The following is a 72,089-nucleotide window of genomic DNA, read 5'->3' as shown; positions in this document are numbered from 1 at the left end:
TTTTCATTCTCACCAGCAGTGTATAAAGGTACCCATTTATTCACATCCTCTCCAGTACTTAATATTGTCTACCTCTTTTACTTTAGCCATTCTAGTATAGGTAATTATATCATATCATTCAATTGTATTTTTTAATTTGCATTTCCTTAATAATAAATGATATTGAGTATCTTTTCATGTGCTTATTTACCATTTATAAATCTTTAGTGACATGTCTGCTCAGTCCTTTGGCCCTGTTCAAAATTTTTAATTGGGTGGTTTGTCATCTTATTATTGAGTTGAAATATTTCTGTATACGCTCTAGTTACAAGACCTTTATCAAATACGTGTTTTGCATATACTTTTTTCACAAAACAGCTTGTCTTTTCATGTTTATAACAGTGTCTTTTTGTTAAAGAAATCTTTTTTAAATTTTTTTTCTATTGTGGTAAAACATATATAAGAATTTCCGTTTTAAGCATTTTTAAATATACAGTTGTATGGAATTAATTACATTCACAATGCTGTGTAACCATTACTTCCATTTCCAAGACTTTCTCATCATCCTAAACGTAAACTCTGAACCCATTAAGCAATAGCAGTGTCTTTTGAAGATCAAAAAAATTAATTTAATTCATTGAATTTTTCTTTTATAATTCATGATTTTTGTGTCCTGTCAAAAAATCTTTGCCAAACCCAAGGTCACTATTTTCTCCTATATTTTCCTCTAGAAGTTATATAGGTTTATGTTTCAAATTTAGATATATGATCAATGCTGAATTATTTTTTTGTATATGGTATAAAATATGAACCCATTTATATTTTTTAAATACATATCCAATTATCCCAGCACCATGCACTGAAGAACTATTCTTTCTCCATTGCACTCTTGTTAGATTCACACATGTATGAACAATGTATTTCTATTTCTCAACTCTTTATTCTCTTTCATTAATCTAGTTATCTGTTTTTGTTCTAATGCCACACCATCTTAACAACTGTAGCTTTATAAGTCTTTTACTCTCTTTGTTTTTCTTTATCAAACTTGTTTTACTTATTCTAGGTCCTTTGCATTTCCATACGAAGTTCAGAATAAACGTATCAGTTAAAAAAAAAGACCATTGATTTTTTCCTTGGGATTTCATTGAATCTTTACACCAATTTGTAGAGAACTGACATCTTAACAATATTCAGTCTTCTTACCAATCAACACAATATGTATCTATATTTATTTAGGTTTTCTTCAATTTCTTTCAACAGTGCATTGTAATTTTTAGTGTGCAGGCCTACACAACTTTCATTAGGTTCATCCCCAAGTATTTTGTATTTTTTTGCTATTATACTCTTTTCCAATTTCAATTTTGGTTGTTAATTGTTACTATATAGAAAAATAATTGATGTTTGTATAGCAATTGCTGAACTGCAACATTGATAAACTTACTCTTTTTTTACTAGTTACTTTTAAATTTTAGCTTTTCTGTAAATTCCATAGCTCACTGAAGGTCTCTTAAATTTTTTTATATTTTTTTCTCTGTTTCGTATTTGGGTAGTTTCTACTGTGGAGTGTTCAAATTTGTTCATCTTATCTTCTTTGATGTCTAATCTATTTTTATCCCAATGTATTAACCACATATAGTATATTTTTCATCTCAGACATTGTAGTTTTCAATCTCTAAAAGTTCAATTTCGGTCTTTTTTTATATTTTCCATATTTCTACTTAAATATTGGAAGATAAGATATATAGTTATAATAACGGTCTAATGTCCCTGTCTGTCAGTTCTAACATTTGTGTCATTTCTTAGACAATTTCTGTAGTTTGACTTTTCTCCTCACTATGGTTGTATTTTCCTGCTTCTTCTCATGCTTGATAATTTTTTATTGGGTGCCATATGCTGTGAATTTTACCTTATTGGGTACTAGGTGTTTTTGCATTTGTATAAATATTCTCAAACTTTTTTCTGGAATACAGTTAGGTTACTTGCAACAGTTTGATTGTTTCAGATTTTGCTTTTAAAAAATTTTAAGGCAGGGCCAGACTAGTATGTAGTATAAGGATAATTATGTCCCTCTCCTAAGTCTAGACTATTCTGGGCACTCTATGCATTGCTCTGTGATTTATGAGGTTTTCTGGTATGGCTTGTAGGTTTATTCCTAATCCTGTGGTGATCACTGTGTACTGTTCCCTCTAATAATTTTGTGTGGTTTTTATCATAGCCTTGGGCACTGTCCTTGTATGCTTGCACTGATCAATATTCTGCTGGAAACTCAAGGTGGGGGAATCTAAAGATCTCTGGTGTTGTCTGTACAGATCTCCTATCTCTGGTATTCTGTCCTACAAATTCAAATCTTCCTAGTCTTCCTCAGTCAGACGTCTGTCAGGCTCCACTTTTGTCTTCCCACCTCCCCACCCCCACTCCCCAGCCTGGAAATCGTTTTAAGCAGTAGCCTGGGACAATAGTAGGGCATACCTTGTTTGTTTCCCATATCTCAGAAATCACTGTGCTTTATTGCCGGATGTCCAGTGTCTTGAAAAATCATTGTTGCATATTTTGTTTAGTTTTTTTGTTGTTGTTATTGTTTCCTATAAGACAATAAACCTGGTGCCTGTCCCTAGTCACAAACCAGAAGTCCCCTCTTTTCTGCTTTCTTCTGGAAAGCTTAGATTGTCAGAAGAGACCCTTATAATTTGATGAGAATTACCAGCAGTTCCAGACATACATCTTCATAGCTCCAGATCCAGAAGAAAGATCTCAACTCATTTCAGATTACCGAAGTAAATGTACCCAGGTTGGTCTTGATTGAACTTGGGTGGCTTGGCATCAGTCAGGTGTCAATGCTGAAACAATCACTGTGGCTTGGAGGATGATGTGTTCTGCTTGGGACAACTTGCATCTCTGCCAACTCCTGGACCAGGGCACATTCAACAGCACAACACTACATAAGCTAAGATAGAAATGCCTCTCCAAAACATAATCAGGGTGTCATTGCAAGAAGGACAAATCAATGGGTAAGCAGAAAAACCAAAACAAAACACAATAAATAGTGGTGTTTTTTATATATTTATTGTAAGATTATGGAAAGATAAGCAGAGGAAACTAACCTTAGTCATTCAATTAAAAAATTGTATGTCTTTGCTTTTTGTTTGTTTGCTTTGCTTTTGAGTCATTTTGTTTACAGTTACAGCTTCATAATAATTCAACTTAGCTAAATAATTCTCTAGTTCCAATATTGTAAATGCTTTTTGTTCAAGATCATAAATGAAATGCCTTTTTTATTAGTAAAATATTCTCAGTACATAAAAAATAATACTGAAAATAAGAAGCTTCTGCTTTATCTTTGTTTTACACCAAATGTTTGCATCATTTTTCAGTTATTTAACGTCTCAAGATGTCTGTTTCCAATTCTGTAAGATAAAGACTTTCTTGGTCTATTTTATATTAAGGATAAGAATATACAAACACAAACCCATTGTTAGTAAGAACTTTGAAAATTTATCTTGTCCTAAATTAGTTTAAATAAGGTTACAGCTTCCTTTTTGACCAATGGTTTTTGTACCACCTTTTGTGAGTATAGCAAATGAGGTGAAAGTGTACATTCCCCCGCCCCTCACCCCAACTTATATTCCTAAATGACTTGTGAGTAGGTGGATATATACTAGGGAAGATATCAACATTATCTTCAAAGTACATATTATTTTTTCAATGACCTTTTCCACAGTTTCTAGTTTCTATAAAAGTAGATCACCATTAAAATACAACTAAAAAGTGTTATTCAGTATATCTTTCCTTTTTCACTATGAGTGAGTAACAAGAAATCATGCATCTGTATTAGAATCCTTCCCGTCTTCCAACTCCACCTGTTCAAAGTAGCATAAAATTCATTTTAAAACTTTCAGAAGTATTGTACTAAGAGTCCTTAAATCAAAATTTTTTGGCATCAGTAAAGTTATATCTGCCTAGCCTTCAGAACAATGGAATGCCTACAAGGAAGTTCTAGCTGGGAGTCACCCTGTTGGATGCATTTAATTTACACCTGGCCTACTTCTCCTCACAAACCACCCCTAATTGCAGACAGGTATAATTATCTAAAGTTTGAATGATTTTTTTTACAAGCATCAGTGTATTCACTTCAGATATGCTTAAGCTTTCCATTTGTCCTCTATTATTTTCCTAAAATGCTAGTTCTTTGAGGAAAATGATATAGCAGCTCATTGAGCTAAATTGAATAATCTTTTTCATCCTGAGAACTACATCAATGCAATCTATATAATTTTATTATTTATTTCTCATCTTGAGTGGATAGTGTTGATTTGCCTCTAACATTTTTAAACTACCTAAAACTCTTTTCAAAGTTATAGAAGAATTCTTAATTATAGGACTCTATCTGCCTAAATTTACAAAAACAGTGAGTCAGAATGACAGTTGGTGAAACAATTAGCATTTTTGTTTTTTGGTTTCTCTTAGATGATTACATAACATGATTTTATTTTTCAATATGATATTATAAACTTTCTTTGTTTTCTGTATCTCTCCATAGTGTCAATTGAGCTAAGTAGCTGCCAGCCAGAAACTAACATATAACCTTAAAAAGAGTATATTGATTTGTGACACAAACTCATCACCTAGCATGCTTTAAAATGGCAGACTATTAAAATATTGATAGGTGATTATTCAATAAATTCATATAAAAAGTAAAGATAAGTATTCAGAATTGACATTGGAGACTCCAAACCTCTTTCAATTAGTTAAACCTTATATTTTGTTGAAGAGAAGACATAGATTGTAGGAATTCCACCTCTGGACAAAGTGAAAACTCAGAGACTGCATTTACCCTGCCAACTGAAACCATTAAAAAACAGATATCAGGCAGTAATGTCTAAAAACAGATCTGAAAGAAAGACAGTGATTCCTGAAAGATAGGGAATGAATGAGGTAAGCTCTAATATTGCCCCCAAACCACTGTCTTGCAAAAGTTTCCAGGCTGTGGCCTAAGGAGAAGAGCACAGGCCTATTCTGGAAGAGTCCACAGCTGAGGAGATGGAGCTGAGAGGCCATGGAGACCAAGGCAGCTAGAGTTCTCAGGGCAGAGAACCAGAGGTGGGAAAGCTGCAAAGAAAAAGAACCCCAGAGTTCTGAGGAGGGTTCCCCTCAAGTCTGCAGGCAAGTACTTATCAGAGCATACACACTAGGAAGCTACCTGAAAAGAATGAAGGAAGTAGTACCTTAGTCAGGGCCAGAAATAGGAGTGCTCCCACAAGCCAGACTGAAGAACCTCATAATTCATGGAAATTTGGTAGAGTTATTGAAGGATATTGCCTCATTAGAACAAAATAATTAGCTCTAGACTAAACAGTGCTGTGGTTTCACATAACAAGCATCAAAAAATTGAAATATTTCCAGGTAAATTAACTACATTTTTGAACAAAGCTCAGGAACATTTATAATAATACAAAAATATTTAGCATTAAACAAGGTAAAATTCACAATATCTGGCATGCAATAAAATGTTACCAGGCATGCAAAGAAGCATGAAAATAAGGCCCATAATGACAAGCAAATCAATATATCATAACCAACCCAGCACTGGCATGGATGTTAGAATTAACAGACAAGAACTTTAATACGATTATTATCCATATTGATCATATTCCATATGATCAAGAAGCTACAGAAAGAATTAGCATTTTAAATAGAGACACAGAAAATTTAAAAAACAGAAATCACACTCTAGAGATAAAAAATACAACGTATGGATAAAAAAGGCCCTGTATGAAATCAACAGTAGTTTAAACTTTGCAAAGAAAAATTTTGTCAATTTGAACAAATAACAATATAAAAACACAAAGTGGAAAAAAAGAGAGAGTGAGAGAGAGAAAGAGAGAAACACTCCAACATAAATAGAGAATTAGTGGCCTGTATTACAAATTAAAGTGACCTAATATGTGTGTAATTGGAGTGTCCAAAGGTGAAGAGAGAGGAGAAAGGGCAAAAAATATTTGCAGAAATACTGGTTGAAAATTTCCGATTTTGATGAAATGTATAAACCCAGACATCTAGAATCTCAACAAACTCCAAGTACATAGGACACAAGAAAACCACAGCAAGTCACATCGTAATCAAACTGCTCTGAAAAGTGATAAAGAGAAAACTTTTTCTTAATGTATTTATCTTTTAGTTGATACATATTAATTGTGCAGATTTATGGGGTATAGAGTTATATTATTTCAATACATGTAGGCAATGTGTGATGATCAAATCAGGTTCATCAAATCAGGTAATATCCAACATCTCAAAAATGTATTATTTCCTTATTTTACTGCATATGAATGTCCAACTTTCCCAGCACCATTTATTGAAGGCAGTCTTTTCCCCAATGTATATTCCTGCTGCCTCTGTCAAAAACAAAGTTGGAGAACTAAAGCTACCTAATTTCAAGATTTACTTTAAGGCCACAATAATCAAAACTATATGATTTGATGAAAAGATAAATAAATGGATGGAACAGAATAAAGAATGCAGAAATCGACTCAAATAAATATGGGCAACTGATTTTAGATAAAGATTCAAAAGCAAGTCATTAGAGAAAGAACAGTCTGTTCAACAAATGGTGCTGGAACAATTAAATATCCATAAGCAAAAAAATTTGAGCTTTTATCCATACTCTGCACCATATATAAAAATTAGCTTCAAATGGATCATAGACCTAAATAAAATATATTAAACTATAAATGTCTAGAATAAAACATTACAGAATACTTTTGCAACCTTGTATTGGGCAAAGTCTTCTTAGATATAGCATAGAACACATAATCCATAAAAGAAAAATGAATAAATTAGACTTTCCAAAATTAAAAACTTTCATTCTTTAAGACACTCTGTTATAAGAAAGCAAAAACAAACCACAAACCAAGAGAAATATTTAGAAGTAATATATCTGATAGAGGATTTGCATCTATATTATATAAAGACTTCTTGACACTCAGTAATAAAAAAGGAAACAACCCAATTTTCTTAAATGGTTTAAAAAATTAGTCAGATATTTTACCGAAGAAGATATATCAATGGCAAATAGGCATAAGAAGTACGATCAATATCACGACAATAAGATACCACTACATACTTATTAGAATGACTAAAATTGAAAATATTTATAATAAGTGTTAATGAGGAGCTGGAGGAACTGGAACTCACGTACACTGCTGGTGAAGATGTGAAAATGCTGAGAAAAATAGCACAACCACTTTAGGAAAAAGTTTGGCAGTTTCTTAAGAAATAAAAAATATATATCCCATGATCCAGCCATTTCAATAAGTATTTTCCTTAGAGAAATCAAAGCATATATCCAAACAAAGACTTCTACATGAATGCTCATTTTTCTGCAATAGTCCAAAACTGCTAACCACCCAGTGTCAACCAAAAGGTAAATAGGTCGCCAAATTGTGGTGGATCCATACAATGGAATACTATCCACCAATCAAAAAAGAATTAACTATGATACACACCAAAACTTTGATGAATTTCAAGATAATTAAGCTAGATTTTAAAAGCTAGACAAAAGAGTACACACAGTTCAATTCCATTTAAATAAAATTCTAGAAAATGAAAACTATGTGACAGAAAGCAAAGTAGTGGTCGCCTGAGAATAGAGGAGGGGCAGGATTACAGAAGGACCACAGGGAAACTTTGGGAGGTGATAGATATTTTACTGGGTACATTTATAGGTCAAAATATATCAAATTATGCAGTTTCATTATGTGCATTATGTACATTATGTCTGTCAATTATGCATTAATAAAATTGTTTTAAAATTAAAACAAGCTGAGACAGGGAATGACCGGGTCTGGGTAGCACATTGGAAAAAGCTGGGCCTGCAGTCAGAGCTATTATTCCAGCACTTGTTAGTTAAGTATGTGAATAAACATCTTTGGGCAAGTTACTTTAAGTTGAATTTACTATCTTTTGAAACAAACAAACACAAAAACTGATGTAAACTATCTATCTTTTCTCATCCTGTCAGATAAATTCTCAATCATTCAAAATTATACCAATTACATTAAAAAGTTGAAACTTGACATAACCAGCAAAACACCACTAAGTCTCCCAAAGCCTTGCCTCCATTGCATATAGCTTCATTCCTGGCAATGAGAGGCTACAATTACAATGGTTGTATTTCCCCTACACCCCATGAGCTAGCAGTGTCTGCAGGTGATAAGTCATCACTGCTTTTGTCCTAACCAGATCTGAATAAGGTTGACAAGTTTAGCAAATAAAAATACAAATCTCGTATGGGCTATTCTTACACTAAAATATTATTTTGTGTTTATCTGAAATTCAGATATAACTGGAGCTCTATTTTATCTAGCAAACCTAGGTGAGATGAACAATTCCAGATTTTAATTTTTGACAGTCTACGTTCTGGAAACATTTCTGTTACCAAGCAGAAATTATTTTAGGTATTTCAAGAAGAATGGGATTGAATAAAGAGAATTCTATGTTTATAAATATGATGTAAGGGGGAAGAATAAAGGTCAGGGAAGGCTCAGTCTATCTCTCAAGTTTATCACTAGATTTCAGAGGAATCAGCTTAGGTCAGGAACTTCAGGAATCAGTTCTACTGGCCATGCCTACCTACAACACCAAGCAGATAATTCATGGGGGAGCCCTCCAGAGAGACCCAATTGGAGACTGATACAAATTTTCATCTTCCTACATATTCACCTTCCCACCACTCATATTAAAGACATATATATGTAAATGTTTATATAAGCTTTATTTATAACAGCCAAAAACTGGTAACCATGTATATGTTCATCAAGAGTACAGCACATATTTTATCAGGGAAATGAAAATCAAAACCTCACTCCAGTTAGAATGGCTATTCAAAAATGAAAAAGAAAACAAGTGCTGGCAAGGATGTGAAGAAAAGGGAACTCTGGCACACTGTTGGTGGGAGTGTAAGCAATTATGGAAACAGTATGAAGTTTCCTCAAAAAATTAAAAATAGAACTACAATATGATCCAGCAATGCCACTACTGGGTATACAGTACAATGCCACTACAACCAAAGGAAATGAAATCAGTCTGTCAAAGAGATATCTGCACTCCCAAGTTTATTGCAGCACTATTCACAATAGCCAAGATATGAAATGAACCTAAGTATCCAACAATGGATGAATGGATTAAAAAAAGTCCATATAGATACACAATGGAATTCAGCCATAAAAAAGAATGAAATTCTGTTATTTGTGGCAACATGGAGGGACATGGAGGATATTTTTTTTAGTGAAGTATGGCAGGCATGGAAAGATAAATGCCACATGATCTCACTCATATGTGGAATATATAAAAAAAAATTGATATAAACGCAGAGAGTAGAAAGAGAATAGAACAGTAGTTACCTGAGACTGGAGAGAGGACGAGGAAGGAAAAACAGGGAGAGGTTGGACAACAGGTACAAAATTAAAATTAGATAGGAAGAACAGGTTCTGGTGCTCTATTGCACAGTAGGGTGACCATGGTTAACAGTTAACATAATAGCTAGAGGAGAGGCTTTTGAATATTCTTGCCACAAAGAAATGATAAATGCACGAGATAATGGATACACTGACTACCCTGACTCCATTACTGTAGAACATATATGTGTATTGAAATATCAGGTGGTACCCCATAAATATGTACAATTACTATGTGCCAATTAAAATAAACTTTTTAAATGTTTAAAAAACATAAAAAAGAATACAACAGACATTAAAATATGGTCATATAATGGACACAGGAACTGAAAAAGAATGAAATACTGTCACATGAAACAACATGGATGAGTCTTGCAGAGAGTATACTGAGTAAAAGAAACCAGACACAAAAGCATACATACATAACTGTATGAGGCAACTTACATGATTCCAAAAACAAGCAAAGTTAATCTAAGATGTTAGAAATCAGAATAGCAGTTACCTCTGAGGTCGGAGGGTGGATATGATTGACAAGCGACACAAAGGAAACTTCTTGGGTGCTGAAAATGTTCTGTATCTTTATCAGGGTGTTGGTTACACAGATATATGCACATGTAAATACTATTCCATAAACTTAATATTAGTTCACTTTACAAGATACATATTATACCTCAATAAAAATGTTTTTTAAAAAGTCATGTTTTCTGAAGTCCACACAGCTTTTCATCACTACTAAAGGAAGAATAATTTTCCCTACTTTTTTTTTACAACTTCCAAATTTCATCAAGTGACTCTCACTGATGTAAACTAGAACCATACTAGTAAGAGATATGAAGGAATGCAGTTCCCAGAATTCTGGCCCCAGAAAAATGGGGGACAGTTTAAAGGGAGTAGGAATGAATGCTGAGTATTCTTCACAGTACTTTTATCTTGTGGAGATAGAATGAAAAAAAAAAAAAAGTGTTCTAGAATGTGGTACTACAGATGATGTTTTTAAAATATTCCTCTTAGTATGTACTAGGATCTATAATTGAAATACAAGAGATATTGTGCATGTGTGTGTGTGTGTGTGTTTCAATCGGTTAGCTAGGAACTACAATATTAAAATTATGAGTCCCTATACAATTGTGTGATTAAAATTTAAACATTCTTAGAATGTGGGAATAGCAATCTTAATTAGACTACACTTTAATAGAACAAAACACAAGCTTTGATTCGCTAACAAAAGAATTTTTACCAAAATGGCAGAAAATGCAATAAAACTAAAATAATACATTTCAAAAACTTTCTTATCATAACCCAAAACACTAAAGATGCATACAATATTTAACTATTTTCCTTGTTTGTTTATTTTGCTTAGAAACAAAATCTCAATGTACACCATCTAGCTTCAAGTTTATGAATTGTTTTATGACTTTTTTAATTACCACATTTTACTACAGAGAAATATTTTACAAATCATAAAGTGTATTGCCATAAAATGGTATACTTTTCAGGTTTTTTTCGAATTAAAAAATCTGTAATTATTCGTGCCACAAACCAATACAGTTCAAGGTTTTATCACATCACATTACAACCACAAAATATATTCCATTACAGAGAATCATAAGTGTTTAAAGCTTACAAAGTATAGTGAAAATACATTTTTAAAGATTTGTCACCTACCTCTTTGCTAATTTTCATCTTTAATACTATTCCCCCCCCTATAATTTGTCACGTGTTCCCTCCCATCCTCCTGTTATGGCTCAGACAATATCATCTGACATGCAAAGTTCATTTACTCTTTTTAATTTGAAAGCCTCCAATTGTAGTCCTAACTTGGTATAAATTTGGCACATCTCCTTACAAGGAGGAACACATGACTACCCACAAAATAAAGATGCACTGCTCCATTCCACCTGTCATCTTTCCAATCTCCACTGAGTGTGGGCACCCTGGGTTCATTTGGATATATTGTGCTCACATATCCCAGCATGGTCCTGAAGAGAAAAACACAGTCTCTCTAATCGAAAGTATTTTCTCTAGCTTCTTCATAGCATATTTTGAAATTTCAAGTTCATTGGCCATTTCCCTCTGATTTACCGCACATTGCTGTTCTGTGGGTGGCATCCAATAACTATTCATGAGAACAGTTGCACCAGGATTACTGAGGGGAAAAAGGCAACTTGAAACAGAGTTTACCAAAGCCCAGGGCCTCTCTCTTCCCATTCTCTTTTTAAAACATTATTAGCACCTTATTTCAATATTGTAGTCATTTGACATTTTTTCATACATCATTGAAGACTTTTGTCAAAGGTTGATGAGAACATTTTCAAATGTCTTCCAGAATTCAGCACTATATCTCTCAGACCCACCATAATATCTTTAACTTTTTAGTCCAGGCTTTGGTTGCTTCATCCCTTCTTGGATTTCAAATTGAAAAATCAAGGCTGGTTGGGATGCTTTGTGAGTCTGCTTCTCATGCTAAAAATTCTATAATTCCAAGAACTAGTAACTATACCTACATCAATTTATCTATCTATCATTTCCCTATTGCATTCAATCTGTTTCTTGGACTAAAGTAGAATAAAACTTGTTTTTTCCCAATTTCCAATTCTGAAATTCTACAATACCATGTTACTTATTTTGCTTATTCTTACTTTTTAAAAAAAATTTTACTAATATCATTTTTTTTTACATTCTATGATGTTGTTGCAGAGCAGTTGGGAAGGAGGAGGAGAGGGGAAAGGAGAAAGAAGTGTGATGGAAGGAGGAGGGGTGGGATTGAGGACTGTGGTACCCCCCACATTCCCACAGGGGAGAGTGGGGGGCTTCCAGCCGTGGCTTGGTCACTTCCGGGCTGGATGCAGATGTCAGGGGTTGTGGCAAAAGCCCTCACTTCCCACTTCCCCAGTTTGGGAACCCAGGGCCCTTCTTGCTGAAGCTCAGTGGTCATCACTGGGCTGGCTGCGGGTGTGGGAGAATGTGGCTGAGGCCCAAGGCCCCCCACCTCCCCAGCTTGGGAGAGCCCAGGGTGCTTCCTGTGGCAGCTTGGTGGTCATCACTGGGGTAGTTGCGCTTGTCAGGGGGGTGTGGCCAAGGCCCTCAGCCCCCACCTTCAGGACTGGTTGCGCATATCAGGGGGTATGGCTAAGGCCCCCAGCACTCCCCCCTTTCTGGTTTAGTAGCCCAAGGGACTTCCAGTCCTGTTAGGTGTTATAGGTGTTCTTTGGTGAAATGAGACCTTACCTAGTTGATATCAAACTTTGTCTCTGGTTGTGGGTACTTTATTTTTTCTTTCAGTTCTGTGTTGGATTATTTGCTGTTCCCACCACTCATATTGTGCACTGGAACTAATTTGCTGTCCTTTGCTTACTTCTAAAATGAGGGAACTTCCTGTGGAGACCAGTACTTGAGCTCTGTGGTTGAACTATATTGCTGCTTTGCTGCTGATTCCCTGGGGAAGGCCTTTTGTGCAGCTCAGGTTTTAATGGTTGATTTTATAGGAACTTCCCATTCTAGTGAGATCTGGAGCACCTGGGTTGTGTAGAAACTCTGGTCTGGGCCTGAGTCTTTTCATCAAACTGCACCCCACGCAATTCTATATTCCTGACCAGCCTCCTCTGAGTGGTCCTATGCTAATTAGGGGGCAGATCAGCTGTCCTTGCTGTGCCCCAATTTTCCCCAGTGAGCCTGTCTCCTCTACCACCCATACTCCAAACGCTTCCCATAGGACGGGCTGTGCGCCGGTCCCTTGCGATGACTCACCAGTCTCTGAGTGGCTCCTTTTTTTCAGTTTATGTGGCTTCTCAGTCCTATGTGGGTCCACGGGAACCCTATTAGTTGTCTGGCTGGCCTAGAGGCCATCAAGGGCCTCTTCTCCCCTGCCCCCTCCAAGCAATTTCATCTGAAAGGCACAGCTATGGCTTTTTGCCAGCTCCTGCTCCATGCATTCAGCAGCTCCAGCCTGGAAATGGCCAGGATTCAAAATGGTCAGTGTTTTTTTCTTTCTCTCCTCATGGCTTTTCCCACCTTCATGCACTCCGTAGGTCTCTCCTCCTTTTCCCCTGAACTCTAGAGGCCCCAGCTTGGCTGTCATTGCTTTTCTATAGCTGTAAATTGCTTGATTTGTGGGAGAGAGTGATGCTGGGGACCGTCTATTCTGCCATCTTGACTGGAAGTCTGCTTATTCTTGCTTTAAACTGTACTTTATTATTTACCTATTTCCTTCTTGGTTTTGCTCTGAACTCTAGAGAAATCAGAAAAAATTGTAAATATCCTGCTTTATAAGTTTCAAATCTTGCAGCATTTTTAAGCTCCCCACATCATGAGTGCATGCACACGTGTGCACACACACAAAAACTCTACTGCCTCTGGAATCATACCTATGTGAATTCAAACCCTAGGTATATACTTGTGGACAATTTATTTCCCTATCCAAGCCTTGGCTTCCTTAAATGTGAACAGAAGGTAATATTCCTACCTCAGAGCTCTGTTATGAGGATTACATAGGAGAACTAATGTATTGTACTCAACACAGTGCAGGCACATAGTAGGTCTTCAGTAACCATTAAGCTGTTCTCTCCTCATTATTATTAATATTATTTCAAGTGTAACAGAGTTCCTGAGTCAAAGTCGGCTTCCTCGATCCTCCACAAGAGGCACCAAAACTGTGACCTGGTGGGAAGGTAGGGTCTCTCAAATCCCTGGATCTATTTTTCATAACCCCTAAAGGAGTTCTTTATTTGAAGATTTTCTGGCAATGATAAAGGGATTTGTTGGCAATGAATGAATCTGCTCTCTGAAAAGAAAACTACATAAAGTTTATTATATGGTGTAAATCTCAGCTCCAGTTCACCTCTTCTTCAGTGAGGAACTCATATATCTCTTAGCTAGTGCACTCAAAGGGATATTTGTTTTGGCCCTGCATGGAAACACTTCTGAATTTTGTCACATGCAAAGATTTCTCCTTCTTTGCCAAGATAGGACGTCCTTTGTCTTCCCACCACCAAATTAATGAACCTGCCTACATCCTTACCTGTATTCTCTGCCTTCCCTTCTGCTATAATGGAAGACATGTCCTACCAACACTCCACTGTGCTCCAGATCCTGATTCCACTCATCTTCTCTGGGATTTGGGCTTTTGCCCTGCAGTCATGCCTGTCTCTCCTGCATTACTGAGTCCTTCCTACCAGGTCATTGCCAGCTGACATCGACATGTTCTATAGCCTACTCCCTCGAAAGTATAAACCCTCTCCCTAATTCTAAATCTCCCTGTACTTAATATCTCATTTCTTTTCCCTTTCACAGGAAAACTTCTCAAAATCTGCTCTCATGGTCACCTTCCATTATTCTTGAATCACTCAGGCTTCCTTCACTTTTGAATAAAAACTGCTGTTTCTATAGCAATCAATAACCTACCATCTTGTCAAATCCATGATCACTTCATGGGTCTTCTCTGTCTTGACCTCTCAGCAGCATTCACAGAACACTCACTCCTTAAAATATTTTTCCCTTCACTTACATGATATCACACAATCTGGACTGTCCTCCTCTCTGACTTCATAATATTTGTCTTAATCAGTTTTGGCTGCTATAACAAAATACCACAGACAGAGTGGCTTTATTTTTCATAGTTCTGGAGGCTGGAAGTCTGAGATCAGGGTGCCAGCATGATCAAGTTCTGGTGAGGACCCTCTTCTGGCTTGCAGACCACCATCTTTTTGTATCATCACATGGTGGAGAAAGGGCAAGAGGGCTCTGAAGGTTTCCTTTTATAAAGTCACTAATCTCAATAATGAGAGTTCCACCCTTATGACCTAATTACCTCCCAATGGCCCTACCTCCTAATACCATCACATTGGGAGTTAGGATTTCAACATATGAATCTGGGGTGGTAAGGGGGGACACAAACATTCAGTTGGTAGCAATATTGGAGAGCTCAGGGCTCATCCATGAGAGGTTTGTTTTCAGCCATTCTGTATGTAATCTCTAAGCATGTAATCTCTTCCAGCTCCATGAACAAAATTGCTGCTTTGGAATTGACTTCCAAAATTTTGTCTCTGGTACCAAGCTCCACTCTTGTGTATCCTGCATCCACTTGACATCTCTATCTACATATCCAATGGGCATCTCCTACTTGACATATTCCCTTAAGTTCTTCTTCCAATCTTTTCCTTCTCATTAAATGGCACCATTATCTTTCCTATCATATAAGCTAAAACCATAGTCTCCCCTCAAATTTAACCTAGTTAAGGCTTAAATTTTATTTTTACCCATGAAATATATCTCAAATATCCATTTTTTTCTACCTCAGATTCCACCATGTCCTTTCAGGCCATCATCATCCTTTCATTTACCTGGGTGGAGAACCTAGAGGAAATGGGGATTCAATCACAGTGCTGATACGTTTACATGGCAAGGAGCTGCCTATTCTTCAGCCCTAGCTTTATGAGAAGGAATTTTAACGGACAGGAGAAGCATAAAATGTATTACACTTATAGCATGAGAAGAAGGACTGGAATGGGGAGGAAACAAGATTACAAATTAAGTAACACATGGCCCAAGTAGACATTATACTCCTTTTTTGGAACGTTCCTAAGGATTGACTAGGAGCTAATGGTAACATTTAAAACATTAAAAAATTAAATTAGAAATACATTTTTTGAACATGTATTAATCCAAAATGACTTCAAAATGCATCAGCTCTGTCTTTTTAATCTGAGTATGTTAAATCTGCAACTATTTAGAAGTGTCAGAATATTTGTGTTTTCAATATGCTGTGGCAATAAATGAGATTTAAAATACCCTTTGATAGAAAATATATCTTCATTTATGAAGCTAGAACTTCAAATAAACCTCATTTATTCCTCTCATATTCCCTTCCTCCTGTATCCCCACATCTCCAACTCTCATGCAGCTCAAGAAATGGTATTTTGAGACATTACTATGTAATCTATTTATATCCTAAAGTAACAAATTACTGACACATAAACATAATTTTTTGTGTGTTATCCAGCAAATATCTCATTGCCCTATGTTAATCTTCCAGTTCTCCAGTGGTCACCTCATTTGGTGAGCAGGGGACCTCTAATTTGTTGTTTATTTTGCTTAGATCCCATAAGCCCTAAACCCCCTTCCTAGAGCCTACTATGGAACAGATGATGCAACATAATGGTGGAAAGAATGCCACCCTCTGGGAACCCTCTGCTCATATATGTAGATCGTGGACCTCTGCAGTTGGCTTTTCCTGCTGTCTTGAGAAGACTCTTTGCAGACTTTCTGTTGGGGGTCTTTATCAATGATTTAAGAGGACTAAATCCTACTTTGGTTTTTCCCCTTACCATCTTTCTCTTACTAGCTTCTACTAACCAATAACTTCTTCTCCTGTTTGCCAGAAACCAAGAGGTTTCTTCAAATATGTATCTTCAGATACATGTCTCTCTGCCAGTCAGAATTCTAGTGCTACCCTGCTTCACTGTATATTCTTACTGCGGTTTTGTTACACACGTTTGTGTTAGTTTACTCTCTCAAGACCTCCTTTGAATTCCCCCTTCATCTACTGTGATTCTGCCTTACTCTTATTTTCCAACTGTGTTTTTCTCTTATTCTATATTTTAACTCGTGTTACATCTTTTATATTTTTACCACCATCAAAGTTATAATATCTCTTAGCCACCCCTTTTCTGAACTTTTTTTCCTGATATTCTTTAGTCTTGGCTTATTCAGAAGAATCACTAAAACCATTCAGGAGTCCCAGCCTCCTTTTACCTCTTATGTATTCTCCATAGTTGAATTCACTTTTTTTCACCCAATCTGAAGCTAACAGCAAATTCATTGTTAACAAGAATTTTAATTATCTCAAACATGCCTCTATGTTCAATCCAACCGAGTTTCCAATCAGTGTTCCCTGGTTGAACAACTCTTCTCAGCCCCCTGTGACAAATCTTCACTGTGATTCTCCCCATGAAGGCACCACCAGCAGCCGTCCCATCCTCTTAGAGACTGAGGAAGTTCTTTCATGCTTACTCTGAAGCTTCTCCCTAAGCTAGCCCTTACAAAAAACAAAACATGTAAGCCAATGGGGTCAGTTTCATTTCCTTTTCCTTCCCCTTCATTTGTTTCTCTTTTTCACTCTAACCCAGCTTCTCTGTATGGAGCCTCTCTTTCAAAGTTCAGATTTGCAGCTGGCCTAGATACGGACAGGGGCTAGGCCTGAAATTGGGAACACCACTGAGAGGTTATACCAGGCAATTTTGCATGGTCAGCTATGGCTTTGCCAGAAATAGTCTTTCCTTCTCCACAAAGACAATAGTCTGAGCACATAGTACAGTGTTGCTTTCCTTTGACTTCTGCAACACCTGGACTACCTGAGTACTTAGCCTGAGATTGAAAAACTGGAAACATTCAAAATTGTTTCAGGAGTTCTGGATGCTTTACTCTTGCTATCATCTCTAAAATAAATCTGCTTCGCTTTCCTCACTTTTTGTTTTACCTGTACCTCTCACCTCAGGGGCAGTCATGCTGCTCATCAGAAATATAAGCCTCTCACACAGGTAAAAGAGGATCCACAAACTAAATTTAGTAAAAACTCTAGTTAATCTATACTGGCTCCAGTATATGTAATTACTTCTAACCTGAAAATCACAGAGGTCTACTGTGTCCAGTCAGGCACGGTATGACAATCAAAGAAAGAGTCAAACAAACAAAATTAAATAAAAATTACTTCAAATCTGCACTAATCTCTTAGAGAAACCCAAAGGACACAGTGAAATATATTAAAGTCCTTTTTGGCCATCACTGCCACTCTCAATATTCTCCATACAGAAGGAGAGCCTCAAAAAACTCAACCCACACAACTCCTCTCTTTCCATATCTTCTCTTTCAATCAATGGCTAAAAATCTTCAGCCATTGGTTGCATCAACTCTTGTTTACACACTGCTTTCCAATTTCCCTTTCTGCATGTTCATGCCATCACTTCTTCCATTTCATGCCTTCCCCTGGAGCCCAAACTCTCTCTTCATGAAACATGCCACTTTGCAGAGAAAACAGGTATAGTGTAATCTGCTCCACTCACAAGAATCAGCACATCACCCAAACTCTGTACAATGGAAGGGAGCCCATGAACTGATCCAACCATGGAAAAATAGAATCCTCACTCTTTTGAAGGGGACACAGGGGTAAGAAATAATATGTGGATATGGTGAAAATGGTATCATACTTTCTGTTTAAAAAGTTTGAATCCATGTTACCTTATCATCCTCCTGCACAAAAAGAGCAGGGAGAGAGATTTTCTGACTCTATTCCTTCCTCCATGATGTGTTTAATGTAACCTTTCTACATGAAGGTATAGAGTTAATCAATATCAATATCAAGTCCAGTGTATATAGAACACTTCTGGAACACAGTAGTGAGAAGAGCACTGGTATAAGAATTAGAAAATCTGGAAATTAATGTCTGCACAATCAGTAGTTCAGTGACACTTAACAAGTCACTTGCTGTCTTAGTTTGGGTTCCCTAGAAACAGACCATAATTCAAATAATTCAGTACAAGTACACTTATGTGTCACTTGACAATGGAGGCAGTCTGAGAAATGTGTCATTAGGTGATTTTGCCATTGTGCAAACATCATAGAGTATACTTACACCCAACCACACACTTACGCTATATGGTATAGCCTATTGTTCCTACGCTACAAACTTGTACAGTACATTACTGTAATGAATACTACAGGCATTTGTAGCAAATGGTATTTATGTATCTAAATGTATCTAAATATATAAAGGGTACAGTAGAAATATGGTATTATAATCTTATGGGACCTCCATCATATATATAGTCTTTCATTGACCATAATGTAATCATGTGGTGCATGACTGTAGTTGACTTGGAAGGTGTTTCCAAGAAACACCAGTACTTGAGGGGAGAAATGAAGCAGTAAAAAAAAAAGAAGTTAATAACAGATGTATTATGAATCAAGTTATCACTGTGGGCAACTGGAGCTTAATCCTGCTGGGGAATTCTGAGAGACAGTATGGAAGATACACCTCCAAGTTATCCCACCCCAAGTTGAAGAAGCTGCGGTATTTATACAACTCCTATCAAAGACTGGTTGAGAAGTTATTCAGCGGGAGGGGTTGTTAATTCCAGCCTGCCTTTAGTATGGCAGAGAAGAATCTATAGGTCAAAGTAAGCTCTCAGAGTCACAAGCCCTATCAGTTGGAAGATGTGTCAGGAGGCAAGAATATAGTAAACACCAAGGTTCTATAGGTAGGGCATTTGTAGTGTCTCGCTACTTCTTCCCTTTACACAATTCAGACTCACTCATACCCCATATGAAGGTCACTTCATCCTCTTGCTGATCCACAATTTATTTTGCAAAGCCACACAGGGAGTAATAGTGGAATAGTTATAGTCTTCACTGTTTTAGCTGATCCCGAGGCCATAACCGGTAAGCAATATCTCCTTCTTTTATCACCCATACTAGCTTTTTCTCAAAAGCATCCTCAATTAGTGCTTCAGCTTCTCTAGTTTGCTTACCTGGTAGAGTGACCCAGACTCTCATCCCTGAGGGTTCTGAGTTCCTGGTTATTATACCCTTGACAGACATGGCTGCTGCAGTGCCTACTCAGAGTTATCATTAGCTGTGGAAAAACAATAAGGCACCTCACTGAATCCCCTGTGCTCTAGACATGCTCTTCCTTGCCCCCATCAAGTAGCAGCAACTCTAATCCTCTTGAAAATGAGAGTCAGTTGTCCTGCCAGCATGGTAACTTCTTTGCCTGCTTGTCTACTATTATGAGAAGCACAAAATGACCAGGTGGTAGCCATAGCTAAGGTGAAGTAAATGCTTACCATGTCTCTTGATAGTTCCTGCTCTTGAGAACCAAGACCTCTAATCCAGCAAGAGTTTAAAGTTGTGGAGGAATAGGAACTACAAATTTTCGAATCAGACTGATGTTGAAATGGGCCATTCCTGCTTCTGCTCCTTGGTTCATTTTCTATCTGTCAGGGAACACCGCACCATAGAAAGACTTGGTGAAATTCTTCATGCCTTTACAACAGGCAAACGTGAAAAGAAAAAAGTCATTAGTGACAACAAATACCTGTCACAAGAGTTAGGCCTTGCCAAATCAGAACTTATGACTATGCAAACATTCAAGATTAATGCTCTCCTTTGTTCACATGGAGAACCCTAGATATGATTAAAGGTCCATCTCTCGACCACATTCTCTCTTGTGCTCTACCCACAAAGAACTGTTTACTTTTTCATCAGCTTTGGATATGGCTATACCATATTCTCATCTCTATACTCAGGAAAAAATTAATCTTGTAAAAAAGATTGACTTTATGTATTTTACTACCTGTAAATCTGGTTAAAATTATATACACACATGTATACCTGCATGTACATACAGCATAGATATGTGTGTGTGTGTGTGTGTGTGTGTGTGTGTGTGTATAATACAGCTTATATATACAATAAGTTTTTATTCTTAAATTCTTGACTAGTTATGTTTTTCTTTTATCAGCATAGAAGTATTTCCATGTAATACTCAAATCTGGTGTTCCAGCAGAAATAATATTTCCGGCAATACCTGGGGACAGGAGTTTATTCTTTTGCATTACAATGCACAAATTCAGAGAGATTTATTTTCCTTACCCTTTTACACTTGGATGGTATTTTAGATACTGTTTGTCATACTACTTTGAAGGAAATGTTTATCTCAAGATACTTAGGGATAGGAGCAATCCCAGAAAATAAGGAGAGACACAAAAGGTTGGGGGGAATGAAAATATTTAGGAAAATTATTATATGATTTCCAGGACAGGAATTTTTTTTAAATAATAATGTTTAGAATCAAGTTCCTAAACCCCGATCTTATAATTTACACTAACATAATTGTCTGTGAAATTTAAATAAGCAGAAATTGTACTAACTTCTGTCCAAATAGAAAACTAAATCAAATATTTTGTCAAAAACGAATGCTCAATTCAATTTGAAAATTTTATACTATTCATCAATTGCATTACACAGATTGAAATTTTCATTCTATTGAAAGGAGAATACAAAAGAATTAAAAGACAGTTTCTGAATTTAAAATATTTGTACAACTATTATTTTATGTCTTTAGTCTAACACATAAAATAACAACAATTTTAATAATGTAAGAATTGTGTGTTTAATAACATTAACACAACAAATTTACACTTGATTTACCTAACTAAATAGATATTCAACTAACCTGATCACCATACTATAGTTCTCCATGTTAAATAAAAGTACATACAAAACAAAGTTCATTTTCCCTATTTGCTTCAAACACCTGGATTTTCAAAGACAGCAAATTTTAATGCAAAGAAAATTTGGTGAACTAAAGATGCCACCTTATGTAATATTAGTATTAAACATATACTAAAGTTATAATTTACAACAATCTGATTAAATCACTTTTAAAAACACTTTAAATCAAGTATACTTAAGATGTTTAACAAAAAACTGTGATTCCAATCTAAATTCAAATATATAAAACTATTCTAGCAAGTAAATGTGTTTCAGTTTGACAGTATGAATGTGCTCTGAACATTTTAAATTCTCCTTAAATGGCTCAAGTGACTACATAAGAAAAATATGGGGTTAAAGAGGGGAAAGGAACTTATATTTATTGAATGCTTAACGCTGTATTTTTCTGCATTTTCAGTGCATTACATATATCCTCTTAAATAGTAATGGTCCTCTTTTCTATACTCTAAATGAAGGGTTGGCAATTTCTGTCCATCAAGCATTAGAGAGTAAATATTTTAGGTTTTGTGGGTCTCTGTCTCAATTACTAGATCTGTCGCTACAGTACAAAAACAGCTATATCCATTATATAAAAGAACGAGGCATCTGTGGTCCAATAATACTTTATTTATTAAGACTGAAATTGGATTTTCATATAATTTTTATGTCACAAAATATTCTTTCTTTGATTTTTTTTTAACTACTTTGAAATGTAGAAAATTATTCTTACCTTGCATGCTGTACACAAAAAAAGATCATGCTAGATTTGACCCACAGGCTGGAGTTTGCTAACCTCTGCTCTGAATTTACCTCTGTATGATTTATACTGTAACAAATTAAAGTATTGGCATTTTACCAAATTAAATTAAATTGATGATTTAATTAAAGATCTTTTCTATTTGCTCTTTTTCTTTCCTTATGCCACTATGGATTACATTTATTTATGCATTGATTTTTCACTCCCCAAAACAATCCCATAACTTGTGCAGAAATTTATAACTAAAGTCAAGGTGATTTTTTACAATATTAAAATCTAAAATTTTATTAATTTTTAAATTACATTAAATATTTCATGCTTATTGCTCAACAATGAATGCTAAAGTCCTCTTTAAAACATAAGATTTTTAAAAGGTAGTCAGTATGGCAGTAAGAAAACTCTATATTTTATAGTATGTAGAAAAGTATTTCATTTCAATAAATTATGATGAAAAGACAAATATGAATTTAATAAAAACTTGAGCAAGTGAGAATTTCAGAAGATATTTTTGAAGTTTTCATAGTTCCTACAACAACAGCATCTCTTGATTTTTTTCTTCTATATCCATAATCACATTTTCAGTCTTCTTTATTGTATAATCCTTCTCTGACCACTAATGTCAGTGTGCCCTGGGGCTCAGTTCTGGTATGACTTCTAATTTTTTCACAAAGATATACTGATGATTAATTTATGTTACTATCATCAGCCTATACCACTTTCTTGAGCAATACATTCTACAGTGAACTTTTTACTTGATGTATCCAGTGGAATGTCTCACAGTGTCTGTGGCAAGAGTGGTTATCCATTGGCCAAAAAATGTGAACCCCTCCCTCTACAATTCAGAGTTCCTTTTGGAAAGTGGCTACTCTTGCTGGAAAGGGACGATATTTCCCAGGCTCTTTTGCATCTTGTTGGAATCGTATGGCCGATTCTCCCACAAAGAAATAGGATCAGAACAGATATGTGTCATTCTGCTCCAAGAATGGTAAGAAGCAAATGTGCATTCTCCATGCTCTCCTTTTCCACCAGCCACATTGAGGACTTTGTTGCCTTAGTGTATGAGAAGACTCGAGGTGGAAAGAGCCTGAATCCTTGAATCAATGTATAGACAAAAGCCACCCACTAATCTGGAAACCGACCTTTTATTTTGCTAAGCCATTGATATTTGGAGTTTAGTTATTATGGCAGGAAACATTAGACTAACAAATACATCTCAAATGTAACACATCCAAAATACCACTCTATTCCCTGAATATATTTCTCGCCCAATCTTCCCTATCTCAGTAAGTATAGCAACTATCATTCAATTTTTCAAGGTCAAACCTCAGTGTCATCACCCCAACATTTATTTCTAAAATGCAAATCAGATTATGGCAACCCCCTGCTTAGAGCCCTTCAACTGTTTGTCAATAAACTAAGACAGAAGTCCAAATGTCTTATCACAGGCTCTTCATGACCTTTCAACTTCATTTTTTGCCACAGACTCTCTCAGTCCTTAAATTCCAGCCATACTGGCCTTCTTTCAGCTCCTCAAGTGCACCAAGTACCAAACTCTCCCACCACAGGAACTCTGAGCATGCTGTCCTCTCATGCTGGAATGTTCTTCCCACCTCACTTGACTTGGATAATTCAGACTTCAGCTGAGTAGTACTTCCTCAGAATGGTCTTTCCAAGCTCACTATATAACTTAGGTCTTCCATCTTTCTCATGTTCTCTAACACTATTTTTTTATAGAATTTATTATATTTATAAGTATATGAACATTTTTCCCTCTATGGATTCAATGCCTATCTCATTCACTGGACAATTTCCCTCATGGGTAACAGGAGACTCAGGGAATACACCTGAAGATTCACTGTTAAAGCCTTTTTTATGTTTCTTTTTACCTCACCCTGTCATAATCTATTCTTGAATTAATTTTTAATATACTTCATATATTACTAAAATAGTACATGGATGTAATTTATAAATAAATGTGCATATATCAATGGCACATTCTCAAATATGTTTGCCTTAGAGTTGTGCAATCAGACAAGTTTTAAAAACACTACACTAGACCAAAAACTCCATGAGAAGGACAACGTCATTACAGGGTCTTGCACATGATTATTGCTCAGTAAATACCTATTTAGTAGGTAAATGAATAATAAGTATCTCCAATTCACTGTCCTTAATAATTAGTTGGAATTATTATCTGTATGCTAGAGTAACTAAAACTGTATTTGTAAAAACAAATTATTCTAGGCTTGTGTTAATAGACAAAAATCAATTCATAAATAATAGCATCATTTGCATATAAAAATGTTCTTAAGTCTTCTAAAATTATGCTGTTTCTTTCACAAAGGTTAAACACCCCCTACCATCTTCTTTAAGCTATTCATCTATTCAGTTAAAACTTTCAAGATAATACAAAGAGAAATGTCAGCCTCAGCAAATGATCACAACCTACAAATTAAATAGAGTTAATAAGGATTTAGCATGTCTTCAAACCAATAAAAAGCCCTTGTAATATTCAAGGTCATTCCTTATATTTTTAAAAAGATAAATTGAACTTTTAAGTAAAAATGTGTTCAGTAGTGATTCTCTGAGCTCTATGATGCATTCATATCATCAAAATCATGTCTTGGGAAACGTTAAAATAATTATTGCTATTAAAAATGTATGTCTTAACTGTAATAGACAAAATATTTTTAAAACATTTTAAATCATATAGTTGCTTTATTATTTCCTTTACTATAGCCTTCCTAGACATACCAAAAATATAGTCTTTTTCTGTTTTTGATATAGTTTTTGTATACAATAATTTTTTGCTTAAACCAATCCCATTTCTTTGCTCCCTATTTTTTTCTCTATTTTTCATTAAGCTTCAAGAACCCACCTTCCTCCTGCTATCAAACCATTAGAATAAAGTGACCAAAGTTTATCAGATCTCTATCTCTGATATCTTCCAGTCAGTTTCTCTGAGAAGTAGGAGGAATGAAGTTTAGTAGCTCTAGCAGACACTTACCTTTATAAAGAACTGCTAGAAGAACTTCCTGTCATTTATTTATCCATTCAATAGCCAATATTTAATAAAAATCTTTATATGCCAAGTGTTATAAATTCAGGGATAAACACAACAGACTTAAACCCTGCATTCATGGAGTTCATTGACCAGTAAGGCATAAAGGCTTGTGAACAAATATATGAGCATATCCTTGGAAAATTTATAAATGCTAAAACTCAAAAGAACAGGTATTCCAGCCATGTTCTATTCACAAACTGATGATTTCATAAACATCACCAATCGAAATAGAGAAAGGAAAATTTTTTTAAAAATACATTCCATTCTGGATATTGATAAATCAATGAGAATTAGCTGAGACTTTCCTGGACGGAATTCAAATACTGCTGTGCTGATTCACTCAGTATTGTAACCATGTCACACTGTGTTTTTCCCACCAGTCTTTATCTCAGGATTCTTGAATCTTTCATGGTTATTCTGTATAAGAAAGTTATAAAGGACAAGATGAAATGTGGTGATTAGAGAAAGTCAGAACTTAAATTTTATACTGCATGTGTAAACAATACATTTTTTACCACTGTAAACATTTAGGAACATTGAGATTAAGCCAGTGAAAAACAGAAGGCAGTTAATGTGCTGACAAGGTAATATATACAAGGAAATGTGTACATATATATACACACACACACATACACACAGAGGGGATCTTCAAAAAGTTTAAGAAAGATTTCCATTACCTTTTAATTACATTTTTTCCATGAATTTGTTGAAGTACTCTTTTTGAAGTAAGGAATATATATATGTGTGTGTTTGTGTGTGTGTGTGTGTGTGTGTGTGTGTGTGTGTGTGTGTATTCTATATATACATTCCTTAGCCAAATGCAATCAAGCCAGTTCAAACTGAAATTAATATACTTTCCCAAGCATAGCCAAGTTGTGATGGCTGACAAAATTCAACACACTCCTAATGTACATACATTCCAAGCCAAATTAGCATTTTCAGTTGCATATGCCCAAGTATTTAACATCATCTAAAGAACAAATTCTCTTTGGTTTCTACTGTGGAACACACCAATCATTTTTTTTTTTTTTCTGATCTTCCAGAACAATTATCAATTTAAATTTTGAAGACAAATGAGAATATAGTTTAATTATTACCATTAGTTCAGGATATGTCGTGTAGTAATTCACTGAGGAGGGGATGCTCAGAAGGAGGACATTTCATGTGGAAAAACAGCATTAAGCCCTGTACTTTCTTTGCTCTTCTTCATACTTTTTTTTTTCCTTTTCAATGGGCATTCTTCTTGTTAATATTATTATTAAGGGAAGGGAGGATGGGGTTGATATCTGTCTCTGATTTGCCATAAAAAACATGCCAACAAAATCAAATGTTGAGGGCAATAGTGATTAATGAAAAAAAAAGAAAATTCCTTTTTATTAAAACATAATTGATTGTACTTATCTGTGGGGTACAATGTTGAATCTCAATATCTGTGTGCAATATGTGATGCTCAAATCAGGATAATTGGTACATTCAACATGACACAATGTAATCACTTTTTGTGGCCCTTTACCAATTTCTCACTAACTCCCCCCACCTCCCTCTTTCCTGCTGAAAATAAATGCTGATGATCATTGGTTCTGGGTAATGGGTACATGGGAGTTTACTCTACAGTACTACATTCTCCATTTTTCTGTATGTTTGAAAGTTTCCATCACAAAAAATATTTTTAAATTTTAAGAAAAAGTGCATGGACTCAGATGTACTAGGAGGCTTTTCTTATTAATTCATAATCATGTAGAAAATTTTGAAATACATAGATAAGCAAAATTAAGATTTAAAATTACACAATGATGTCATTGTGACATATACAATTCCAAGTCTTTTTCTGTGTTTTTGAGTGTGTAACAAAGCAGAGGTTTCCACTGAAAGAAATACTTATCCTGAGAGAGAGGAACTGTAAACAGGAGATAACTTGGAAAATTATCTGGACTAACTTACTGTAGCCTTTCCTGATTTCTTTTTCTGCTAGCTCATTATTGGAATATAAAAACACTACTGATTTTTGCATGTTGAGTTTTGCATCTTGAAACTTTACTGAAATCATTTATCAACTCTAAGAGTTTTTTTGTAGTCTCTTTAGGCTTTTCTATATATAGGGTCATGTCATCTGTAATCAGGAACAATTTGACTTCATCTTTTTCAATCTGGATGCCCTTTATTTCTTTCTCTTGCCTGATTGCTCTGGTTAATAGTTCCAATTCTATGATAAATAGGAGTGGTGAGAGTAAGCATCCTTTTCTTGCTCTTGTTCTTAAGGTATACACTTTCAATATTTCCCCATTCAGAATGATATTGGCAGTGGGTTTGTCATATATGGCTTTTATTCTGTTGAGATACTTTTCTTCTATACATAATTTGCTGAGAGTCTTTATCATGAAAGGATGTTGAATTTTGTCAAATGCTTTTTCTGCATCTATTGAGATAATCACATGGTTTTTGTCCTTGATTTTGTTGATGTGATGTATCACATTTATTGGCTTGCATATGTTGAACCATCCTTGCATCTCTGGGCCAAATCCCACTTGATCGTGATGTATAATTTTTTTGATGTGCTGCTGTATGCTGATTGCTAATATTTTGATAAGGACTTTTGCATATATGTTCATCAGAGATATTGGCCTGTAGTTTCTTTTTTTCTTCTATCTCTATCTGGTTTTGGTATCAAGGACATGCTGGCTTCATGCTTCCATTGAGTTTGGAAGAATGGCCTCAGTTTCAATTTTGGGGGAATAGCTTGAAGAGAATTGGTACTAATTCCTCTTTAAAGGTTTGGTGGAATTCAGCAGTAAATCCGTCCAGTCCTGGGATTTTCTTTATTGGGAGACTGCTGATCAACTGTTTCAATCTCATTGCTTGTTATTGGTCTGTTCAGGTTTTCTGTGTCTTCCTGGTTCAGTCTTCGTGTTTGTATGTGTCCAGAAATTTGTCGATTTCCTACAGGCTTTCACATTTTTTGGCATATAGATGTTTATAGTAGTCTGTAATGATTCTGTGTGTTTCTCTGCGGTATCAGCTGTCTCCTTCTTTATTTCTAGTTTTTGTTATTTGAGTCTTCTTTTTATAGTTAGCTTAGCTAATGGTTTGTCTATTTTGTTAATCTTCTCAAAAAACAAACTTTTTGTTTCATTGATCTTTTATATCATTTTTGTGTCTCTATTCCATTCAGTTCTGCTCTGATCTTAATTATTTCTTTCTATCTACTAATTTTGGAGTTAGATTGTTGTTGTTTTTCTAATTCTTTGAGGTGTAGCATTAGGTTGTTTATTTGCAGTCTTTATATTCTTTTGATATAAGTGTTTATTGCAATAAAATTCCCTCAGTACTGCTTTTGCAGTGTCCCACAGGTTTTGGTATGATGTGTATTTATTTTCATTTATTTCAAGAATTGTTTTTGATTTCCTGTTTAATTTCTTCTTGGACCCATAGGTTATTCAGGAGCATGTTGTTTAATTTTCATGTATGTGTGTAGTTTCCAGAATTTCATTTGTTACTGATTTCTAGTTTTAATCCTTTGTGGATTGTAATGTGTCTTAGAGAGAACATTTGGACTGAATTTGTCTGAAGATCTTTGAGCCTCCTAGATCTGAAAGTCCATATCTCTCCCTATACCTGGGAAGATTTCTGCTATTATTTCATTGAATAGTTGTTCAATGCTTTTTCCTTTCTCCTCCTCTTCTGGAATACCCATGATTGGGATGTTTTTGTGCTTCAGGTTGTCTGCCAGCTTTCTTAGATTTGCTTTTTTGATTCTTTTGTCTATTTTTTATCTACCTGGATTATTTAAAAAAGAGTATCTTCACAATCAGAAATTCTTTCTTTCACTTGCTCTAACCTGCTGTGTAAACTCTGTTATGGTTTTTATTTTGCTGAATGAATCCTTAAGTTCTACAAGTTCTGCTACATTCTTTTTTTAAGGTATTAATCTCTTTGTACATTTCCTTCTTAAGGTCCTGGATACTCTTTCTCAATTCATTGTGTCTTCTTAATCTTCTTGTATTTCATTGAGTTTCCTTAAGATTGTTGCTCGGAATTCCTATTCATTCATTTCAAGGGCTTCCTGCTCTGTAGATCTGGTACTTGAGAATTATTATATCCCTTTGGTGTCATACTTTCTTGTTTTTTCATAATTCTACACTGATGTCTACTCATCTGATAAAACAGTTGCTTTTTCTATTACTCTGGAGTGGGCTTTGAGGAGAGACACTTTCTCTTGTACATGTTTTATATTGACTGTTGAGTGGGGTGTTTAGTATTGGTTCTAGGTAGATGCAGTAGTCTCCATGTCGGTACCTTGGCCAAATTTGATGTTGGAATTCCGTGTGAGTACCCTTGTGGCCTAGTCACTGGTGGAATTAGTGATTCTCTGCTGAGGTTGGTGACACTATGTTGGTTCATCCAGGACATGTGCAATTTCTCAGTAGAAGTGACTGGGTACCCGGTCACTCTTTGGCTGTGTCAGGTGACCCTGGGTGGGCCTGTTGACAGCCCAGCTAGCTCTGTGTGACCCTGATGGGTATACTGGTGCTCCTCAGTTTGAATGGGTGACCTTGGATGGGTTTTCTTTTTCCTCTTTCCTACAGACAAAGGCTCCTCCTGGGACCTTGCTTCCCCTGGTTGGGGGAATGTGTTGGTGGTAACTGGGAATTTTCTTCCTTACTGTATTTGGGTATCCTGAGTTTCTATACTCTTGAGAGTTTCCACATGTGTCTCTACCCATATCAAGGCAGTCCTGTGGGCTGTGCACCTACATCCCACCCCCAGGTTTGCTACTGCAATAGCCACATAATTCCCCCGATGAGTTGGGTCACTGGGTTGCAGGTCTGTGCTCTCTCATCTCTTTCACTGGGCTCCAATGGTGACTCTCCTTCTGTCTATGCCAATGAGTGGTCAGCAGGCCAACTATAAGTCAGTAGTGGCTGCTGGTATGTGGTAGCAGTTGCTGTGGTGGTGTCTGTCACAGACAACTTGCACTAGTGTCTGTGGCAGTGGTGGGGAGCACTGCTGCTGGCAAGATCTCCAGGCCTACTACTGCCATCAGATGGGTGAGAAGGACTGCCTCCCAGGGGCTGGCAAGGTTGCCACATGCACTGGTCCATGTTTTTGTTTTTGCTCTGGCAGAACATGTAAAAATAAGTAATCTTAATATAGCAGTAAAACATGCATATAAGTGAAAGGCCTTTTTTTTGCTAATATCATTTTAGATAATATGCATAGTAAAACTAAACATTTTAAACTAAACATTTAACTAGTTTTAACATCTATTCTTGATCTTACTATTAGTGAAGAAAAAGTAAATTTCTATAATTATGATTGAATTTAACAAGTTTTTCATTTAATCCAAGAAACCAAACTAAGCTCAGATGTTTCACTTACTTATACTTCAATAATCAAGAAATCTTGACCTTTTTTGGAAAATAGACAAAATAAAATTTATTATCGAAACAACATTTTATACAATTATTTTAAGAAATGCAAAACAGTAGAGTCCTAGGCTAAATCAGACAAAGAGCAAGGTGGTCCAGAGGCCTAGACCAACCCTGCCCATCCTTGCGACACTGATAACTTGGTTTTTTACCTCCCCTACCTCTCCACCTCCCCAGAGAATTCCAAAGTAGAAGAGGAGAGACATAATGAGGGGGCAGAATAGAGGGGCAGAAGGAGAACAAAGGTCAGAGGCTTTAGGAGAGACAAGCAGGGTCCTTGGGGGTTTGTCACAAAGGAAAAACAGAGAACCTTTACTCACGGAGTCAACAAATATATGAATGTTTCCCATACCCAGACTATGTTCTTCACATTATTATGGCATTGATTTCAAATAACTGAAATAATACCTTCAAAGACATAGATAGAGTATAATAGCTCTTGGCCCAAATATTATATGATTGAAGTACAGTAAGAAATATGAGCACCAAGAAATGAAGAGTAATGACAAGAGTTAACAGGAGCAAATGAGCAGGACTGACATCAGCAGGGTTCTACTGTCACGATGGAAATGTGTCATCACTTGAGGGATGCCAAAGGACTCAGGGTTTTCTTCATTTTTATTTTCTATCTTTATGGAGAAATATGCTTTTTACCAACTTGTGTATTGGAATATGACTTATATCCCACAATTTAAAGAGTCAATGTTAAGTTGATGACAATAACAATTCTTTTCTCTGGTGGCAGTCTTAGAGCACATGAGGTCTCCCCCAAACTCCATCATACACACTCCTCATTTTCTTCTTATGTTGGACTTACCTGCAATTTGGTGTAAGTTCTGTAACACAAAAAACACTGAATATACTGGTGACTAAAATTCTATTTGCTTGACAATGTGACTAGTATTGCACAAGACCTAAGATAAAAGCTCACTTTGGAACAATGAGTTCCAAGTCCATATGTGCTCTGACAGTGTCAGCTATTGTCTTTTGATCCAGCTCTATTTGAAAACTTCTGTGGTGTCTTTTCTACTTATCTGAGTTAAGTAACACATTTATCCTCTGACCCTGTTCTCACTGAGCACCGGTGAACACAAGCATCCTCCTTCCATCAGCTGCTTGCTGCTCATTGCTCACTAAAATAACCTGACTCAGAAAAATCCTTGAACAGCTTTTAACCCCACCTATCGAAGAGGAAACTTCTTAGGAAGATATCAGAGGCCATGTATAACTTTATAAATGGCAACTCAAAGTTTAAAAGAAAAAAACAAATTGTTGCCAAAAACATCCAAAAGACATATTCTAACATATTAAACATAATAGAAGTTCAGTAAACATTTATTGAATCAGTGAATAAACAAATGATAAAGAAAATCATTCTGCTTTTATACTCAGTAAAGTGTACAGTTGAGTTACATTAATTTACCAGTATGACAATAAAGATCTATTCACATATTCTGCATAATATTTTCCATGATTTTGACATTAATGTTCTCTTTTTAAATCTGTGAAATACTATAGTCTACAACTTAAAATATATACATGTATTTTTAAATTTCAAGTAGCAAATTTTTAGGTTGGAGTCTTTTTCTTCCCAATAAAAGCTATTTTGACCAGAAGATAACAGATGAAAGATGATTTTTATTTATTTGGTCAATTATAATTTAGATAAATGGTCCTAAATTAGGTCATAGTATAGGAGAACATTCTGACTAAAACAAGTCATCTTGTTGACTGTTTCAAGTTCTGACTTCTTTTAATTTTTATAGATAATTATAAGAATATAACCAAAAAAAGGAATAAACACTTTTTATGCCCTCATGCAGACATGAAATTTAGACCTTCATAGTTCCTAATTTCTACAAAAGCCAAATGGCTATTACCACTCATCCAGAGCTGTCATAGGTTATAAAGCAATTAAGACCTTTTCAAAAATACGCAATAACTATTTTTTTCCTTTAAATACTATGGCAAACAACAAATAATATTAAGCTGCATTTAAGTCATTTTAATGGCTTGATTGGATCACATTCATCGTTAGAACAAAAAGCTCAGGGGGCACATTTTTTACAATCTCTCTGTATAAATTATTGCTGTCCATACACTACCTAACAGACTGTTCTCAATTCCAGGCACAAGGGCATAAAGATAGTCTTGAAATTTTAGCTTTACCTCCATTACCTTGAATTGGTGCATTGACACCAGATTGCATCCTCAGCATTTTATAGAATTTACCATAGGGTCTTCATGCCTACATATTTTTATGCATGAGAAGATGTACAGCTCCAAAGAGAAGGAAGCATTTTTGAAAGCAATTTCTAACTGTAGCGAAGTCTTTTAAATGTTACAAAGACAAGTGTAATGAGCACATCTGTGTACTGGCTAGAGTGACAGGAGTGATAAAGTCAAGTTCTGGTTATCAAGAAAGGACAGGATGAAGCTCAGTACTTAAGAGAAGTGAACAGAAATGTGATGCCTGAAGGGTCTGAGGCAAAGCCGAGATCTGGATGACAGTTTCCATTTTCACTTACTGCTTGCAAAAGATTGACGACAAGTGGTAGACAAAGGAAAAAGATAACCCTGATCCTATATATACAGAGCATATTTCAGCAGTTTTCTTGGGAATATTAAAGTCATTGTTTCACATCCTAAACCCAAATATATTTCCAAAGAATAGTAGAGAATTTGATCAAAATTACATTAATCCATAGGAATTGAAGCATGAAATAATGAAAGCCAAAAAAATATATTTTAAAAGAAATGCCAAAAATGTAAACTAGTCTTTCATAATATTCAATATATAATTAAGCTGATGCATACTGTCTTGGTCTGTTTGTGCTACTATAAAAAAATGCCTGAGACTAGGTAATTTATAAAGAATAGAAATTTATTTCTCATAGTTTATAAGGTTTATTATAAGGGTGCTAATCCCATTTATAAGGGTGAAGACCTCATGACTTAATAACCTCCCAAAGACCACATGTCTTAATAATGATGCATTAAGGATTAAGTTTCAACATGAATTTTGCAGATGACACCATCAATCAAACCATAGTATATGCACTTAACTACGTAGAATGTAATTAGCATGTAGTGATATTTCATTTTTACTAAACTGAGGTGATGATACTTTTTTGGTTGCTACCCATGAGTTATTGTATATGTTAAAATCATTACTCTTTGGTAGCATGAATAACCAATAATCAATAAAATTAAGCTATCTCCCATCATTTATGAAATAAAGTAGGGAAGATTGATTGATAGAGAGTCAGATAGTTATGGTTTGCTGTTTTCTATTTATTAACTCCCTGGTGTATCCTCTCTTTCTTCAATCAGTCATAGCAATTGTCATCCTCCTCCTCCTCCCCTAACATGATGCAATGTTAATACCAGAAGGAATATTAGAGATAATGTTCCCAAATTTTCAAGAAATTAAGGCCCAAAGAAGCTAAACAACACAAAGCCATCTGGCAAAGGAGTAAAGAATTAAACATCACCCCACATAAATTAATACTTATATTATGCTACTCTGAATGGCAGCTTCCATTATACTGCATTCCACTGAATCTAAGGCACTATTGATTATAAGAGACATGATTATTTTATATAGCACTTGAAAATGTTCTTAAAACCTGATAATTGAACTATGATGTTAAATCATGACATACCATCAATTGCATACCACATCCTCATTTCAGAGATGTTAAATGTGGATCTTAGAATTGCTGAAATATGGTATCACACTACACAGGAAGAAAAGGACCATGTCTTGGTCCAATGAAATTCATAATTAGATGGTTAACGATTATCTAATTTGTAAGCAACTTTAACTTTATAAGCAATTGAGATCCAGAAGAACAAGTGATAAATCACACAGAAATCTGATGGGGTTGTTGAGACCTCAATTCAAATTTGGACCAGACATGATGGCAGCTTCTCTAACTACAACTACTTCTTCAAACAGTAGGTCACTATGTGACTGGGGAGAGTCACATAACCCTCTCTCTGGATCACTGGATTAAGAATAGAGGTCTACAATAAGACAGCACCAAGTGATCTCTACAATCTCTTTCAGACCTAATGGTCTTTAATGATTATTATGCATAGATGCAATAGCATATTCTATACACAGTAAATCATGTTTCATATTAGCTACTTGCAATAGAAATGCAAAAATCTATTGACTTTTCTTTTCTCCATCCTGTACTGAATTTAGTAGAAATGGTATAAAGTAAAAACTGCAAATGTTTATAAAGGATCTGATTCTCACCCATGCCTACTACAATCAATGCTTACTCTTTATTTTATTTTTATTCCAACTACTTCCAGAATAATTTGAAGGTGCTTAAAGAAAAGATAAATATACAATAAAATCATTAAAACAAATTAGAAGGATAAGAGCTAAAAAATAAAGGGTATAAGATAATTGTACAAATATCATAAAACCTAGACCAAGAAGAACTATAGAAATTGAACACTTCCAAAATAATTCTGAACTTTGTCCAAATTAAAAACAAGAAATATAGAAAATGATCTAAAGATTAGAATTATGAAAGAAAACACTGATGCTTCTGGACAGAGCACTGAGCCAAATTAATGAAAAAAATTTTCTAACTTTCATTGCATCATTGATCCTTTTAACATTTGATTAAAACCCTGCCCTAAATTTCCATAGGCAAATATAATAAATGGTTGTATGCAATTTTGGGAAGTTCTTGAACCTAGAATTAAGAACTTCCTGCCTTGATTTTTAATCCTTCTGTGCCAAATATTCAGGCCTTTGGTCAAAGCTGGGCAATTTCCATCACACACCAGCTGAGGAAAATCTCCTTTTCCCTTCTGCCAGCAGTAAATTCTCCTGAACTCTCTTCACTCCAAGGCAAGACACATGCTCTACGCAGATGCCACTGACATGTGCTTTTCTACTTTGCTGAGGGATGTGGTTTCCTCTCTTGGGATGAATTATTTAATGACCCTCCCCATCATTTCTCTCTCTGTTCTTCTACATATCAGTGCCAAAAGGAATCTATAATTTTTATTGCTTTTAGTTTTAGAAGTATGCTCCATTTACCTCTATTTAAATAAATCTTGATTGCCACTTTAAAAATTCCTTTCTTTAAATTACACAAGTAATACAACTTATCATGAAATATTCAATTTAGAAGTACAGAAAGTATGAAATCATGTAGAAAACCTTCTCCTATGTCTCTTTCCAATCCTAAGATTTGAGGGTATTTTTTTCAAAACTTTATTCATGTTTTAAACCAGCATACTTCTGTGCACTCAAACACAGAAAAAGATACATGAATTTATTATTACATAAATAGTATGAAACTATCCCTATTGCTTTGTATTAACTTAATCACTTAACTTGACAATACCATAGTCAAATAAAAGATTACCCCAAATATAAGGCAAATCTTTATTTGCCCCATGACTGAATCCAGTATTTTTGAAATGTGGCCTGCTTTAACATTCAAACACTTAGAGATGTAGATAAAATACTCAATGTCTGCTTATAACATTGACTCAAATAATTTTGGAAAGTTACATCCTTTAAATGACGAATTCCATAAAATTTCACTTTGTTTCCACTCTCCAATTTTATGAAAAAATTTACTGAAATGCTTCAGATATGAGGGTATTTCACTAAGTCTGTGGAAAAATAGAATCAAAAGATAATATGCGTCTTTCCATTAACTTTTTGAAGACCCCTCATAAGTTGGATATCAGTGTCCATGTGATCACTAGAGCCAGTTATAGAGTCTTCTAACAACTTTCCGAAGTTCCTCATCCTTAACTCCATCTAATTGTTGTAGATGTCATTATTGCAAACTTATTCAAGCCATGAGAAACCATTTAAAAACACTGAAACAGTGCTTTTCATAATGATGATTATTTCTTTTTATCCAATAGATCAGTGGTTATCAAAGTGTGATTCTGAACCAGCAGTAGCATCACCACTTGGAAACTTCTCAAAAATGCAAAATGCCAGGCCCCACCTCTGACCTATGAATCAGAACTTTGAGGGCAGGGCCACATAATCTGTGTTTTAACAAGTCCTCCAAGTGCTTCTGATGCTCACTAAAGTTTGAGAACTTCTACAGTATTTATTTCTATTTTCCATAATTGTTTACTGCCTTTCTTTCAAAATTGATATTTTAAAATTTCTAAACAGTTCCTAACACTTTTATTTGTGAAGGCATATGCACAGGAATAAATAACTAAGTCTGCATTAGACTCCTGTGAAACCTTTTGTGGATTACATTAGATGATCTTAACAAGAAAGCACAAATGTCACTGAACGAAATTGTTTCAAGCTGTCTTCTCCAAACAGTGTTTCTTGGCTCAAACAGGATAATTGAGAAAACATCTTATGAGACATTTTAAAAGATCTCAAATATAAATTAATTGTGTCTTTACAGAGGGATAATTTTGGAGGGAAAAAAATCTTTCCTTATAATTAGGCACGTATACTATTTCCATAGTTTCATAAGATTTACCACCAGTGCAGAGTATTTATGTGTCTGGAACAAAACGAAGTTCTGGAATGGCACCTTATCAGCACATTATCAGCACCATAGAACTGCCTGTGACCAGGAAGAATATCTAACTTACATATATGTAAAATCTAAAGTCAAATGAGAGGTTGAAGCAGAGTCAAATGTTCACTATTCACATCTGGAACCAATATGTTAAGGTTCGTTAAGCATTAAAACCCTGTGCTTTCTCCACTTGTGACTCTTGCTTCCTCTGCAGGACTGCCCCATTGCTTTTCCACACTTCCAATGCTGGAAGGTTGAGTCTGGCTGCAAGCTCTGGACCTTGCTCTGACAAGAGATCCTTGTACAGCATCCCATCCACAGTGATAATCTAGGCAGCCACCAGGAAGAGAGGGACTCTATAGGAGACTAAAGGACTGTCCCAGACACCATGTAGAGGTTACTGTAGTGGATGATGTAGTATTCCACCCAGATTCTCCATTTAGGATGAGAGCACTCATTTCCCCAGCTGCCAGGAACATTTGCCCAATGGTTCACAGCTGAGTTCCACTACAGGAATTGCCCTCAAACCAAAGAAAGATGCTTCACCCAATCTTATGCTCACCCCAGGGACAACCTATATCCAATATCCAGTCAGTGTTGGTGTACAAAGATCCAGTACCCTTGCCTTGAGTCAGTATAACTCTGGGAGTCCATCCTAGCTGCAGAAATCTCCATGGGGTCAACTAAGTATTGCAACTATATCAGAGTTTAGATTCTCCCCCTGCCCTAGTAGGCTGCCCTATCTCCCTCACAGATGCTGATCCCAAAAGCACTCCCAATACATCACCTGCATACAGATCTCTGTCCCAGGTCTGTTTCCCAGGGAAAGTGACACAAGACAGAACCTACTCAACACACTGTACCCCACAAACATGTACAATTAAATTTTAAAATAAAAAAGGACAGGAATTGTGGCATTCTGCCCATATTATTTGCCCTTCCAAAAAAGTACTGAGGGAAGTTTAACTTAAATACATTAGATAATTTTATATTGAATAATCACCTTGCTGAGTTAAATAATTCTATAATAAATGTCAGGATTTTGAAAAGGCTACCTTATTCACTTTCTACAGTTTTACATTAAATCCAACTAATAAACTCTTTTACTATGAGTTTTAAACCTCCAATTGCTTTCTTACTGCCCTCATTTTTTTTATTGGTTATGAATATTCATGGAGTACAAAGCAAATTGTCACCACATGTGCCTAAGATGTAATGGCCAGAGGCATACTGGCAGCGTGCCCATTACCACAGATTGTGATTATACCCCTTGTGCCCCACCCAGTTATCTCCCCAATTGTCCCTGACCTCCCTTCCCAACCTCCTTTCCTCACTCCACTTCGTTATCCCCAGGTATGTTCTCTCCCTCTGCTGAATACTAGTCTAACTAAACTAGTTCACTATTCATATACGTATTTTTAGACTAGCTTTTACATTATGGAAATAATTTCTACATATGATAGAAAAAAATAACCATACAGAGTAATATAAGTAATATCTCCCTTACCTTCCCATTGAATTCTAGTTCTCAAAGATAACTACCATCAAGTGTGTAGATTTTAATCTTCGGCCGTTTACAATTCTAAATAATATGATTGAACTTTTTTCATAGTTTGTTAATTTAGTGTCTGTTTATGTCTCTTTTGAAAGATGAATATTTATAGTGTTTTACCACCCCAGTCACTTCTTTTATTTTGTTTAGTTATGTTACTATACTACGCTCATCTATGCTTTCCCTTATGCCTTTAGGTAGTATACTGAAGCCTCAAATTCTTGGCTCTTCATCGTGAGACATTATCTATTAATTTCCCACTATTTAAGATAATAGCAAGTAATGTGACTAGACCTAAAGTGAAATAATTATAATTTGCTTCCTCTTAAAAGAAACATGTATGCATCTAGTTCTTTCAAATTTATAAATTTTTTCTGGATTTTTCATTTTTCTTAGATATACTTAGCTGCCTTTATTTATTGTATCCTATTTCATCTTTTCTGTATGACCTGGTAGACTCTGATTAGCATGATAAATCACAAAGTATGTTGTGGAGTAAAAGAATCTGATATGCATTTTTTAAAAATTGCTCTGACAATTGTCAAAAATAGATGGTAAAACAGGAATACCAATTAGAAAGCTATTACAGTGCTCCAGTCTAAGGTGGTAGAGGTAGATATGGTCAACGGTCAGACCTAGATATATTTTGAAGGTTGAACTGATGAACTCAATGTGGGATTGAATACAGGGTGTGAAAAAAGAAGCAGAATCAAGAATGACTCCTAGATTGTCGTGAAGATGTGGGGGAATGATAAAGCCAACTGCTATGCTTTGAACTTTTGTCTCCTCCAGAACTCACATTGAAATTTGATGCCATCAGACCAATATTCATGGGTGGTACTTTAAAGAGGTGATTAAGCCATGAGGGGTCCATCCTCATCGGTGGGACTGGTGGCATTATTAAAGGGCAAGTTCAGTCCCTCCTGCCTCCCTCATCCTCTCACTTTTCACCATGTGATGACACAGCAAGAAGGCCCTTCCAGATAACAGCCCCCTGATATTGAACTTCCCAGCCTCCAGAACTGTGAGCCAATACATTTTTGTTTATTATAAAACTACCCAATCTCAGGAATTCTGCTATAGCAACACAAGACAGCCTAAGATAACAACTAATGAGATGTGAAAACTGGGAAGGAGAACAATAGTTGAAGAAAAATATCAAGAGTCCTACTAGATGTCTCGAAAACACTTCAAATTCAACATGTTCTAAAACTAAATTAAAGTGCTGAGCACATGGTGGGTCATCCACAGATTTTTATTAAATGGAATAAATGAAGGAAGAAAGGAAAAAGTAAATAGGAGAGACTCAGCTATACAAAAGGCAATGCTTCATTGCTCTCGTTACCTGTGTCCCTTTCTCATTTTGTATTTACTGATCCTATTTTGGAATTTCCTGGGACTCACTTGGGAAAAACTATTTATAGCTTTTATTTTCATTGCTAGTTTCTGGCATGTTTCCCCATCAATTCAAAACTGTCTGCTTTATGTCTTCCATGAGGTCTCCAGTACTTCTGACCTGTTGGTGCTGCTCTTTCTTTTCTTGTGTACAGTTACAGCTTCATTCTCTTTTTGATGTCTATTTTATGTCACTTCAATAGGATTTTGAAGAGGAAAAATAAAAATGAGTGTTCAGCACACTATTTTGAACTAAAAGCCTCCAAAACTTATGTTTAGAATTGATAAGAATTACCTGAACAAAGTTTGAAATCTCTGGAATATTTGAAATAAATATAATGTTTCAAGTTTTTTTTATCATTTTAAATAGTATTTTGCCACATGAAAAATATTATATTAGAAACCAATGGGGAAGCTTTCTAGTTCCTCATTATAGAAATTTGTAATCGTTTTTTAAAAGACAAAATTAAAATAAAAATATATAAAGGAATAGGAAGGCATATTGATAATTACACAATAAGCCAAAGGACACCACCACATCTAATTCAAAAACTGTAAAAAAAAGAATGAAATACTCCCATTTGCAACAACATGGATGAGCCTGGACAAGCTTATGTTGAGTGAAATAAGCAAAGCACAGAGGGATAAATACTGCACGTCCTCACTCATATGTGGGAGCTAAGAGAGAAAGAAGGAAGGAAAGAAAGACCACAGTGTTGCATTGGACTTGCAGAGGGAGAGAACATTCCTCGGGCTACAGAGTGGAGTGGGGGGGAAGGGATAGTGGGAAGGAGGTTGGGGATAACTGCGTGGGGGACACAGCGTACAAATGGAATTTGTGGTAATGAGTGTACTGACAGTATGAATCTGGCCCTTACATCTGGGCACGAAGAGTGACAATCAGCTTCGTATCTCATGAATATTCATAACCAAAAAAAACCTGCAAAAAAAATACTTGCAATAACAGCCCTACATTTTGTTTGTTTGTTTTACTTTCTTTTGTTTCTATTTGTTAAAAGCATTCAGTCAACAATGAATGTGCCACCTCTGTTTCTTAGTGGAGAAAGAATTCAGAGAAGTGAGATTTTACAGATGTCATTTGAAGATGATATTTACTATGTCTCTTCTATCCATTCTGAAAAAAGTACCATAATAGCAAATCCCATTGCATGATCTGTTCTCTATGTCACAGTAATATTAATTAATGGAAGTAACATAATCCACTTTTTCCCCTTTAATGTATCTATACCACCTGGGTATATTTCCTATACCACCCAGAAATTGTGTTTGCACTAGGTGGTTTTGGAATAAGTATCATTGACTGACAAACCCAGAAGAAATTGAAATATTTTAAACCATTGCCTCATTTCTATTTTTAAAAATTAGAGCTTATTTAGCTCCACTGAAGTCAAAGCAGCTGAGGAAATGTGCAGGAGTTTGAGGGCAGGCCAACAACCTGATCCAAACATTACATATGCCTAGAGTAGATATAAAATGCATCACAACAGTATGAAGACATGGCTACCCCTACTCACAGAGGGGAAATATGAAATAAAACTTACTACCAACTGATAATCTTCCTTCCTTTCCTGAGGTCGGGTTTTCCAAATTTCATGCTATGAGTAATGACAAAGGAACGAATAAAACCCTATGTTGCCTGAATCTAACCATCTGCTATTCAAAACTATGTTTAAAAAAGGAAACCTGGGGACAAAGCAATCAGAATCTCTTCTACTGCAAGCATTCTTTAAGTTTTTTTTAAAACATTTTCCTTAAATAGAAAGAATCTGAGATGAAAATAAATCTTGGAAGTTTAGTCATCCACTTGACTGTGAAAACAAAGCATAGAGACATGTTTAATAAAAATGTCATATCAATTGGGATTTGAACCTAATGCTTTTGAAATATAAGATAGTTAAAATTGTTTATAGTGCTTTTTGTTTGTTTTAACAAGACTGATTCCACATCTGTAGCTTTTTTAAAAAGTCAGTAATAGGGTAAAAAGTTTTGGCTCTTCTAGGTCTTTAAAACACACACACATGCACACACACATACACACAAATAATAAGTTTGCAGCCACGTACAGATTAAAGTTAAATTTTGAACATTTCTTCTAGCTCTTATCTTTTCTAAATATAGCAGATTATCTGAGTATTCCAATAATTACATAGCTCCATCCTCTCTGTGTCAGGTTTAATTATTTCTTATTTTTCGTATTAATAAAGTAAATCAGAACCACATATAAATCAAAATAGTGTACAACTCTCACACCCCTCTAAAAAAACTAACCCACAAAACTTTTTGTTGGAATTTAATTCTGTCCCCTAGTACTAGGAGGCAGAATGTGAAACAGTTATGAATGCGTGCTTGGGGTCAGACCTCCTGGGGTCTACTCCCAGCCTTTCTATGGTGACCTTGAACAAGTTACCTAAGCTCTAGTTTCCTGATCCACAAAACTGGAGATATTGATAATACCCTACCAGTAGTGTGGTTGTGAAGATTAAATTGTTTAATGCATAAAAAAATATTTTGCCCAGCATCTAGCACATAATAATTAATATTAGTACTTATTATGTGCTAGATGCTGGGCAAAGTATTTTTTATACATTAACAAATTTAATCTCTACAACCATACTACTGGGTAGGTATTATTAATATCTTCAGTTTATAATGAAATTCTCCCATTTGCAACAACATGGATGAGCCTGGAGAAACTTATGTTGAGTGAAATAAGCAAAGCACAAAGGGATAAATACTGCATGTGCTCACTCATAATTGGGAGCTAAGAGAGAAAGAAGGAAGGAAAGAAAGTCCACAGAGGTGCGTTGGACTTGCAGAGGGAGAGAACATTCCTTGAGCTATAAAGTGCAGTGGGGGGAATAGGGGGAGAGGGAGGGAGGATGGGAATAATTGGGTGGGGACACAAGGTACAAATGCAATTTGTGGTAATGAGCATGCTGCCAGTATGAATCTGGCCTTCACATCTTGGGCACGAGAGGAGACAATCAGCTTTGTATCTCATGAATATTGATAACCAATAAAAAAAAAGTTACCTAGTAGTAGTATACATAGCAGAACTAGCACTCTAGAAATTCATGTCAAACAAAATCATGAAATCACAAAGAGGAAGGCTTTAAGGAACAATACTTATCATGAGTACATCTCAGAGAAAATAATATCCCTATACCTTAAAAGTGAAACATTTCAGAGGCTGACAGCTGAGAGGCTGACTACTGACAACACTGTCACAATTAGGGTAACATACCCTTCCTTGAGAGAGATCTGGGCAACACACCACAGTGCCCACCATAAAGATTCAAAACCCTGTTAGATACAGAGAAAGTTCAGTTAAATAATAAATATATATGAGGGTCTTCAAAAAGTTAATGGAAAGATTTGTATTAACTTTCAATTCTATTTTCCATGAACTTCTTGAAATACCCTCATATATATAAAATCTTTTCTAAATATAGCAGATTATTTTAGTATTCCAATAATTTTAAAAGATATGTTCCTCAGAGGAATTTGTAACCATAAACCAAGAATAAGCTTTACTGAAAAAGGAACAATCAGAGAACAAGAAAGAACTTTAAAAATATGTTTACATAAATTTTAAAAATTTAATGGATGACGAGAAAGAAACCATAGGTGAAAAATTGCCAGGAGTTCTGAAAATGAGTATAAAATACAAGAAATAAAAATAAAAATAGAGTTTAGCAGAAGCAATAATCTGGCCTACTGTTAAAGAATCTATTTCACTAAAAAGCTTGGAAACCTAAAAGCCTAAACAGTGAAAACCGACCAAGGAAGGAATGACCTTAACACTCTAGGCCAGTTATTTTATCATTCCTTTAACCCTCTCTGCTTGGGAGTTGAATCCAAGGAGTTTTAGCTAAAGAAAGAGATGAGAGGGTCCCAGCATAATTTTTCTCCATCTTTCTAGCCTGACTTAACTTGGAAGTAGGAAATATTAAATGATAATGAGACGCTAAAAGGTAATTTGAAGACTCCCCTCAACATAAATGTGTAATGAACAATGAACCAAACCTATACTGTCCCTTCAGCAGCTGTTTCGAAGAACAGAACCTGAGGGTTGAAGTGACAGCTTCCTTCATAATGAGATGGCAGTTCAGGGAGAAAAAGGCTGCAGGGATTCTAGGCCACGGTACTCAGCTGCCAAACAATCGCAGAGGTGCCCATTGCAGATGACCCCTGCACACTCCAGCTCTTAAGAAAAGTTATTTCAGAATAAATGCCTTAGCACAGTTAATTAAAAGAGAGTGAGAAAGAGTGGTATTGAGAAAACACTAGATTGAGTCTAGTTTCTTGTTCCTGTTAAATATTGTGGGGTTTTTTTTATATGTCCATATGTATCAGCTTCATGTGGCATAGTGTTTATTGGTATTCATTCTATAAGATCTGTTTTTAAATTTATAATTGTGTCTACCTTTACTGTTTCCATCTTTCTGCTTGTAAATCCCAATCAGCACTTCACTGCAAAGTGCCTTCTCCACCTTGTATCAGTTCCTTCAAATTGCAGAAATCAGCCTGAAGACAATAATGAGACTAAATATGGCATGCCTTGCCAATATAATATGATTTCAGTGACAGTTCATAATATTTGGAACTGAGAGAGACTTTAGCTATCCCTCACTTTAGTAAGGATTTTGAAGCCAGAGGAATAAAGAAAGGTGTGTAAGGTCACATGACTAGTTGATGACGAGTCTTGAACTAGAACCAGGTGTCCTAACACCTAAACTTGTGTGTCTCCCACTGTACTACCAAAGCACACCACCAGTCTTGGGGAATGGGGGCAAACAGAAGGTGAAATAGCTCGGCTCTGCCACTAGCTGTCAATCTTACTTAAAACACATGCTGCTTTTCCACAGGAGTCTGCAACCAAAGATATGGATCTACTTGGCTTCTACCCACTTCACACAGTTACACAGGATTATAATTAATAAAAATGTTATCAGAATGTGTACCAAATCCAATTTATGTCCCCCCTCCCCCAGATTTGCTTGTCTCCACAGTCCTCATGGGACCTCTGCCATGTGGTCAATGTAGAGCTTCAACTCCTGCCACCGTTGCCTAACCTCTGAGCACTATCAGTGTCTCAGTTTCCCCAAAAGGAGGACCAGGCTCTGGCTAGTCATTCATGTGCCCAGTGCAGCAGGAGCTACAGTATCCCCAACTCCCACACCCTGCCCAATTGGAAACAAAGTGGCCTGGGCTCCTCCACCACTTCTGGACTCAGCTGAAATGTCTTTTTGAGGAACATGGAGTCTGGTCCCCACCAGTGCTAACATAAAATGGCTTAAAGAATGCCTGATCCTTCAACATGGTACCCCCCCCCCAACATCTCTTCAGAGCATAAGATGATTTTTGTTTTAAATATGAGTTAAGGCAATGGGTTCATGACTATGGAAGCATTGCTAAAAGTACAGCCTGATAAAAGTGAAATAGTCTACCAAAAGCTCAACTAAAGCACTAGCTGGAGAAAATACATTTCAGGATCTTCCAGCAGTCAATATGTGCATTTAAACAATGGCCGATATATGATACTGTCTTCTCAACAGCTTGAATGCATGGGGATTAGGAGACACCCTTTCCACCATCAATCCCAGTGGCCCACTTGCAAAAATTGTGCTTTCTCAAAATGAAAATGTAAAATCCAGAGGTTAGGAATCCTGAGCCTGGAGTAAGGATTGTTACCACTTCTGTAAGAGGACATATTAAGATTTTCACTGAATTGTAGATTGTGACAACCACCTAGTCACTATAAACTCCTCATGTCAGTGGACAAGCAGGGGGAAATAAAAGGAGTTATAGCATTTTGGGAGTTAAGCACCTCTAATTACCATAGCAAGCTAGGATTACAACACAATGGGGCAGAAAGGTGTGTGTCTAAAACCTAGAGATTCACTGGGGCTCTTTTACTATTTTCATGTCCAGTGACAACTGTCAGTGGGCAAGCCACAACCACGTCCCAACAAAATCAATATAATTAGGGACTCAGACTACATCTAGAGAAGGGTCCTCAAGGTAAGAAACTCTTGAGAAAGCTGAATATCAATTACAGCATCAGTATAGGCAACAACAGAGGGGACCGTAGTTTGACTTAGAGATTTTCATTTTACAAAGATTGTAGTTGGCCACCATTTTAAAGAAGAATCTGTGGCTGGATTTGTACTCCCTTCTTGGGAATGAAATAAGGGCACCTTATTCTTAAAAATAGAGGTTCCACATTAAAGTTTCATAGGAGGGCAAGAAGGTGTGAGCAGATCTGAATGGAGCAAGGAGAGGACTGGACAGGACCCAATTTATTGTCTTCCCAGATGTGCAGAGCCTCACCTGCTTTCTGGTCTTTCATCTGCTCAGAGAGCCTCATTGTTTGTTGCCTTACCTTTGAGCACTACCACCTGTCTCTGCCACCTCCCATAGTTAGGGCTGTGCTGTGCCAGCCTCTGCTACACCCACTGAAACAGGAGCTGCCACAGCTCCAAACCCCAAGGCCAACCCAAGATTCTGGCTTCACACAGTCTTCCATACTCAGATGAAGTGCCATTCCATGAGATTTAGGATCTGGCTTCCCCAGAAGCTATGCAAAGGGGTTAGGTGACAACACCTAGAAATGTAGGAGACAATGGTGAGAGGGAGCTAACAGATTCCTCTCCCTCTTCCCTCTGATAGACTGTTCCAAAGTACCATGGTTCTCTACAGCTTATGTCATCCACACGCTCAAGCAACTGGCTGTGTTTTCTCATGAAGTCATGTCAGTTTGGTAATAAGTCACCTCGTATTTGCCATTCCTCCTTCTCAGCCTTTCCTTCCTTTCCCCTCACCTTTGCCAGCCAGGGATTACATTCCCAATAGGCATTACCATGAAAGTTTTGTCTCAGGCTCTGTTTTCTGGAGAATGCTGGCTAAGACTAAATATTTTGAGTCATTCTTCCAAGAGAGGTATTCCGCAAATTGGAAACACATTCTGTGTGCTATTTTCTCTGAGTTCACCACAAAAAGGAGTATACCACTACCTCAGGATTATGTTCCAGTAGATAGTCACAACTTATGCTTGTAATAAAATAAAAAATGTTAGTGTTGCTCTAATATTCTTTGTTCTTTTACAATTCTCAGATATATATTCTACTAAAATGTTTTTCTAAGTGTACTTGAAAGTTTTTTCTTCCAGCTATTTTACTTTACCAAGCATTTTTTTATAACCTTTAATTTGACAATGTATTGTTTAAGCTTGAAATATGTGCACACTTTAAAAAAGCTTTGATGGTGCATTGCTATAATAAAATATATATTTAAATATTCTTCTCCATAAATCATAGTTTTAAAGGGGGGGGGAGGGAGTGTTGTTCTTAAAATTGCAGTGCATGGGGACATGTAAGAATAGAAAGCTTAATATTTTTCCAATTCCTCCTCTATCTAAAATAAACACATAAGACACATTTTTTTGAGGACAAAATATAAAGAGTAAAAGTAGTCGAAAGACTGTTCCATCACCTCTAGATTACTGAGCAGAGGAAAGGTCACACCATCAAAAGAAGAAAATTAATCCATTAGCAGAGAAGACTGAAAGAATATCAGATTATAAATATCTAACCTACAAAAAGAATTTAGGAGGTTTTGTTTCAATTGATTCAGTAGAAGCTTTCAGATATATTTACTAATTAAACACAATAGTAGTGATATACTGGAAGTGAATTGCATTTTCATTAATAGAATGTCCAAAGGATCCAAAGTGACTAAGTCTTAAAGAGGGTTGTTGTAGATATTAAGTCTGTGCTTGAGGTCAGGATGTTCAAGCCACAGGAGTTTGTCATAGGTCATTACAACCAAGCACAGCAAAATGAAGAATTCACAATGATGCAGGCTCTCAAAAGAAGGAAAATATTAGGTTTCCTTGCTTTTCCAAATAAATTCTCTGTTGGATTTTTAAGTCATTTTCCCTAAGACATAGCAGAAAGCTAAAGAATGCTTTCATTAAGCAGGTTCCAATGCAACAAAAAGAAACACACAATTCAGAAAGCATCAATTGAAATCTCAGCACAGAGGTGGTAATGTCTAACCCATAATAAATTACAGACCTAAGACTTAGTGAACAGATGTCTACTGCTTTAGGGAAATAGCTACAGATCCATCTTGCTTTCCTCTGTGGAAAGTTGGGTAGATTATGGTGTGTGTTCTCCTTTTCAGCTTCACACAATGGCTTTGGAGAAAGTCATGGAATCCCCAAGAATGTGAATTTCCCTTCTGTCAATTTAGCCTTCATTTATATGAGACAGCCACAGTAAAAAACTTACAAAACTGTTCTAAATTTGAAGTTTCATGAAATGGTGTTTGCTTTAATAAAGTAAAAGTACACAAATTCATACACCTTGATCCATGTAATTGGTGAATAGGGTTTGTAAAGAAAGCATTTGGAAAACCATGCTTTTTTATAAAATGTGTTTCTTGTATTTAAAAATGTTTGAAAGGAAAGAAAAAAGGCAACCTTGAAATCAGTGGTCTGCTTACCTCAGTAAAGAAAACAACTTTATCTTTAGGAGCTAATGATTAGGAGGGAACAAGAAGGAGGAAGAGAGAAACTGAGTAGGGTGGTTGCCTTGGCCAGAATAAAAATAGAAATAGTCTGTGATAGAAGCTTGGAAACATATAACTATTGCTGATTGGAAGTCTGGCATCATAGGGAGACAGGAGAGAGAAGGAACAGCATATTTTCTATTTTTATCTGAAAGAGGCAACATCAAGCAGTAGCCCTTCTAAAAACTGCTATAAACCAGCTTCTTAGATTGTGGAGAACAAGTTCTGGGTCTTCTTTATATCTTAATTCTCAGCTTGTTGCACAGTATGTGGCATATAGAAGGTGTGCACTACATGTTTACTAAGTAAGTGACCATACCGCTATGTAGTAAGAGGCAAGCACAAGTACGCACATACAGAAACGTGAGGAAGTTAGCACACAGAGGATGTTATCTGCCAGTGATCACCAGCAGCAGAGAAACACAGCAGCCTGAGAGAGCTCTTGTCTTTTATCTACTGTCTCCACCATTTGTGTTTTATGAGATTCCTAACAGAAGCGTCCTTGTTCAAAGTGAAAGGTTTCTTCATACTTTTTATATTTTAATTACTGCTGAAACCTAAAACTCTTCCTTGAAATACTACTTTAGCTTCTGAAATGGTGCTATTAGGGGCTAGCACACCATACATCACCCATACCTCATTAGTATATCCATACCTTGCTCCTCTTTCTCCATTTGCTTTCTGAGCAGCTCAGTTGACTCCTATGTCAGAGACATGTGTATTCAGCATCGCATTTTCTTTATTGACTTGTGCAGCTCCCAAATGCACTGCACCCATTCAATTGTGGAATTGCTTGGGAACATATTCCAGTCACATTTTATGTCTATAATTAAGAAAAATACTGGCTTGAATCCCAATGTATAGAGATAAATCTTCCTCACCTACCACAAAATGTATTCAGCGGCTGTTTGGAGTGTTTTTATGTCCCCAAACACCAATTCAGAACAGAACACAGGGTAAGTCATTACTTAAAGCACAGCAACACTTTAAATTGAGTGTTTAAGTGACCTTGTGGATTCTGTTTTCTTGAGGTGACATTCACATTAAGTTTATTGTTTAACACACCAGCATGGGATCTGCCTGAACACTAGCATGGAAAAGCACTGCTCATCCAATGAGCATGAAAAGCCCTCCCCAGGATGACCCCTTCTAGCAAGGATGCCCATGCCAGGAGCATACACTGACAGCACATACAAGGGCCCTGAGACCCAAGTCTGCTGACTCCTGACCTGGCGGACATCATGGTTTGACACACAATCCTGCCACTCCTAGTTCTGGCCTTGCCTATTCTCCTGTTTATGGTGCTATCTCTCCATTTTGGCAAAACGCTGACATAAACAAAGCCCTTTTATTTTTACCACCACTAGAACCCTTGAACCCATGTACCAATCCAGGGGGAAGTTTCACTTTGCAGAAAGAATTTATAATATTTTGATCTACAATGGAATACTCCATAGAAATCATGCATTATTACCTGTATTAATAGATCATGTTTAACTACAGGCATCCTCAGTATGACAAATTAACAACCAGTTATTTGAGACTCATCCCTTCAACTCTCATCTTTAACCAATTTTATTAACTAAATATTATAACCATAAAAATATATACCCACCTGTGACCATGCCCATCCTTGTTAGAGGATTAGCAGTCCCCAACCCAAGTAGTGATCTCACAGCACAACTCCTCCAGCCAGATTCCTACTCGGGAGCCTTATCTCCCTCAGAAGTCCGCTTTTGCTTCATCTTGACCAGCCCAGTCTCATTGCTCTACTGACACCTACTTACCCTCTCAAGAATAGACAATCCCACCAAAACGAATACACCCTAAGGTGCTAATGCAAGTAAAGCTTATTGCAAAAATCAAACCTAGAGTAGCTCCATTCTAGTAATGGACAATTGTTTATCAATGGCAAAATCTCACTCATTAGCAATAAGATTGATTATAAGGAGATATTCCAGGGAAGAGATCCTTCCTATATGAATCTACCTAGCACCTCTACATAAGATGCCCTACCTCCTACTCTCAGTTCTCAGCCTTCCAAGATATAATTAACCTATGTAACTAAACCCTAACCATCCCTCGAAGACACTTATTGCATGATAGTCTCTCCTATCACTGCCATTGTTAGATTTCCTATCAGGGCCTATTATTTCCTTTTAACTAAATGTCAATCCAAACAATTCAATAAAATAGATATATTATCATCCCAGGACATACCTGATGAATTCTACAGTGTTCTGCATTCAATAAAATATCCCTTGACCTCTAGAGTCAATTATTTCATGAAGCAAAGCCTATAATTTAACTGAGCAAAATTTAGAAAATTCCATTTATTTATTTATGTCTCACTACATAATCAAGAAATGATATTAAACTAGAAGGCCTCTTTCCAGATTTGACCTCCACACAACAGGCTACAAAATGTTTCTCAAGATAAAAATAGTAAGCCTTCTCCATTAGGGCAGACAAAAAGAAAATTTCATTGCTATTTAAGGGACTTAAATAGCAAAACCTATGTTTAGCCAGAGTATAAAAAGTCCCAGTCTCAAAAGTAATTATCTTAAAAGTAATGGTGAATGAAATTGAGTTTAAAATTCAATCTTCAAATTGAAATGCATTATCAATTCTAAATCTGATAAAAAGAAAAACAAAACTTGCTAGTTTTCACACCATGCCCTGATGTAATGTTTCTGGGCCTCCGTCCTTGCTCCTCTCTCTGACTGGAATGCACCACTCTCACTGACAGTCCGACAAAGGTCTTTCAAGACCCTGTTCAAATGCCACTTCTTGAATGAAGTTTTTCCAAACTATGGTGAGACACTAAAGATAGGACAATAGGACATTATGTGCTTCTTGATGTGGATATGATAGAATAGGAAATATCTACCAATACCTACAAAATATATTGGGAAAAGAGTAGAACTTCTATCTAATTTAACTCCTCAACCTAACAAGCAGTTTATAGGAGATGTATGGAATAGAAGAACCAGCTAAATGACACACCAAAGCAGCAATTAGCCAAATCCAGTATGTGGGACATTCCCTAGAACAAATTAGTGGGATTAAAAAATATATTTAAAGGTGATGGAGACAATTACAGAATAAAAGTTACTGAAAAAACATAACAATAAAACATAATGGTTGGATCTTGCTTTGGTCCTGATTCCAACAAAACACCTCTAAAAAGACATTTTTGAGGCGATTAGAGAAATTTGAATAAGGACTGATGTTAGATGATATTAAGGAATGATACTAAATTAGGTGTTATAATGAGATGGAAGTTATGCAAAAAATATCATTTTCAGTTAGCAATTCCTATTAAGTATAATGACATGGGATTTGCCTTAAAATAATTAACCAAAAAAAGGGTGAGATAAATGACAGTTTAGCTGAGACTGGCAAACCAATTGTAATTATTGAGGCTGTCTATAGGTACATGAGGATTCAATAAAAAACATTCTTTACTTTTGTGTATCTTTGAAAATTTACATAATAAAAAGTTTTAAAATACTGAAAGTCTATATGGGGGAAAAGCTGGAGGACTCTTGGTATACATGTTGAACAAGTGCCCCACAGGAGCTTATATTTTCAAGCAGGAAAGGAAATATTAACCTTTTTTTTTTTACAAATAATTAACTACAATTAGTTAGAACTAGAGAAGAAAAGCACAGTGTGTCATGAAAATGTGCTATCAGGAATATGCCTGGCTGCCTGCAGGGCGCCTGCATGCTCTCCATACTCAATGCAGCATCATACCAGATTTGAGTTACTTTGTCCTCTCTAGGACATTAAGTCATCACCCCTTTGGTCCCTCTGCTATTATACCACATGCAGTTTTTTTCATAATATCTGTTATAATTAACTGCACATGTTTTTTTTTTTTTTTTTTTTTAAATTTTATTTTGTCAATATACATTGTAGCTGATTATTGCTTCCCATCACCAAAACCTCCCTCCCTTCTCCCTCCCCCCCTCCCCCCCGACAATGTCCTTTCTGTTTGCTTGTTGTATCAACTTCAAATAATTGTGGTTGTTATATCTTCTTCCCCCCCCCCCCGGTTTGTGTGTGTGTGTGTATGTGTGTGTGTGAATTTATATATTAATTTTTAGCTCCCTCCAATAAGTGAGAACATGTGGTATTTCTCTTTCTGTGCCTGACTTGTTTCACTTAATATAATTCTCTCAAGGTCCATCCATGTTGTTGCAAATGGCAGTATTTCATTCGTTTTTATAGCTGAGTAGTATTCCATTGTGTAGATGTACCACATTTTCCGTATCCACTCATCTGATGATGGGCATTTGGGCTGGTTCCAACTCTTGGCTATTGTAAAGAGTGCTGCGATGAACATTGGGGAACAGGTATACCTTCGACTTGATGATTTCCATTCCTCTGGGTATATTCCCAACAGTGGGATGGCTGGGTCGTATGGTAGATCTATTTGCAATTGTTTAAGGAACCTCCATACCATTTTCCATAGAGGCTGCACCATTTTGCAGTCCCACCAACAATGTATGAGAGTTCCTTTTTCTCCGCAGCCTCGCCAGCATTTATCGTTCATAGTCTTTTGGATTTTAGCCATCCTAACTGGGGTTAGATGGTATCTCAATGTGGTTTTGATTTGCATTTCCCGGATGCTGAGTGATGTTGAGCATTTTTTCATATGTCTGTTGGCCATTTGGATATCTTCCTTAGAGAAATGCCTACTTAGCTCTTTTGCCCATTTTTTAATTGGGTTGCTTGTTTTCTTCTTGTAAAGTTGTTTGAGTTCCTTATATATTCTGGATATTAATCCTTTGTCAGATGTATATTTTGCAAATATTTTCTCCCACTCTGTTGGTTGTCTTTTAACTCTTTTAATTGTTTCTTTTGCTGTGCAGAAGCTTTTTAGTTTGATATAATCCCATTTGTTTATTTTTCCTTTGGTTGCCCGTGCTTTTGGGGTCGTATTCATGAAGTCTGTGCCCAGTCCTATTTCCTGAAGTGTTTCTCCTATGTTTTCTTTAAGAAGTTTTATTGTCTCAGTGTGTATATTTAAATCCTTAATCCATTTTGAGTTGATTTTAGTATACGGTGAGAGGTATGGATCTAGTTTCATTCTCCTGCATATCGATATCCAGTTATCCCAGCACCACTTGCTGAAGAGGCAGTCCCTTCGCCAGTGAATAGGCTTGGTGCCTTTGTCAAAGATCAGATGGCAGTAAGTGTGTGGGTTGATTTCTGGATTCTCTATTCTATTCCATTGGTCAGTGTGTCTGTTTTTATGCCAGTACCATACTGTTTTGGTTATTATAGCTTTGTAGTATAGCTTAAAGTCAGGTAGTGTTATGCCTCCAGCTTTATTTTTTTTGCTGAGCATTGCTTTGGCTATTCGTGGTCTTTTATTGTTCCATATAAATGTCTGAATAGTTTTTTCCATTTCTGAGAAAAATGTCTTTGGAATTTTGATGGGGATTGCATTGAATTTGTATATCACTTTGGGTAGTATGGACATTTTCACTATGTTGATTCTTCCAATCCAAGAGCATGGAATATCTTTCCATCTTCTTGTATCCTCTCTAATTTCTCTCAGCAGTGGTTTGTAGTTCTCATTATAGAGATTTTTCACCTCCTTGGTTAACTCAATTCCTAAGTATTTTATTTTTTTGGTGGCTATTGTAAATGGGCAGGCTTTCTTGATTTCTCTTTCTGCATGTTCACTATTGGAGAAAAGAAATGCTACTGATTTTTGTGTGTTGATTTTGTATCCTGCTACTGTGCTGAAATCATTTATCAATTCCAACAGTTTTTTTGTAGAGGTTTTAGGCTGTCCGATATATAGGATCATGTCATCTGCAAACAGGGACAGTTTGACTTCATCTTTTCCAATCTGGATGCCCTTTATTTCCTTCTCTTCTCTGATTGCTCTGGCTAGTACTTCCAACACTATGTTGAATAGGAGTGGTGAGAGTGGGCATCCTTGTCTAGTGCCTGTTCTTAAAGGAAAAGCTTTCAGCTTTTCTCCATTCAGGATGATATTGGCAGTGGGTTTGTCATATATGGCTTTAATTATGTTGAGATACTTTCCCTCTATACCTAACTTATAGAGGGTCTTTGTCATGAATGAGTGCTGAACTTTATCAAATGCTTTTTCAGCATCTATAGAGATGATCATATGGTCCTTGTGTTTGAGTTTATTAATATGGTGTATCACATTTATTGATTTGCGTATGTTGAACCAACCTTGCATCCCTGGGATGAATCCCACTTGATCGTGATGAATAATTTTTCGTATGTGTTGCTGTATTCTGTTTGCTAGTATTTTAGTGAGGATTTTTGCATCTATATTCATCAAGGATATCGGCCTGTAGTTTTCTTTTTTGGTTATATCTTTACCTGGTTTTGGTATCAGGATGATGTTTGCTTCATAGAATGAGTTTGGGAGATTTGTGTCCGTTTCAATCTTTTGGAATAGTTTGTAAAGAATCGGTGTCAATTCCTCTTTGAATGTTTGGTAAAATTCTGCTGTGAATCCATCTGGTCCTGGGCTTTTCTTTGTTGGGAGCCTTCTGATAACAGCTTCAATCTCCTTTATTGTTATTGGTCTGTTCAAATTTTCTACGTCTTCACGGTTCAGTTTTGGGAGCTTGTGTGTGTCCAGAAATTTATCCATTTCCTCCAGATTTTCAAATTTGTTGGCGTATAGTTGTTTATAGTAGTCTCGAATGATTCCTTTTATTTCAGATGAATCAGTTGTAATATCGCCTTTTTCATTTCTAATTTTGGTTATTTGAGTCTTCTCTCTTCTTTTTTTTGTTAGCCATGCTAATGGTTTGTCAATTTTATTTATCTTTTCAAAAAACCAACTTTTTGATTCGTTGATCTTTTGAATTGTTTTTTGGTTTTCAATTTCATTCAGTTCTGCTCTGATCTTAATGATTTCTTTCCGTCTGCTAACTTTAGGATTGGATTGTTCTTGTTTTTCTAGTTCTTTAAGGTGAAGTGTTAGGTTGTTCACTTGCCATCTTTCCATTCTTCTGAAGTGAGCATTTAATGCAATAAATTTTCCCCTCAATACTGCTTTTGCAGTATCCCACAGGTTTTGGTATGATGTATCATTGTTTTCATTAGTTTCAATAAACTTTTTGATTTCCTGCTTGATTTCTTCTTGTACCCATATGTCATTAAGTAGAATGCTGTTTAATTTCCATGTGTTTGTATAGTTTCCAAAGTTTTGTTTGTTATTAATTTCTAGTTTTAATCCATTGTGGTCTGAGAAGATACATGGGATAATTCCAATTTTTTTGAATTTATTGAGACTTGATTTGTGACCTAATATGTGATCTATCCTGGAGAATGATCCATGTGCTGATGAGAAGAATGAATATTCTGAGGTTGTTGGGTGGAATGTTCTGTAGATATCTGCCAATTCCAATTGGTCTAGAGTCTTGTTTAGATCTTGTGTTTCTCTACTGATTCTTTGCCTAGATGATCTGTCTAATATTGACAGTGGAGTGTTCAGGTCCCCTGCTATTATGGTATTAGTGTCTATTTCCTTCTTTAGGTCTAATAGAGTTTGTTTTATAAATCTGGCTGCTCCAACATTGGGTGCGTACATATTTATGATTGTTATGTCTTCTTGATGGATCAGTCCTTTTATCATTAAGTAGTGTCCCTCATTGTCTCTTTTTATGGTTTTTAGTTTAAAGTCTATTTTGTCAGATATAAGAATAGCCACTCCAGCTCGTTTTTCTTTTCTGTTTGCATGGTAAATCTTTTTCCATCCTTTCACTCTTAGTCTGTGTGAATCTTTATGGGTGAGGTGGGTCTCTTGTAGGCAGCATATAGTTGGGTCCTGCTTTTTGATCCAGTCAGCCAGTCTGTGTCTTTTAATTGGGGAATTTAAGCCTTTAACATTAAGAGTTGTTATTGAAAGGTGTTGATTTATTCCTAGCATTTTATTGGTTGTTTGGTTGTCTTAGGTGTCTTTTGTTCCTTGCTTTCTGATTTACTGTTTGGTTTCTTTGTTTGTTGGTTCCTTAGGTTGTAGATAGTGTTTTTGTTAGCTTGTTTTCTCTTCATGAATGCCATTTTTATTGTACTAGCGGGTTTAGATTTTTCTTAGGTTTTTATGGCAGTGGTAGTTATTTTTCGGGAACCAAACCCAGTACTCCCTTGAGGATTTCTTGTAAGGGTGGTCTTGTGGTAGTGAACTCCCAAAGTTTTTGTTTGTCTGAGAAATATACTATTTGCCCCTCATTTCGGAAGGATAGCCTTGCAGGGTAGAGTATTCTTGGCTGGCAATCTTTGTCTTTTAGTATTTTGAAAATATCATCCCATTCCTTTCTAGCTTTTAGGGTTTGTGATGAAAAGTCTGATGTTAACCTGATTGGGGCTCCCTTATAGGTGATTTGACGCTTCTCTCTTGCAGCTTTTAAGATTCTCTCTTTGTCTCTGAGTTTTGCCAATTTGACTATGACATGTCTTGGAGAAGGCCTTTTTGGGTTGAATACGTTTGGAGATCGTTGAGCTTCCTGGATCTGAAGATCTGTGATTTTTCCTATACCTGGGAAGTTTTCTGCCACTATTTTGTTGAATATGTTTTCAATGCAATCTCCATTTTCCTCCCCTTCTGGAATACCCATGACTCGGATATTTGAGCGCTTGAGGTTGTCTGATATCTCTCTCAGATTTTCTTCCATGTCCTTGATTCTTTTTTCTTTCTTTTTGTCTGCTTGTGTTATTTCAAACAGCCCATCTTCAAGTTCAGAGGTTCTCTCTTCAACTTCGACAAGCCTGCTGGTTAAACTCTCCGTTGTGTTTTTTATTTCGCTGAATAACTTCTTCAGTTCAGCAAGTTCTGCTACATTTTTTTTCAGGACATTGATTTCCTTGTATATTTCCTCTTTCAGATCCTGTATACTTTTCCTCATTTCATCATGATGTCTAGCTGAGTTTTCTTGTATCTCATTCAGTTTCCTTAGAATTATCACTCGAAATTCCTTGTCAGTTATTTCAAGGGCTTCTTGTTCTATAGGATCTAGAGTATGAGATTTATTAACTTTTGGTGGTGTACTTTCTTGATTTTTTGTATTTCTGGTGTCTTTTTTTTGGTGTTTATTCATTGTGGCAGGGGGTTTCACAGTCCACCAGTTTGAGACTAATGACTAACTAGGATGTTGCTGTGGTTGCCAATTTGGTATGGCTCCCGCCGTGACTGCTCAGTTGGCCTCTAGTGTCTTGTGTGTGTGGTTGCCTCGGGTCTTGGGCTTCTCCGGGGATCCACCTTTCTGGTCAGCTTGTACTCTGCTGGGCTGGTGGATCACGCACCACAGGGTGTGTGATCTCTGTTGAGCTTTCACTTTCTGTACAGGACTTCTCCCCGTTCCGTGTGCTCTGGCCCAGGCTGTTAGATCGTGCAGTGGCGACCCCACCGGGTGTGTGGTTTCTGTCGAGTCTCCGCCTCCCTGGCCGCACGTCTCCCCCCTCTGTGCACACTGTGCTGGGCTGGGGTGTGTCTTCTGCACCCCTCGTCTATCAGCTGGGCCTTCAAGACCCTGCTCAGCACCGCCTCGCCCAGGAAGTCTACCAGGTTTCTGCTAGGCACAGACGACCGGTCTCTCTGGGTGCCTTTGTAGCACTGTGTAGATCTTTCTCGGGTCTTGTTCACCTTTGTATCCCCCCGGTATAAACCGAGTCTAGTGCCCGCCTGCAGCCTGCTCTCCGGCAGGTTCTAGCGGACCTGGGAACTCTCCTACCACACTATTCCCAACCAGAAATTCGTTAGGCTTTTTTCCAAACTGGTGGTCGCAGAGATGGTATCTGCCTCCCAGTAACAGGAAGTTTACCGGGCCGGAGTCCAGGGTGTGGTGGAGTGACAGTCGGCCCACCCGTATTTCCTAGCCCTCCCAACACTGGTCGGGTAACTGCACATGTTTGATTACATGTCTGCCTAACCCACGTCCACTTCTGCCCACTCCTTTCCTCCAAGTTTATAAGGTCCTTAATAGCAGGAACATGATCTGATCCAGCTCTGTGCTCCCAGTACTCAGTTAACTGTGGGCCCATGGAGATACTGCCTGATTCCGCCACAGCAAAATTCCTCCATCAACGTTTCACTTAATGGTTTTGGTGTACATTGGTAAGCACTGTCCATATATATTACTAAAGAAAATTTTAAAAAATAACATTTGCCAAGAGCACAGACTTCTGATAAGCCTTCTGTCTGACTCTATGCCAAAGCCACTGTGTCAGGACAGATGTCACTCCTGACACCTCTACTTCCTGACTTCACAAATCATGTCCCCTCACTTCAAATGGATTATAGACCTAAATGCAAAATCCATAACTATACAACTTCTAGAAGAAAGCAAAGGAGAAAGTGTCGATGATGCTGAATTAGGCAATGATTTCTTAGATATGCCAAAAGCATGATCTATAAAAGAACAAATAGATAAATCAGACTTTGTCAAAATTAACAACCTCTGCTATTTGAATGACTCTTGTTAAGAGAATGAAAGACTGGGAGAAAATATCTTAAAATCAAACATCTGATGAAGCATTTATATCAGAATATTTTAATAAAGCTTTCAAAACTATTCAATAGGAAAACAAACAAAAATAAAATGTGTAAAATATTTGAGCAGACATTGAACAAAAGGATATATGGATGACAAAAGAGCCATCTGTATATAAAAAGAGAGATTAATATAAAATTAATCATTAAGGAAGTGCAAATTAAAACCGCAATGAGATAACTCTACATACTTGTAGAATGGCTAAATTTTTTTTTTTAATTAATAATATCGAATGCTGGTGAAGATGTGGATCAACTGCCCACAGGAATGTAAAGTTGTACAACCATTTTGGGAAATGGTTTGGCAGCTTCTTATAAAATTAAACATGCACCAACCATATGAGCCATCATACTATTCATAGGTATTTATCCAAGAGAAATAAAAATATAGGTCATTGTAAAGAATTGTACACTAATATTCTTAACAGTTATGTTGGCAATAACTAAAACCTGGAAACAACCCAAATGTCTAAAGATGAATAGATAAACAAATCGGGATACATCCATACGATGGAATACTAAGCAGTGTTTTAAAAAATGAACTATTGATACTTGCAACAACATGAATGAATCTTTAAATATGTTGAGCAAAATAATATGAAATAGTGCATAGTATATAACTTCATCTATATAAAAGTTTAAGAAATGCAAACCAATGTATTGTTACAGAAATCAGATTAGTGGTTGCCTGGACATGGGGTGGGGTTGGGGAAAGAGAGAGAGGGACCACAGAGGTGTGAGAGTGAAAAATTACAAAGGGGTGTAAGGAAGCTTTTGGTAGTTAATAAAGGATATATTTATTATTATTGATTGTGGTGATGGTTTCACAAATGCATACATATGTCAAAATTTATCAAATTACGCACATAAAATATTACATGTCTATTATACATAAATAAAGCTGGGATTTTTTTTAAAGGCTATTTAAAGAAGAAACTTCATTTGCATCCCTTTTAAGGATCAAGAACAAAGCAAAAATACCTTTCATCAATCCTACTGATTCAACACACTATGGGAAGTCTTGTATAGCTCTATAAGAAATAGAAAGAAATAAGAGATGCATGCTTGGAAGGGAAAAGATAAAGATTCTTCATTTTTTATAAAGAGCATCCATGTTGTCTCGAAGTAAATCTAGAATGATAGCCACAAATATACTATTTGAATGGTAATCACTGGAAGAAGTGAAAACTAGTAACCACTAATGTTTGCTTGCGTGGCATGGGCGCGGGGTGAGAACAGGAGAGAAGAGAGTCACTTAATTTTTCTTTAGACCCTTCTGCTACACTTAATTTCTTTTTACCATGGTACTATTTTCATATTACTTTTAACTTTGTTCTAAAAATAAGACGTTTTAAAATTTAGTGACAATATTTATATCATCAAATATAAAAGCTAGAATGAAACAAAGATTATATATACTACTATTCTCATTTTTTAAATTGGCTATGAATATTCATGAGATACAAAGCTGATTGTCACACCTCGTGCCCATGATGTGGGGGCCAGATTCATACTAGCTATATAAGTCACAGAGAAATTAAATTGATTACTGTAGGTCATCCAGCTGATTCTAGACAGATCCATGAGTAGAACCTTGGCCTCTTGAGTATAAAATCATTCTTCATTCCTATATAACACACTGCTCAAATATTTTTAATCAAAAAGGCAGGAAAGCTGAGTTTGAGGTTCCAGTTTAAGATCTGCCAACCATCTGCTTTTGGCAAGTCATTAATTGAACATCACTTTCACCATGTATAAACCTCATAATCAGGTACAGATTCATGATTTTCTGTTTTTATTTAAGCAGCAACATTTATTCTTCAAATGAAGTATGGGAGTCTCAGATTTAGCAAAAAATCAAGATGAAAGTAAAGAAAACTCAAACCTGAGTTTCTCCATTTGAAGGGGACAGTGTGAATCCATCAGGCCCCTGCAGCACTGAGAGATCTTCCTTGAGATGTCTAGGGATCTTTGGTCCATGTTGTATGTAAGCCCTCAAGCTAGATTCTGATTGAGGGGCTCTGGGATGGGACAGAGAGTCTGCATTTTTAATAAGCCCCCAAAAGATGCTAACGTTACTGGTCTGTTCGCTAGCTTTTAGCAAGTCATTTGATGACCTCCAAGTCTCTTATAATGCTTGTGTGAAATTTTATCTTCCTTCTACTACTTAACATCCATGTTTATGAGTCCCACTGAAAACAGAGACCAGTCACTAGTCAAAGAGTGGACCGAAATAGTCTGAATCTATGTTGCAGCACCAGAAGACAGTGACAGAGAACATAATCTCTGAGTGTAATGGAACTGGACTCAAGTCTCAATTTTCCCACTTACTGGTTCGGTGACCTTGGCAATTAACTTCACCTCTCTGAGCATCAGGTTTCTCAACTGTAAAACAGAGATAATAAAAGTAGCCACCATCTAGGTTGTTGTGAGGATTATAAATGATATTATGCTATAAGGTATTTTGATTTTTCATATTCAAGCATTCAATGAATGTTAGCTGTCAGAGAAGTACAGAGGATATTTCAAAGGATTGTTAACTTTAACTCTAGTATAAAAGTACCTATGTATAAGAGAATTCTAACCTCTAGTTGGTAGACCCAAAGCAAAATTATAGTGTGCACAGCAAGAACACCTGAAGGGTTTGGCAGCAGAAACAAATTAGGTGATTTTCACCAGGGCCCTATAGACTATTTACAGCCCATCAGGAAGACAGTGTCTTCATAGCATTACAGCTACCCAATGTATTGCCAGAAAGGATTGTTTCTTCTAAGGTCTTTGTAAGAACGAATTATTAATAAAATACAAAGCAAGAGCAGATCTTTTCTAAGTTATAATTAATTAAATCTTTACTGAAACATTGATTGCATCCTCTCAGCTTTTCTGTCACTTTTTTCCAGATAAAACTCTTATAAGAAAAAATATATATCTCATACTCATCCTCAAAACCAAGTATTAACATTCTCTCTGTCACATCAAAAATATTTCCTCTATATTTCCCTCCAGCTCACCATACATAAATTACTAAAAAACGTTTTTTGAAGATTCTACACTATGGAATTCTAGATTTGAACAGAGTTCCTGAGAAACATAATAAAAATACTGTGGTTCTTTCTGATTTCCTTTAAAGTAGCACTTCCCAGTGACAGTAAGTATAATTCATTGAATGGGATAGCCTAGTAATTAAGTGATTTAGGGCTGAGGAATGATGCTATATTTGGGGAGAATATTGCACAAAGTTAATCTACCACAAGGTATTTTCACATTAGCCTGCAATAATCCTGGTGTTCCAGCCTCAGCCAAAATGTACATTCAGATTTATTTATTTATTTCAGATATGTTTATTTCTGTATTTATTTGCTTAGCTATGAATAAATAGCTAATTTTTAAAATAATCAAAAAATCTTTTAGTAAAAAGTCAAACAACTTACAAACAAAAAAGCTAGTTTCATTGACTAAAGACCACTCATATTTTCAAAAATTGTGATGGATTTATTAGAAGCATATGAGTAGCAAATGGGCAATAATGCAGGTAAGAAAGGAATTTGTTGAATTTCCCAGATAATACCCCAAAAAAGAAGATGGGAGATGGAGCTCATTCACATTTTCCAATAAACTGTATTTTATTTTCTCATATTCAAGAAGTACCATGTTGTCATAATTATAATCTCTAGGTTAAAGGGAATGTGAACAAATTTTTTTTTCCCAATTTCATCTCTAATGAGTTGTATGACCTTGGGCAACCTACTTAATTTTTCTGAGCTTTGACTTCTTCATTCATTATATAAAGAGATTGTCCATTCCAATTATTTTTTCTATATTTACATAAAAACTATAAATTTACAAATTTTCTATATTTGTTCTGTGCTTATTATTGTAACCTTGCTTTTTACAAGCCTACAGTAACAAAAGTTTAAATGGTTAAAACAAATCCTATTTGAGAAAGAGTGTGTGTGTATGTGCTAGAGAGACAGAGTCAGATAGTTGATACCTGAGAGAACACAGCTGTGTTTAAAATATAGGGAATGTTCCTCTTCCTAAAACAGATCAAAGTGTTAGTTTTATCTGAGTTCTGTATTTACATTGCTACCTCCTAGAGAAGCAGCACAGCTTCAGAGTGATTCCGCCCAGTGCCTGCCGTGGTCTCACAGATATTTAGGGAGTTATGAGGCATCATGCCCATTAGAATTGTTTCTTCCCTAAAGAATTACTCTTCCTTCTCTTCCATGACATTTCCTATTTATTTCCCACAAGACAGAATGTCTCATATGTGGTAGGCACTCAACAAATGCTTGCAGAATGGAATTGAATGCTAGCCAAAGTGAAAACAGAGCAAAAGGAGCAGTCTCTCCTTCTGAAATTCTTCCTCCTAGTGCAATCAGATTTTTTCTCTTATTTTGATATCTCAGAGTCCATCATTCCAATGAAGTCTGCACTTTCTCTGGTTCTCAGCCTGTAAACCTCCTGCAGCTCAGCCACCTGCTTCCTGATAGAGTTAACCAGCTTGTACCTCCCACACCAGATGGCTCCCTCCTTTTGCCTTCGCTTGCCATGAATTTACAAACGTATTTCCGCCTGTCCAGACTGGGACACGGGACAGGGGTTGAGGCTCTGTGGACTCATCAGCAGAGGAGGCCCAAACAACCTAAATGAACTTGGAAGATCTGTGTTTCTACACCATTTTGCACTTTTTGTTTACACCATGGTTTTTTGTTCATTTGTTTTGCACACAAATACCGTGTTCTGGAAGTTTTGTTTCCTTCAAACTTCAAGATTCTTCACAAATTTTCCCAGGACCACCCAACAAGGCCATATCAGAGAACTAAAAATACTTCTTGACTCTAAGTTTCACATATGACCTCACAATTTTCTGAAAACTGATCATCAATCCCAGCCCCACCATGATAGTGAGATTGAGAATGGAGTACTTCTTTAGGGCAGTTGTAATTATAGGTTTGGGAGAGGAGAGTGTGTAGAAGATGACCTTACAAACCATTTGGAATCAAACTGGCAGATCACTTACACAGGATATAACAGCAAATTTTACCATCCATATTTCAGAGACACCTGTCACTTCACTCCTTTTAAATTCTTCAAAAGTGAACACAGTTGTTCAAAAGGAGAGTATGAACACTATAGAGTTGGAACCGAAAAAACTTTATTTCTTAGTTCATCTGTTATGGAGCTGAAGCTTCCTTCAGTCACTTCCAAGTCTTACTTCCACGTTAGCTCCTCTAATCACATTCTGAAAACTAATGTACAAAAATGGGGCTGTAAATGGAACATGGAACCCTCATAAAGAACAGAAACAAGAATTTAATTCTGTCTCTCTTTAACAACCACCTTCCTTCACCGAAAATCAGTGATTGCCTGGGCCAACTAACTCAGATCCATGGTCTCAAAACATAACCCAGAATACTAAACTCTTAATGTGTGTTCATAAACATACCATGAGACTTATGTTATTGCAGAGCCTAATCTAATAACTGCAGAGTAAACTGCTAATTTGTCTACAATTTTTAGTTAGAAACCTGTTACAGATAACATTTAAACACTGTCAACTTGCCCCTCTGTTCAGTGAAACACATTGGGTTCTCCAGTTGGTTGGGTAGTTGGTTATACTAGAAGTCAAAAATTGGTTTGGATGTTCCTCAAATGTTTCTTGACATTACAAGGGCCACTATATAAAAATTCAGTAAGTATAAATGTATTTACTTGCATATCTTCCAATGTCACAAAATTTTCCTCTGTCTACTTGGAGGAAAAAATCGAAAATCAAGAAAGATGATGTCCTTGAATAATTTCCACTCTTACACATACTTTTTTCTTCTTGAAATAACAACCATGGCAAAAGCTTTAAAATCAATCAGTTTCACACTAGCAGGAGGGAAGAAATCTTGTACATCCATCATTTTCTTAAACAATCCCCTTTAATTCAAGAGGAACCTTTCATTAAGGATAGTCTCCATATGAAGCACAAGGTGCCAGCAGAGTGTTAAAACCTACACACTGTGAAGATTCCTGGTATTTGTAGCTGCTTCACCCCTGCCCTCCCATTGTTGTTGTCTGTCTTCATTATTCCTCACTTGCATCAGCCTACCGCAATACTCTTCCTGTGGATCAAAAGTCCGGAAGTCAAAATCCAAAAGCTTGCAGGAACAGAAAGTAATGAATATAAACATCATTTTTCAATCACTTTGCTTGCTTCCAAAAGCATTGATGCATTCATTTTTATTTCTTTCCTAAAGATACTTTCTCTAAATTGCTTTTGAGAAATAGCTGAGAGAAGAAGTCAGGGAAAGAGGAAAGGAGACAGAGAGAGAGAAAAAAATAAGAGACAAGTGTTCAAGGCTGGTGTTCTGAGTAGACAATGTGCATGGCTGCCTATTTAGTGTCCTTTCAGAAAGGCTCTTCTGCTCACCAAATTTCCTTACCCCACCAGCTTGCTAAGATTTAAAATGCCATAATCACATATACATGGGTGCATTTAAATGCTGGATCCTATTAAAATGCAATTGCAAACCCATTGAACCTGGAATAAAAAATTTATGAGATCCATTCATAAGAATAAATTTTGATAGTCATAATGGAAGAAGAATAAAAGGGTGGATTTTTTTTACAAAAAGAGAAAGGAAAACATACAGAAAAATTATTTCTTGACACTTTCCAGATAAATTGTCACTCCTAACTTTCAGGTCAGCATTAAGTTTTTAGTTAATAAGAAATAGAATCACAAATTATTGTCACATTCACATTATTTTCCTTCTCTCTCACAGAGCAGTGATGACATGGACAGACTCTGGCATTAGACTATCTGCTTTGAAGCCCAGCTCTGCCACCTACAATCTATGTAGCTTTGGACATAGCACATAATACCTTCCAGTCTCAATTTCATCATCTGTAAAATGAGTATAATAACAGTGCCAATGTAAAGATTAATGACAAGCTACACAAAAATTCTTAGTTCAGTGCCTGCCAAGTTAAAAAGTTCCAAAAAGTATTTCTCATTATTATTATCAAATGGGAATACCATTTTAAAAATAGGGAAGTATTAGTAAAAACATCATTTTTTGAAAATTTCTATTTGATAATGGTATCCCCTGTGACTAAGCTCAATGATAAATTACGGTTTGCTAATTAGAGTAATACTTTTTTATTGGGCAACTACTAAGTGCAAAGCACTGTGCTATTTACTACAGGTAATCACATCTAATCTAAGATATAATACTCTGGAGAAAAGCCAGTTTTTCTAAGTGAGCAGATTAAATTCTTTAATTCCTTTTAACACAGCAATTTAACTTCTTGGAATTTTTCTAAGAAAAGAATATCAGACCTACGCACAGAGATTTAGGTACAAGTTGTTCAGAGCAGTATTTTCTATAATCATCAGAACAATGGGAAGAAAACCTGGATGCCCAACAATGTAGAACTGGGTAAACAGAATATTTACCCTCCTGATGAACTATTCCTCAGCTGTTTTAAAATGCATGGTAGAGAAATATTTAATGCTACCAGAAATTATTCAAAATATGCAAGCAAAGAAAGCATCTTACAAAACATTTTTATAGTACTATATAATTTGTGTAAATATTGATACAAAGTATCTAGCACAGAGCCTAAATCAAAAGATACATGTTAAACATATGTAAATCTATCAAAGACAGTAAGAACGTTTGACATTACCAGTGACTACAAAGGAGTGAAGGGATTACAGTATCTTTGATTTCTTTTTTACATTTCTTTGAATTCCCCAAATTTTATATAATGAATACATACTACTTTTACAATTAAGGAAGGAAGGAAGGAAGGAAGGAAGGAAGGAAGGAAGGAAGGAAGGAAGGAAGGAAGGAAGGAAGGAAGGAAGGAAGGAAGGAAGGAAGGAAGGAAGGAAGGAAGGAAGGAAGGAAGGAAGGAAAAGAAAAAAGACATTCTGACCATCTCAATAACTAAACAATTCTAAGAAGCTCAGCAGAGGAAAACATTTTATAGGAGAAAAGGATTGAAATCTTACAAAACAGGTGAGTGAGGGCTTTCAAGTTGAGAGTGAGAAGCAGAAACTAGAAAAGCTCCCTTACGGATGCTGCAGCTGTTACAATATGATCCGGTAGGAACCAGGAAATAGCTGTTAAAGGTTCCATCCTACCTGGACCTGGACATTCACTGAAATAAACAAACAAACAAAAATGGCTAATGCAATGGGTTAAAGCTTACAGACATTCTCCATCATATTGTTCACTACCCCCCATATGAGATCTTATATGACCAATTCTTTTTAGAGTTTGATAGTGGAAGGAACTTTGTCTTCCTGGAAGAAGTAGCATAAATGAAAGCAGTGTAGCATTGTTGTGAAAGAGTGTGGGCTCTGAGCCAGAGTGACTGGTCATTCTAAGCATCCCTATGCCACTTATTACTTTGGTGATCTTAGCCAAGCTACCTACCCTCTTCAGCCCAGGTGTTCTCATTTGGGAAATAAAATGTATAATAGTAATTACTTCATTGGGCTTTAATGAGTGCTAAATAAAATACAACATGTGTAATAGAAATCACTCATTAATATTAGCTATTCTTATTACTGCTATTAGATAGTGAGGCTTATATGATCCACAGCCTTTCATTTGCATTGGTTTCCAGGATGTCCAGAATAAAATTTAATCTTCAATTATATCAAGTTATTTCTCATGAACAGACTATCGGTTTACTTTGCTTTTACAAGATTTTACTTTTTTATGTTTAAACATTATAGCACATTTATCACAAAGTGACTCAAATTATTTTCTGAAGGAGGTAGCTATTTTTTAAAATCACTCTATTCCATTTCTCCTTCTAGCTACCACCCTATCTCATCTCCTTCATATTTAAATTTCTCCTAAGGATTCTCTGCTCACTACTTACTGTGCAATTTGACTTTGCTCCATTGTGGCCCAAATATGCCACCAAATTGTCTCACTGTAAGGTCACCAATGACATCTGAGTAACTAAACCCAATGGATATTTTCAGTGCTCCTCTCACTTGACCACTCAGCACTTCACCAACAGTACTTACCATTCCTTCCTTTTTGAAATATTCTCTTTCCTTTACTTCCATGGGGCCCCTCACTTAATTTCCCTACAGCAGTCTCCAGCTCTTCCTTTTCTAACTTTACTAGCTCATTCTCACCTAGTTGGCCATTAAATATTGATATATTTAAGTGTCACATTTAGTCCTTCTTTTCTTTGGGTATTATACATTTGTAGATCTGCCGGGTGATTTTATCTTGCCCATGTTATAATCCATTTGATGGTTCTCAGTTTGGTTCTAGCTCCAGACCTGTAGATCCAGCTGCCTACGAGATTTCTCCATTTAGGTGTCTCAAAGGCGATTTAAGTTCAGTTTTCTCAAAACCAAAATTATAGTTTCCCCCTGATTTTTTAAATGGTTTCATGAATCAACAAAAATACCAAAGGAGTCATTCTCTCTAACCCCATACTCAGTCTATCAGTAAGTCTTACATAATTTACTTCTCCTTCCTCCCCTGCAACTAATATAGTTCAAGCTACTTATCACCTCATAACTGGACTACTTCAATAGCCTCTTAATTGGTCTCCCCAGACCAAATTTTGTCTGTTGCAAGATCATTCTCTATACATATGTGAAAGTAATCTGTTTAAATAACAACCATCTTTCTCCTGCTTTCAATCCATTGCTTAGACTAAAGAAGGCTCAGTCTGACCTATGAGACTATGAATGATTTCGCCCCTACTGACTGCCTCGCTCTCTTCATATCTCCCTCTCTCTCTCATTTCTTCTGCCCCAACTTCACTGATCTCCTACAAGTTGCTTGACCTTAACAGCAAGTTCTCTCTCCCCTAATGGCTTTTGAACATGCTGGTCCTCCTGCCTACAATACTATTTCATATCTCCCTCCCTGTATTTTATATTTAATTCTTACCCATTCTGATTTCATATCAAATGTTCCTTCCTCAGGGAAGCCTTCCTTATCTCCACAAGCCTGGGTCAGATTCTCCACTACATATTCTTCTAGCATCAAGTGTGTTCCCTACATAGTGCATTTGAGTTTGCAGTTACACAGTTATGAGATTATTTAAATAATTTCTCTTCTCACTACTATATTATAAGCTTTATGAAGGTAATGACTATTTCTATTTTGTTCACCAATATTATTTCAAAACCTAGCAGAGCAAAGGTATTCAATACATCCTAATTGAATAGACGAACAGCATATTTTAACTCATCCACTTATCTCCATTCCTTCTACCTCTCCTAACCCAAACCTTTGTTATCACTTTTCTAGGTGACTGCAATAACCTCTTAACTGGAATTCCCACATCCCAGCCTCTTCTCCCTTTAGAACACCTTATAATTCACTGCCAGCTTAATCTTCCAGAAGCACAAATCTGATCATTTCATTCCCAGCTCAAGAACCTCCAGTGCTTTCCCGCAGGATAAAATCCAAATTCCTTTTGGCCTCCAGCTGACCTTTCCAATCTTACTTTCCCAATAATCTGCACAGGCCCTGTGCTCTGGTCAAACTGAACTCTGTATGATCTGTGACACTTCTATAATGTTTCACCACACACTGTAACCTTTTCTCATACTGTTTTCTCCATACAGAATATTTTAATAATGCCTCCAACATTTCCACATATTTAAATCTGTATGAACTTTCAAACCTAGCCAAAATTTAAATCCTCTAAGAAGCTCTCCTTGATTTCTTCCAACTAGAAATCATCTTTCTTGCTTCTGATCCCCCATCTTTTCTTTCCTGCACTCCCCTCATAAAGCTTGTCATTTTCTACCATTTCTTATCGCTCTTTATTATGTGCATGCTCCACTAGACTACAAACTCTTTGGAGACAGGACTGGAACACCCAATCAGTGCTTTGTACATGGGAAGAACTGCATGAGTATTCATTGAATTTTTTACTTACGTTAATTATTTCAATAAGATGCCACTCAAGGATTATTTCATAATTAGAAAGGGGGAAAATCCATCTATATCACCCCTCCTTTGAGATTATAAGGTGGTTTTCATTGACCCACCAGCTAAATTTTTTTGTGTACTTAAATTCTTCTACTCACTAATGTGGCAACAAAAAAATAATACAGGAGAAAATTACATTTGGGGCCATTTCCTTCTCTTTTGATGCTAACTTCAGGAGAAGTCTGCTTCTACAGATCCTTCTGACAAAATATAATTATTGTCTATAGCTTTTATCTGTTTCTTGTTAATTCCGTTTGGTGTCCATTGAAGCCTGAGCTATTGCTTCCAACTTGCTCAGACAGCTCATGCTATGCAACCCAGCCACCTCTTTCAGGACTCCTGCCTCCTCTTTTGAAGTAAGAAGGCACACCAGGAAGAGAAAGGACCTTTCCTTTATAATTTAAAGCATTTAAAGGCAGAAAGAGGGAATTAACCCATCAGCATAGTAATGTGGACTATTGTCACAATTTTATCCTTGAAAATTCAGAATCAAGTGAATTCTAGGGAAATGGATTCAGACAAAGAAAACTCATAATCATGGCTTTAAATTTGTTTTGTATCCTTAGTGTGTTAATACAAATATAAGATATTACTAATACTAACCAGATATGATCCAAAAGCCCATTTCATCTGCATCTGCAAGCACTGGGTTGGGTAGTAGTTCCTTCAATCTCACCTGAGGGCCTTCAGGCTCCTTAGGCCCCACTGCCAGGAAGTCAGGACTCAAAAGTCAGTGAAGAAACTGAGGCCATCAGGCAGGCTCTATTCAGTGCCCAGGAAGGGAAGAGCTTGACACATGAGAAGATTTTGGCATCAACTTTGGATTCACCAGTTATCCAACATTGGCCCATAGTCATCCAGCCTGAAAATGTCATTCCCTTTTCTTGGGTCCTGCAAAAGAGAGTATCTGCTTCCCCTGCATCTGCCTTGGATTGTGTAAATTGCCCAGAAGACAGGGCACAGAAAGAGGTACCACTGAAAAACTATTGCCAGGAGCTGGTGATGTTTGAAGACATAGCTGTATATTTCACCCAGAAGAAATGGATGCATCTGATCTCTGCTCAGAAGGACCTCTACAGGAATGTGACACTGAATAATTATGAGAATTTGCTTTATCTAGGAGGATTCCAATTTCCCAAACCTGCTGTGATCTCTCAGCTGGAGCAAGGTCAGGAATCTTGTGTTTTGGCATGGGCCCCCCAGCCCCGCCCCTGCCACCACTGCACATCCAGGCCAGCAATGGAGCCAGCTCCACACCCAGGATCCTGAAAGATGGGGGCTGGGACAGCCCTGCTCTGCCCACAACCAGATCCTAAAAGATACTAATAACCACATGTATTTCTTTGGGTATGTGACTTATCTGTTCATGTCCTTCACCAAATTTCAGCTTAGATTTTTCTAATTCATTTTTAAGAGTTCAGTTTGCAATGAAGATATGAATATTTGTGTGTTTAAAATTTTTTAAAAAGTAGAGAATAGAATAATGGTTACCAGAGACTGGGGGTGGTAGGGCAGGGGGAATAAGG

The sequence above is a fragment of the Cynocephalus volans genome, chromosome 5 (genome assembly GCF_027409185.1).
Source record: "Cynocephalus volans isolate mCynVol1 chromosome 5, mCynVol1.pri, whole genome shotgun sequence".
Classification (NCBI taxonomy): Eukaryota; Metazoa; Chordata; class Mammalia; order Dermoptera; family Cynocephalidae; genus Cynocephalus; species Cynocephalus volans.
The sequence above is the reverse complement of the archived record's forward strand: the minus strand, read 5'-3'. Positions refer to the sequence as shown.